This window comes from Dermacentor variabilis, chromosome 11, assembly GCF_050947875.1.
Source record: "Dermacentor variabilis isolate Ectoservices chromosome 11, ASM5094787v1, whole genome shotgun sequence".
Taxonomy (NCBI): Eukaryota; Metazoa; Arthropoda; class Arachnida; order Ixodida; family Ixodidae; genus Dermacentor; species Dermacentor variabilis.
In genome coordinates, this window is record NC_134578.1 from 61,225,620 (window position 1) to 61,297,708 (window position 72,089).

Below are 72,089 nucleotides of genomic sequence, written 5' to 3' on the forward strand. Positions count from 1 at the left end.
GTCCTATGCTCCTTATGCGGTGTGCGTGTGGGGTGATAGCGCCTGTGCCACGTGTCATGTGGCGCTGTGGCCCTGATGTCGGAAACGTTGCAAGTTCTCTGTATGTGTAGGTTGCTGCCATGAAATAAAGGTTTCTGTTATCACGCCATCTATCTGTTTCGGGGCTCAGGTCTGTCCAGCGGCGAGTCCAGCTGCGCTCCGCCCACTGCAAGCGCCGTAACACCACATTTATTAAATATTATTTCGTTCTATAATTAGAATATTGGGCTTCTGTGATGGATGGAAGTACTGTAATCTAAATCTGGCTAGGGGTCACCTTGATTCATGTTTAGTTTATGTGTAGGCACCCACAACACGCATATATATATATATATATATATATATATATATTGTAACAGGCACGAAATGCACATATATTTAAAGGCATATATATATATATATATATATATATATATATATATATATATATATATATATATATATATATATATATATATATATTAAACATTACTTTAGTTTTCTACAGAATAATTCGTAGACCCACCCTACTGCTTCGCCGGGCCGGACTGTGAGCATGCGTTGCAATTGGTCCCCTGAGTTACTAAGCAAGGCAATATCATCAGCGAATCACAAGTTCGTAAGGTATTCTCCCCTAATTTTTATCGCCAATTCGTCGAATTCCAGTCTCTGAATTCTTTCTGTAAACCCGCTGTGAATAGCATTGGAGAGATCGCATCTCCCTGCCTGACGCCGTTTTTATTGGGTTTTTGTTATTTCCATTATGGAGGACTACGGTGGCTGTGGAGCATCTATAGATATCTTTCAGTATTTTTGCATCCGACTCGTCTACACCCTGATTTCGTAATGCAACCTTGACTGCTGAGGATTCGACTGAATCAAACGCTATCTCGTAATGAATGAAAGCTATATGTAAGGGTTGGTTATATTCCGTACGTTTCTCTACCGCCTGATTGATAATGTGAATATGGTCCATTGTTGAGTAGCCTTTACGAAATCCTGCCTGGTCCTTTGGTTGACAGAAGTCTTAGGTGGTCCTGATTCTATTGGCGATTACCTTAGTTATGACTTTGTAGGCAATGCACAGTAAGGTGATCGGTATATAATTTTTGAAGCCTTTGGCGTCCCCTTTCTTATGAATTAAGATTATGTTGGTGTTCTTCCAAGATTCCGGTACGCTCGAGGTCATGACGCATTGTGTATACAGGGTGGCCAGTTTTTCTTGAACAATCTACCCACCATCCTTCAACAAATCTGCTGTAACTTGATCCTCCACTGCTGCCTTCCCTCTTTGCATAGCTCCCAAGGCTTTCTTTAGTTCTTCAGGCGTTACTTGGGGGATGTCAAATTCCTTTAGACTATTCCCTCTTCCATAATCAGCGTGGGTGTCACTGGTACTGTATAAATCTCTATAGAACTCCTCAGCCACTTGAACTATCGTTTCCATATAAGTAATGATTCTTGCCTATTCCTAGTTTCTTCTTCAATGCTTTTAGGCTTCCTCCGTTCCTGATAGCATGCTCAATTCTATCCATATTAGACTTCTTTATGTCAGGTATCTCGCGCTTGTTGATTAACTTGGAAAGTTCTGCCACATCTGTTCTAGCTGTAGGATTGGAGGGTTTCGTACATTGGCGTTTCTTAATGAGATCTTTCACCTCCTTCGATAGCTTACCGGTATCCTGTCTAAAGACGTTACTATCGACTTCTATGAAGAGAATATTTGTACAGAAATGAAATAATACTTGAGTCCAGGAAAAACAAAATTAGTGCAGTATTTATCTCCTAATATTTATTTTTCTAAACTGTACTACTGAAGCTTCACTCTAGTCAATTGAACTCCCTAATGTAAGGCTAGAGTTATGTATACCATGGTTGAATCAGACTTTTCATTTAATAATATCAGCGCCGAAGATATGATACATGGGGCACAACATTAGGTGAGCGGCCTTCGACGTAAGCGCGCCTTATTTCCGGCAGGCTCAAGTAAGCCTGGTATTTGATTGATAAGCATTATTTTCTTAGATCATCGGCTTTGCGCGTAGCTGTGGTCTATCTAGCCATTCTAGGCACTCCGCATCGCTTGATGGCGCAACGTGCTTGTCTAAGGAAAGAAACGCTGTAGGTGATGGGATTGTGTTTGCGGTGGTAACGGAAAGAGGATGGCACGGTGACTGCGGCATCACTGGGTTGACCCAAAAATAACATGGAAAAATATGGAAACATAGAAAAAACTTGGAAAAATAATAGCGTATTGACTGGAACAATGTTACGATGGTGGCACTCCTCTCGCGACACGAGTACATGGTGACTATAGCATGCTGACAGTTTGCGCGTTCTGGAGATGACGTAAGAATGATGAGGACAATGGCGATTTAGCTCAATGATGACGAATGCCACAAGGTAACTACTATACACAGTGATAATGATGACAGGATGGCGTGACGACGCCGATGGAATCACGACAATAGCCTGAGGGGTACGCAGGCATGACAAAGACGACAAAATTACGTCATCATGATGACGATCTCATGACGATAAAGATGTTCGTATGCGCCAAGGTCACAGCTGCGGCGGTCGGAATGGCGGTAGATAGATTATCTTGTGGATGGCTAGTTTCTTCGAGAATGCAATTGGCCTCCACGTTTTTTCCACGTATTGCATGAAGGCTGCTCTGTGAGCTATGTCTGAGGCATCCGTGAAGAGTTCAAAGGCAGAATCTCGTACTGAATGAGACAGCAAAGTGGCGTAGCAGAGAGCAGCTTTGCAGTTGGTGACGGCTTGCATCAATGCTGATGTCAAATAGATGGATTGTTTTCATCAAAGACCAACCAAGGCGTTGTGAAGGGCCTGATAGACGACTGTTTTAAGCGAGAAATGCGGGCAGAAGGTAATGGTGCAGATCCTTGTCAAGTTTGGACAGAGGGTAATCTTGTATGGACAAGATTCGATCAAGCAAAGGTCACCTCGCTTCTACCGAGTTTTCCCAACCCAGAAATGAGAAAACTTGCGGTCTTCTGCACATTGATCAGTAGGCCGTGGTAAGCGAGGCTGTTGAAAAGTTGGCGGAGATGTTCATGCTGGTACAGTCCAGTGGCTTGTTTTGATTTTACCTGTGGGTGAAAACAATAACGTTAGCTAAGAAGTTGAAGAGCTATGATAATTTCCCGGATCAAAAACAGGAGAAGAGATAAGCAAGGAATTCAAAAATATCGTAGAGAAACACAGCCTGCCATGGAAAAAGCTCGAAGGTGCCTGTATAGATGGGGTCCCTGCTGTGGTTGGATAGATAAAAAAAAGAAGTAGGCGGCCACACTGCGTTGCTTTACCAGGAAACGCTATGTGACAATCTTGTGAAATTTGAGCATGTGATGAGTATTTAGACGCCGAGAATATCCTGGTCTCCCGCCTCGACACGTAGATTTTTAGTGCTGGTTCATGACATCATGTCTCTACTTGCTGAGGCGTCTCACTCCGGGCATACCATCGTGCTGCAGTGGATTCCCGGCGATTGTGGAATAGCTGGAAACGAGCAGGCTGACGCGGAAGCAAGAAAAGCGCACACTGACGGAACTATTATAAAAATTCATTTTTCCCGGTATGACATTAACGCCTTGCTCCATACCTCCCTTAAAACTTCTGCGGCACGACATTGGGACAACCCCGAACATCGACAAGAGCGCCTTCATAGACTTGACGCTGGATTACGATTCCGGCTTCCACTTCGGCGGCGGAGAAGCCAGGAAACACTCATTCATCGATTACGGCTGGGTGTGGCATACACCCACCGATACCTTCACAAGATTGGACAAGCATGGGACCCTGAATGTAGCGCCTGTCACACTCTCGAGACAATAGCTCACGTACTTTGTGTGTGCTCTCAATATGCGGCTCAAATATACAGTTGACAGCTTGGACTCCCGCCCCTTTTCAGATGAAAAGCTTTTGGGTGCGTGGAGGAGTGTTCACTGTGCCAAACGTGCCATAATATTACTTTGAACTGTTTAAGTGAGACTGGTCTAGACGATCGCCTCTAGAAGCTGTGAGCCGTGCAGTCAGTACGAAATGTGTTTGCGCAAGAACTTTTTGGGACAATATTACTTTTTGTATGGACAAGATTATTCTTACATGTATCGCATCTGCAGTGCGCATCCGCATATAGGACAACGTTCATATAGTATCTCATTGTACCATAATATAATCACCCGCGACCTATCTTTCCCTGGGTATGGACAACATTATTCTTACGTGCATTGCGTCTACAGTGCGCATCCGCATATTGGACAACGTGTATATAGTATCTCATTGTACCATAACATAATCACCCGCCATCTACCTTTCCCTGTATTTCCCACTTCCCCTTTCCCCAGTAAGGAGTAGCAGGCTGGAGACACGCTCTCGAGGCCAACCTCTCCTCCTTTCTGTTCATTAAAATCTACTCCTCCTTTAGTGCTGGTGACAGCCTCGTTCGTGGGGGCTCGTTACGCGTCCACTATGCTACGCGCCAGCTCCATCGAGGCGTCACAGTCCTTATCGAAGACGTACTCTTCCTGCTTCTTCACGATGGATTCCATCTGCTACTTGTAAGTCTTTACGAAAGCGTTGTTGTCAAGCACTTCGACGTGCTCACTCCTGAACGACACGTAAAATAACAGTTGCTCACACCGATAGTGGGAACGTCATCCGTCATTTATAATGGCGATACCTTATCACACACGGTACCTTCCTCTGCTGGTATTTTTGCTGTTGCCCGTATCTCTAGCTATACGTGCCGACAAATTCGGTGAGGCAGACACATGAAAGGTCCTCGGGTCTCTTCTTATAGTGCTAAACCACGTTTTCGCAGCAGATATCGGTTGATGATGGTAGTAGGCTGTCAAATTCACTCTTTGGCTTTCGTAGACGAACTCGCTCTCCGGCTCTTCGGGAAAGCACGTGGGTATGTAGGCTACGAGGTGGTTCTTTTCCGACATGCTGCGCCTGAGCAGAAACAAGGCAGCCCCCTGCGCAGACATCTCAACAGCTTTCACCATGCTAAGTCCAAGCCGCTTCGAGACGTATGCGCAGCCGAGTGTGTCGTCTTCGCTGACCATCTCGTTGACCGACTTGTTCACGTAGTCTGCAGCGTAGGCATCGCAGGCGTTATGATCAAGAATTACCTGTATGTCCATGTTAGAGTTGAGAACCGACGTGATCCCAGGGTTGAACGGTTTGACACACTTCTCGCTCGGCTCTCGCTTGAAGAGAACGGCTGGTCTGGCATAACTGGCCCACAAGATATCCATGATAGTGGGCCTCGTCACGAACCTCCATGGGACGCCAGAAGTGTTCAATGGCGTCAAACGTGGTATGTCCGATTGTCTTGTGCATAAACTCGTAGATCATATTGAGGCCTCCGATGTGTTTGCGTTCTGACTCGTCTTCGAGAGTCCCATACAGCACGACAACACAGATCCTATAGTTAGGCAAGAAGGGTGCTCTGAAGCAACACTTGTTCTGTCCTCGTTTATAACACGTGTGAGCGTGGACGTGAATCTGCGTTCACACACGACTCAGCTCACTCACATCCAGCGAATTCAGTGTCTCGATCAGTTCTATCGTCTCGGGTATGTTTTCGGTCAACTCTTCATTGGGGCCATTATTTAGCCACAGGAGCAGATGAACGTGGGGGCTACCTTTCTGCTGAAGTTCGACACGTTTGAAGTAGTCCGCAACGTATTACGGTCCAAACGACGAGAATCTGCTATCCTTCAAGATGTTCAGAACTACGCTAAAGATTTTGTCACAGTAGGTCGCACAGACGACAGGATCGCCATTGACCAAATAAACTCGATCCATACTCGTTTGTGCCTCTATGCTAGAGCAGCCTCACCCGCCGTGCCGGCTCGAAGTCGCTCTAGGGCTCTAGTCGGTCCCAGTGAACTTCGGCAGCGGACATCGTCAGGAAGGCATGAGGCTTGCCCACTTGTCTGATCATGGCAAATGCCTCTATTTTGCGGTCCTGCCAGTACTGAATTGTATTGGGCACAACTCGCATGAATGCCAAATCTCTCTCCATGGCCTCTCCCAGAAATTCCTTGCTTTCCACCTGTTCCTTTGTTGTCACCCGCATTGGTTGAGAGCCTCGAAATGTCATAGATTGCTCCATCAAGTTGTAGCGCATGACCTTCATGGCCACGTATATCATGTGATTCGGCTCGACCCTGCGACGGTCGGTTCACCGCATCTCATTGCTACCCATGACAAAGGATGTTGGGTTTAGTGATGTGATATTTCTTGACTGCCCCAGGTAAACCTGAGGAAATGACAGCTCCTCGGCGTTACTGTCGTACAGTAGAGAAACTGGTGCCTTATTTTCACGAGGGGCGGTGTCCCGGTAGTGCCTCCCGTCCAGTAGAGCTATACCAATGGCATCGTCGTAGACCATTGTCTTACTGGAAGAGTTGGTCGCGCAAGCCACTTCAAGAGGATCGTCCATGTCCTCGAGTGACTCGCCTCTGTGAATTGCTTCCTCCTTGAAGGGTTCGCCCGAAAGGTCCGGGACACAACCAAGCTTCTCCCAGTCTATGTTTACGTTGTTGAACATGTATAATCGTGTCTCAACGAGGAACTCCAAGCAGTCGTAAATCTTCGTCTTACAAACCAGGCCAGACTTGTAGACAGGCTTGGCAATCAACTTCCTCTTGAAGTGAACGTCAACTGCAGCACCTTCAGGTACACTCCGAGGCATGAAGTCCAGTGTTTCTTAGACGTATATGGGAACGTTTATAACCTGTCCCCGTACGCCATATCGATCATAGCCATGCGTTAGTCGTCGAATGTTCATGAACGGTATTGAAGGGGATACCATTCGTTTCTCCGCCATTTTCAAACGTGGTAGTCCTGCTGGCTTGGGGGGATACTTGAAGCCGTTTGTCACGCTGAACTGCGGCACCTTCCCGTGTAAGACGTTTCTCGAGAGGTCCTACACAGCCGCATCTTGTCCTGGTCGCTGGCCTCTGGGAAGAAGTCTCGCAGCACACACATGCCTTGTGCATGTTTATCGACAGACCAAACCGTGTTGAGCGTCGACAGGTTCAAGTCAAAGCACAGTCGATCGCGCACTCGGCAGGAATGTTCAAACTGCCACGAGAGGAACTCAAGTTGAAACTGAGCGTTGAAGCCCCCGGTTGAAGTGCGAGCTCGGCGTCGCTCGTACTCCGCACTGCAGGGTCTTGGCGTAATCGTCGATGCTTTGCAACGATCCTGGCTCTTTCTCGACTGGCGTATTCAGAGTCTTCGCGCAGTCGCAACCTCTTGGCTTCGGGCACTCTGGCCAAGTAGGTCGGATCGGCCCGTCGTTGCCGTTGTTTCTACCGCCTCATAGCCAGTCTAGCTTCGCAATGCACAGGCTCTTCTTCGGTAGTACGGACTTTGCTAGGCCGCACCATGGCGTTAACTGACCAAGCGCCGCTGAGCGCACGCTTTCATATCCTTTTCATATCCTTCATCACGGCGCATGCGCATATCTCGGCGCGGCCTCAAAACCGGCTGCGCGCAGTGTCTCCGTCGGTGGGCGTTGGTGCAGTTTTGTGATACGCGGTCCATTTTACGCCGAGCAAGAACAGCTTCGCTGTTAAAAATCCCACTAGGACACATGCTTCGGCACACGTACGACAGAAATTGTGAGCGATGACGGCATGTGTTGGAATTTCTCCTCTGTTCCACTTCTCCCCTTTTATCTGTTTCGCAATGTTTCAAGATTGCCAATGGAAACGATATGCTTGATCTCGCTCAATGTCCGCGGTATGAGAAATCCACCTAAGCAGCGGGCGATTATTATTCTTGCGGGATCGCATTGGGTAAATATGCTCTTTTTTTCCAAGGTACGAACGGTTGTGCTCTCGAGCGGAACGCAAGAAAAGAGGCTGGCTGTCTTTTCGACACATACGGTCTCAACATGACTCTAAATTGGTACGTTACAGCAGACAGATGAGATTCGTCAATGTATATGCGCTGGTGACAACGTTTCAAATTATCGGGTTTTACACGGGTTCGAAAGATTTGCTGCTCGAGCCGCTGCCCTGTGTGCTTGTGCGCGACTTGAACTGCATGGTTAATACCATCCGAGATGTCACTGACCCAAGGCCAGGGGGCTTGCAACTTCCACGCCAGAGAACTGCAGAAATTATTTAATAACGGATGCGTCGGTAGCTCTTCATCCAGACAGCTTTGTTGAAAGCAGAACCTGCGGCTCCACCAAAGAAAACTTTTGAGGTATCTGTGGCCAGCGAGTTTCTATGCCGAAGCACGATCAAATTGAAACGTGACAATATTTTAAGAAAAGGGTCACAAGCTGCGAGGCTGCGGGCAAGAAGTACACTCCCCGCCAGACGAAATCGGGAACCTGACCTACGCGCAGCGAACCGGTGTTCACAGATGCCGACCACCGTATATTGAGGAAGTAATGAGGGTGGGTGGCAGCGTTGCGTGAGATCCTGATAATATTCAAGAAGTCTTTCAAGCCTACACTTTTCGCACTTGTACGCTGCGGGTCAGGTCGTCTAGGAAGACCAGGTTACCGACGTACTCTTGCCTTTCTGTAAAAGTCGGCGATATACAAGGTCCTGAATGCGCACTCAAATTCGGGCCAGAAAGAGATAAGGAAGAAGCACAGTATGCCTTAAAGTGATTGCGCCAATGGCTCCAGGCCCAGACGGTGTACTCACGGGTTTTCATGTGCCTTTTTTCTTCTATGTCTTGTCAGATGTGATCACAGGTCTCATCAACCTCTATATAAGGGTCTGATGTTGATCTCATTGGTACGGCTTCATTGCGGGGAAACACCACGTGGACAGTTGCATTAACCGACAAAGAACCTAATTATCTCTGCAGCTGACCAATTCATTGTTCTAGATAGGGTAGGACTCATGCACGTTTAATCCCCCCTTCTCCCTCCTCCCTCTCTTTCCCGCTACTGGAGTGCGTATATATTTATGTTCGCAAAAATGAAGGCCTTGTTGGTAGTCAGCGGCTGTCCTTTCTGTCTTTATTGTATCGTTTGTTCGCGCTGTATCCCCGTAATGAAACCTCTTTACGTTCAGCGCTAAAAAACACAGCCCTTTTAATAAGGAAGGATAATTCTATTGCTAAAAAGGGTGCAGTACCACCTGATCTTACATCATGGAGGCCAATTACTTTCCTGAACAGGGACAAGTTGGTAGCTAATCTGCTGGCGCAGCGTTTGCGGCTTTTTTTTATTGGAAGAACTGGTATCACCATTGCAGGAACGTGTAGTGCGAGGGTGTTCCATCTCGTAACACCCGCAATAATTAGAGACATTTTGGCGTGTGCCAAAGATAAGCAAATCTCAGGAGTATTTCATTCTCTTGATCAAAGAAAAACGTTCGACAGAGTCTAACATGGGTATCTATTCTCGTTCTAGCGCCGCTTTGGCTTTCCAGAACAGTATGTGCAGCTTTTTTGAAATGCTGTACCTGGATTTGAGTAGCTGTTTTTACATGAACAGCGAAGTCACCAGAAGCTTTCTTGTTCAGAAAAGTGTGAGGCAGTGCTGAATATTCTAACGTCTTAACTTTATGCCGTTAGATCCGCTCATTAGGAAAGTGGCGCTCTTTCAGAGCTTAACAGGTTTTTCGATGCCAGGGACCGAAACTGTAAGTATGATTGAGTACAGGGAGAATAGTTCAGTATGTGCGCGCAACTTACCGATGTATCGTGCCTTCCTCGATGTCTGATGAGCACTGTAACCTTTCAGGCGATATATAATATGCGGAGGCCGTTAAAGTGTCGGGCATTTCTTCGAAGAGGGGGACATATCAGTGAAGTCACGGGAAGGGGCACTAAGAAAATATACCCAGGTCATATCAACAGCTTCATAGTTAAGCCTCTCCCTAACCCCGAGAGCTACTGTAATCGAGATGCAAGGCTGTGTTTCTGCCTACTATACAAAGTGTTTCTAATAAGAGTTTACACGAAGTAGTATTTAAAAATAACTAGTTCGAACTATAAGTACGGTTCCTTCGGAGAAATGGCGTCCGCGGTGGTTACCACGTGGTGGTGCGGCGTAATTACTCGCTACTTAACAAAAAATAATTTATTCACTTATAATCTTTTGTTTTCAGTGGGGCTCATCGGAATTGGTAGATTAATGCGAGCTCTCCCTAACTAGCCAACTTTTGAATCTAAAAAGAAAAGCCGTAATCCGAAGAACTGTGGCACGAAGAATTTTGGCTATCAGAGCGCGCGAAAGTGAAACTGCCAAGCTGCAGCGAGCGTAAAGCTAGGCATTTTGAGGAGAAGTTCTGCTTAAGTCAGCCAGCAGCAGACAGCCAGAGCACTGCGCCTCCCTTCTTTTCGCTGTCATTGTTCCTGTCATTTTCCAGCGTTGTGAAGTAGATTTCTTGAGACCTGACGTGTGCAATCCCAGGTAAATTTGGTCTTCTAATTTGGCCTAGTCGGCATTTTTAAGAGCTATCTGTTGAGATGCGCACGCACCGAAGTCTTGATATATATGTCAGTTGTCAGTTAAAAACATTTTATTTGTCCTTAAGCGGTCTTCATGTGCTCCGTGTTCAGTTTGTCCGTGTGTAGTTTTCGCAATAATGAACGCTCAGCAGCTCACCCTGTCTGCCATTTTAATTTTATAAACTGAGCTGCAAACATGTAAGAAACCGAACAAAAGAGTACGGATTTACTCAGTTGTTATAAACTGATTTTTAAGACTGCGCTCGTCTATTCCATTTCCTACCTTGTATAGGAAAGGGAATCTTGTCGCACCGTTCGTATCATTGTAAATAAATCAGTTTATTGCGCCGGAAGTGAACGCTGGAGGTAGCAATGCTGTTCGCCAATTTCACGGCTCACGCAAAAACAAAAGAGCTGGCGTAATCTCCACGGGACTTCCCTTTGTGCCGCTCTCTTTGATTCATGTAGTGTTTACGTCACGTCAGAGGCAGCATAGCTAACAAGAGGTGGCACTATTGTGATTTCAAATTTATTTCATTTTCTCGCTTATAAACGCTGTTTTCGCTTCAAAGGTGAATTCGTTATTATGTACGTATACTTTTTCAATACAACCCCACATAATATTTTCCTTTAGTGGCTCTGTATTTTTCGACGAATGCTCCTGAATTAATTAAAAGTAGGAGCTATTTGCGTTTGGGGGAAGTGGGTTACAAGGGAAGTGCATGTTTTGAATGCATTTTGCTTTCTTGAAACGTTAATAAAGAACTTCGACCAGGTCTAAAGAATTCTTTATTTTCAGTAGTCACGGCCCGTAGTCATGAAAGGCACCGTGGGTTCACCAAGTGATTCGAAAGTCGTTACTACAGGAACAATAACGGGGCTGATTGAATCGCCAAACAATGGTTTTTTCTCTGGAGGCAGCCTCCACCACCAGGGCTTCACTGTAAAAGAAAATAAGCTTACGTGTAACCAAAATTTTAGATAATGCGACAGTAATGCAATGTTGTTAAATTCTATTCTCACCGTTTGAAGAATTTCAGCTGACCTCGGTACGGTTGATTTCTTTAAAATTCGGAGCCTAGTGAACTCCAGTAGCAGCGTTCGGGAACTATCTTGGATGATTTGTTTTTGTCTTATCCCCATCGTATGCTTTCGCATATCATACAGAGAGAGGAAACGCTGGCTTTTTATGCTTTAGGCTTAATTTCCCGAGTCGGTGTAGGTTAGAATAAATCCTGAGCAAGCCATTTTCTTATGTGCTCAAGAATTACGCGTTTCACACAACAACCCAGGTCGCTATAGTTACTCATATACATTTCTGAAGATTGCAATGTGTGCGGCGCCTCCGAAAGTACAGTCACGCTTATCCGCAGCAGATATTTGCCCAAACAATTGCAAATTTCTCCAGCAGTATTAAGAAACGTCAATCAATTTGAAGACGAACTGTAAGTTGTCAGAAAAAAAGTTTGCTTATCGTTTTCTTGGGGCTAATGTTTTACAAACTTATTGAACCTCCGTAGAGTTCCTCAAGCAGCACTTCTACAATGTATCGATGTTTAGCTGTTCGTCACGTCTTTTGATTTGACTTAACGAATCTTTATGCCTGTTATTTGTAGCTGCGCACAGCTTTTCCAAACTGAATAGTTTTATAAGCATATATTGATAAATTATTCTGTGGAAACATTTCCAATATCGGACATAGAGATCTTCAATTTGTCCTGACGGTAGCTCCCTGGAGGGAGAAAACACGTTACGACAGTTTCGTTGTAGGTGATAAGGCGAAATGCTTCCACTCAACAGCTCTTGAGGCTAAACAATTTGTGAAGGCACAAAGGAATACTCTCGATTACACATTTGGAGAAGGGTGTCAATATGAACATTGTGGATCTGTCGGGAATAGCGGTGCCCTGCACTCTAAAAACAGGTGTACCCTTTGGGGTGTACATTTGCCTCAGAACAATAATCGCCGTCTGTCTTTCTAACATTTTTCTTATTAAAAACGCGGCACTCACTACATTCTTGTCGAGAATGCTCTGTTACGCTGATAACGCGCGTGTCATTCGTCACTTGGAAGTACCGGGCATGCACGCTAAACAAAGGAAATGCGGGCAAGACAGACGGCGATTATCGTTAATTGCGAGGCAAATATGGACCCCAAAGGGTGCAACTGTTTTAAGAGCACACGCAAACGACAGATGTACTTCTGTGATAATGCTCGTGGCCACGATAATTATCATAGAAGGCAGGCCGTGTTTTACCACCAACAGTATCTCAAATATTGGCCAGAACAACCTAAACTTGTCCGTCTTTGTCGCAGAACAGATGTATTGGCCAGCCGAAAGAAATATCACATCGCAAAGTTGACCATGAACCGCTTCTCGGTGGTCACACTGGCCTATGCTACTTTGATATCTCTGAGAATATAAAAGCAACCATGCTTCCGAAAATGTTAGAGCTCTCGCTCATCTTCGAGCTTTCTTTTTCAAAACATGTCTGGGCTTATTTTATGCTTTGCTTTGTTAGTGCACTATACACTAGATCACGCGGCTTAGTAACAAGCGACATTTTGCGGGTGCGAAGCAAGGTAATAGGGATTGGGAGAGATATTGCTCTTAGAAGTAGTCCGGCGTGTGTGCGTTGGGGCAGTTGTTCTCGTGCGGCATTTTTTTTTCTTTTTGTACCCTACTGTTCGCTTTTTAAATGACATATTGAAAGTTTTGCCAACAATTTTAAAGATAGGTCAGATATGCTCAACCGTGAACACCCAGTCGAACAAAAATTGGGCAGTTATACGAGGTGTCGAGATAGAATACGCTTTACTTGTCTAGTGCTTGAATCTGAACAAAGTAATTAAGTGTTGCTCAAATTTCGTTACAGTTTCTTGGAACGTTTTTGCACTTCACCTAATGAGCGTAATAAACATTTCTTTTTTGACGTATTCTGATTACAAACTGTATTTCACAAAGCGACAAAGGAACAACTACGTGCTCAGTGGTCACTTGTGGCTTTGAAGTAAATTGACTCACAAATGATGCCAGCAAGACGAGCACACGAAGCTAAAAGCTGGATGTGATCAAGAATGGGCGAACAACACATGTCGCTGGAGATATTTCTATAAGTCGACTTCAACACAGGTTGAACTCTGTGGATACCTTGGCTCCAGCGATATTCGTCGTTCGATCGCGGTCGTCAGTAAGGTGTGTCTTGCAAATTTTATGGCCTAGAATTACATAGCAAGCCCAAAACCAACATATCGATATATTTTGATTGTTCAGAAAGTATTTCACATGATACCGTGAGCAGTCAGACTTGTGCATGCTGTAGCTCAAAGACAGCGAAGTCTTGACCATCATTTATATTCTCAAACACGTATACCACCTAGGTCCTCCAGCAAGAATCGACTAATGATACACTGAATCTCTGACCTAACTTTCTTCTTCTATGCATTTAGAAAGTTGGTGCATTCGCACGATTTCGTCCAACGTAACGTTGCTCGCTCTTCACTGGCCTAACTGAGGGTATTTTTGCGACGAGCTCATTTGTTTAATTGTACTTGTGGGCCACCTGTAATATTACTATGCACATATAAAAAAGATAATTCCTCTATTTTTCAAAACTGAAATGTTCTTAAACTCTATATCGGCAAACCAATTTCTTTGCGTACATAAGGATTCTGGAGCATAGAGTTCAACAACTTTTGCCTAGCGCCCACTACCACAAGACGTGTCAAGTTAGTTAGTTAAATGGGGTTTAATGGCGCAAAAGCAGCTAAGGCTATGCTGCGCCAAACACGAGGTGTTTTAAAATCTAGTTTGTGAAGGAAAAGGCTGGGTTAGTAATCTATATTTTATATAAGAATCCAGTGTCGTGTAGAAATTTACGGACGTCACATAATGGGACTAGCGCATCATCACCTAAAATCAGAGCAGGGTGTAAAGGTATGTGTAGTTGATATAATTTGTGCAAAAGTGTTCGTCTGTGTGTTTCAATCTGCGTACATGTGAGTAATATGTGCATAACTGTTAGTGCTTGTTGACATTTCTCGCATGTTGGTGTGTCTTCTTTCGTAAGTAAGTAATTGTGTGTGAGGTGTGTGTGCCCAATGCGTAGCCGGCATAAAACTACTTCGATGAACCGCTCTTGATGATAACACGACTTCCACTCGCCAACTATGGGTTTCGTGAGATGTAGCTTGTTGTCAGCACAACGGTCCCATTCGCGTTGCCATTTTACCGTGAAGGCTTTTCTAATTGCACGGATGCTGTCATTATATGGGAATGCCGTGTTTGTAATATCTTTGTGCGCTGCCATCAATGCACATCTATCAGCTGCTTCGTTACCTGGTATCCCAACATGGCTTGGGACCCAGCAGAAACGAATTGACCTCCCGTATTCGTTAAGCACCAACATGTTTAAAATGTCTCCTATCAGGGGTTCACACTCAGATTTCATATGTAGAGCCTTCAGTGTACTTAAGGAATCCGTGTATATGACTGTGTTTTTGTGCTTGCCAGTGATAATCTTTTTAACTGCAACCCATACAGCATAAACTTCAGCAGTGAAAATAGAAGCATGTATTGGTAGACGGACACTTGTTTCCCAATTTTCTGTTACGGCCCCTACACCCACGTGTTCTTTTGTTTTGGAGCCATCCGTGTAGAATTCCATGTGATTTTGATACTTGTCTTGAAGAGCACGGAATTCTTGCATGATGTGTTCGTGTGGAGTGTTTTTTTTCTTTAAATGTGTTAATGTCCAGTCGCACAACTGCGTGAAATTGTACCATGGGGCCAACCGTTGTGGTTTCTTGGCGACCTGGAGGACTTCGTGGGGGATGTCATAATCGTGACAGTATTTCTCATACCGCAGGAGAAGTGGCCTAATCATGTTCGGTTTATTTGTGTAGTGTAAGCGTGAGTTGCACTGTGTGAGGATGTTGTAGCATATGTGTTGCGGTGATGACTGAATTCTGAGTAGGTAAGAGAATGTTAATAATGCTCTGCGCTGCTGTAATGAGGGTTCATTACACTCAACATATAAACTTTGAATGGGTGACGTTCTGTAGGCACCGCTTGCCAGTCGCAATCCAAGGTTATGTACTGGATCAAGGAGTTGGACGTAGGACTGCCTGGCTGAGCCGTAAACCACGGAGCCGTAGTCTAAAAGGCTACGCACAAGAGAACGGTAAATACGTAAAAGACAGGTTCGGTCGGAACCCCAGTGCTTATGAGACAGAACTTTTAGGATATTCAATGCTTTATTTGCCTTAATTTTTAGTGTTTTAATGTGGGCTAGGAAGTTTAGTTTTTTATAAAAGATTACTCCCAAGAATTTACATTCCTGTTTTACCGGCAGTGCGACATCATTCAATTTTAGAAGCGGGTCTGAGTACAATCCTTGTTTTTGCGAGAATAGCACTGTAACGGTTTTTTGAGTAGAGAAGCGGAAGCCATTTTTCTCAGCCCACTCGGTTAGTTTATTAATTGTTATCTGGAGCTGTCTTTCACATGTTTGTAAGTTTGAGGCGCGGCACGCTATTTGCAGATCGTCCACATATATGGAGTGCATAACAGAGGGGGGGATGACTTTGTTAACAGAGTTCATTTTTACTATGAAGAGTGTTGTACTTAGTACGCATCCTTGTTGCACTCCATTTTCCTGGATGAATATACGTGACAGCGCCGTTCCTAAACGCACCTGGAATGTTCGCTCCGACATGAAGTCGGCTAGACATTTTAGCATTCTACCTCGGATTCCTAAATCTGCTAAGTCCCTTAAGATGCCAAACCTCCATGTTGTGTCGTAGGCCTTTTCTAAATCAAAGAAAACAGTGAGACAATTTTGTTTGTGTAGAAAGGCCTCACGTATCTCGTCTTCTAGCCGTACTAGGTGATCTGTTGTGGAGCAACCTTTCTTGTATCCACATTGATGGTTATCTAGTATGTTCTCTGTTTCAAGGATGTATGTCAGTCTTATGTTGATGATGGCTTCATAGGACTTTGCAAGACAACTTGTGAGTGCTATGGGTCTATAACTGGTTGCTGTTGTGGGAGGTTTTCCAGCTTTCAAGAACGGGATTATGATAGCTTTCTTCCACTCTTTCGGCATTTTTCCCGTTTCCCAGATTTTATTAAAAAAACGAAGCAAGGTTTCAACTGCATTAGGAGATAGATGAGCGAGCATCGCGTAATGTACTCTGTCCGGACCAGGTGCTGTTTTTTTGTCAGTTGTTAGTACTCTATTGATTTCCGGTAGTGTTAAAGCGGCATTATAGGGTCTTTCTGAACTTCCTGTGGTCGGAAGCTTTAGTTTTTCTGCTAATTGCTTATGTTTTAGAAATGCAGCTGAATAGTTTACCGAGCTTGATATAGTATGGAAGTGTTGTCCTAATATGTCTGCTTGTTCGTCTATATTTGTTTGCGTGCCTGGAGGTGATAGTATAGGGATAGTGTAAGGTGCGTAGTCGCCTCTAAACTTACGAACCTGATCCCACATTCGTTTGGACGTTATTGAACTATTTATAGACGAGACATAATTTTTCCAGGACTGTATTTCGGCTTGTCTGCGTGTGTACCTGGCTTTCGCTTTTGCTTTTTTGAAGGAGAGTAGATTGTCTTGTGTTGGGTATCGCCGAAAGATACCCCACTCTTTGTTTTGTAGTTTTTTTGTTTGTGTACATTCCTTCGTCCACCAGGGTTTCAGGTTTTTTCTTAATAAGCCAGAGGATTGTGGGATTGTTTCTGCTGCTGCAGCAAGTATGCAGGCGGTGATCTTATCATTCATTTCATCTATGGTTAGCTCATCTGATATGTTATCCAGACTCGCCTTTTCAGTAAAGAGAGGCCAGTCTGCTAGGTGGAGTTTCCAACGGGGTGGTCTTAATGGTATGGTAGGAGAAGGAGATTTTCTTTTAATAATAGCAGGCATATGGTCACTACCATAGGGGTTGTCAATAACACTCCATTGAAAATCGTCAAAGAGAGATGGAGAGCATAGTGCCAGATCTAAGCAACTCATAGCGCCTGTGCTTGGGGAGTAGTAAGTTGCCGCACCGGTGTTTAAAAGGCATATGTTATTTGTTAGGATAAAATCTTCAAGCGTTTGACCCCTGGTGTCAGTTGTTTGACTACGCCACAACGTGTTATGTGAATTAAAATCACCGGCTAATAAAAATGGTTCGGGTAGCTGGTTTAAAATTAACTCTAGGTCTCTTACGGTAAAATGTAAATGCGGCGGAATGTATACTGAACAAATGGTGATGGTTTTGTGAGCTAAAACGGTGACAGCAACGGCTTCTATGTGAGTGTTAATGGGAACTTCTCTGGCTGCTATACCACCTGGCAGGACAATGGCTACACCACCTGACAGCCGGTTCGCCTGAGTACGGTCACGCCGTAAAACAGTGAAACCTTTCAAAATGTTTTTGTGTTTTTCGCCTAGGTTTGTTTCCTGTAAACACAGGGCGACAGGAGAGAAGTTTATTAATATGTCTTTAATGTCACCTAAGTTGTGTAAAAGCCCTCTACAATTCCAGTGGATAATAAAAGCCATTTTAAAATGGAAAGATAAGAAATAGCATTACGGAAAAATTAAGAGGTGTGGTATAGGTGACATGAATTAAAAAGGCTAATGCAAATGAGCGATAACCTTTAGGTTAACGCTTTCTTATTTTGAGTTGTTATTGGGATTTTGTCCCTCTTACCGCGCTCGAGAGAGCGCTTATCCTTCGGTGTCAATGACACCGGAGTTTTTGTTTCGACCTCCATCGCTCTCTCTGAGGCGCTGGAGGACCGAGAGTTAGGCGCCGAGACACGTGCCTCGGGCCTTGGGGTTCGTTTGATTTAAGGCCCTGCGGGGCTGGTGTCTGCAGGGCCGTCGAAGAGGGTGGAGCAGTACTGACTGCTTCCACCACGGGGGCGGGAGGAGTCACTACGGCACCACTGCGCGTGGGCTCGGAGGACTCCGGAGGCCTCTGTGACGCTGCCCCCGCCTGCATCACTTCGGCATAACTTCTTCGGGGAAGGTACGACAGTCTTTTTCTGGCTTCGAAGAACGAGATTTTTTCTTTAACAGTTAGCGCAATGACTTCTTTTTCTTTTTTCCAGCAAGGGCAGGACCGCGAATAAGCGGGGTGATCTCCCTTGCAGTTAACACAATGTGGCGAAGAAGTGCAATTCTCTGATTGGTGGTCGTTGGAGCTGCATTTAGCACAAGTTGTTTGTCCTCGGCATGCATGTGAAGCATGTCCAAATCTTTGGCACTTAAAACACCGTCTGGGATTTGGGATATACGGTCTCACATTGACTTTGACATAACCTGCATCGAGTGAAGTCGGCATTACGCTTGTTCCGAAGGTGAGTATAACATGTTTGGTGGGGATTTCTTGATCGTTTCTTCGGATTACTATTCTTTGTACTTTGGTGACATTTTGTTCCTGGAAACCTACCAGCAGTTCCTCGTCGCTTAAACCAATGAAGTCTTCTTCAGATATTACTCCCGTACTTGTATTAAGTGTTCTGTGGGCTGAAACAGTCACTGTCGCTTCGCCAATACTGGTAAGTTCAGAGAGCTTATCTGCTTGATCTTTGTTATTCAGTTCTAGGAGGAGGTCCCCGCTAGACATTTTGGATGCTTTGTATGTAGGTCCTATTTTGTCTTTCAGACACTTCGCTACCAGGAAAGGAGAGAGTTTCCTTACCGGAACGTTGCTTTCACTATGCACTACATAGTACTTTGGAAATGTTGGGGCGTTGCTTTGAAAGGAAAATTGAAATGGTACTTCGGTGCGGCATCTCTTCAGACGCCGATCATAAACAACAGAGGCTTGCGCTGCCATAGGAAAATGTGTATGTTCGGCAACAGCGCCGACCGCCCACCACGGAGCCCAACGAGGGGACGCGGCACAGCTTGTGTACAAGCCTGCACGACGCCAGCCGTACGCCATCACTATAACCCAATATGGTGTACCCAAGGTAGGATATCCACACAAGGTTAACCCTTGCCGCCGTGGAGAAAGGAAGTAATTGGAAGAGAGAAGAAGACAGGAAAGATGTAGAGTTAGAGATAAAGACGAAGGTTTGAGAAGAAAGAGACAGGAAAAGGCGACTACCGGTTTCCCCCGGGTGGGTCAGTCCGGGGGTGCCGTCTACGTGAAGCAGAGGCCAAAGAGGCGTGTTGCCTCCGCCGGGGGGCCTTAAAGGTCCGAACACCCGGCATCGGCTCAACCCCCAGGATCCCCCTTTCCCCGGACACGGCTAAGCCGCGCACGGCTACACGCGGGAGGGTCCAACCCTCGTGTGCTCGGGTCCGTGGTGTCGCAACACACCAAACGCCTGCTTGCGCAGACGCCCCTGCGGGGACAAGACGTTTCAACAACTTTGGCCCACTACCACTACAACTTTTGCCCACTACCAGGAGATATTCAAGGTTTTATGCAAGCTTTCAATAATGTGTATTCTACGAACCAAAACGCATCATTGAACCTTACGAACACTAATGGCTCGACAAGGCGGCTGTTGGATCGTGTTTTGCGGAACGATTTGCTATTGCATATGCTATTATCTGGATGCGATTAATATTACTGAACAAAATTCAGGGCCAAGGCCGTTTCTATACTTTGTCTTAGCAGCTAGATTTTATTGTATGAATGTGTTTGCCATAGAGAAAAATACTGTTCACGCAGAACTAACGGATGATTTTATTATGTTCGAGTGTTGCGAGGATGAACATTTAGAGGAACATAAAGCGAGTACAGGCAAAAACAAAAACTGAAACGGAAAAGTTTGAGCAAATGGCTTCAACCAAATAGTTTGGACAACTGCACTCACGAGTACGTCTGCGTTAGCCGTGTTGTACGCACATTCTTCGCGGGTCCACCTGAGACTATTAGGCCTGCTTAATAGCAATGTTTGGGTACGGGCTAGTTGGTATTTCATTGTTTCAAACATCACTTATAGCGCATACAAGGACAAGAGACCAAAAGAACGACGAAGACAAGCGCTTGTCTTCGTCGTTCTTTTGGTCCCTTGTCCTTGTATGCACTGTGTGATGTTTGGAACTGTTTAGTAGCACTGACTTCATGGTGACACAGTGTAAGTGCAAGAAGGACACCATAAAATTTCGCGAACTTACTAGGCTAAAATAATTTAAACGCATCACCATTTCGGTGGGGCAAAAAGGAAGTCACTGTGGTGTTTATGCGTAATGTCGGTGCGCGTCAGCTTAGTGTTTTCACGTAGCAGCACTGCATCTATTTGAGAACATTGTTAAAATTTTATATTCTCCATAGCTGTGCTGTCAGAATGTGACTGTTTCAGTAGAGCAAAAGTATAACAAATGCAGATGCATTTTTCTACTGGTTACGCTTGGAATATTCTATAGAAAATATATTTAAGAGTTTTTACATAGGCTATCGAAGAAAGAAGCGCCCATTTTTGACGATGTGACAATATTTTCAGATTATTCACGTTACACCAGCGTCACCGCGTTAAAGAATAAAGCTGACTTGGACAACTTAGCACTTCGCCGTAAAATTTCTCGCCTAACACTTTTCCATAAGCTTTATCACCATCCATCACTTCACGATGATTTCATTCAGTCACCAACAGTTATTTTTCCACGCCGTGACCATCCATACAAAGTCAAACGCATTAACTGCCAGTCATCCCATTATGCATCTTCGTTCTTACCACGCACAATAACTGAATGGAACGCCTTACCATCAGTCATTGCCACGGAACCAGACTTGACTAAGTTTCAACATTTAATTCGCTCACGACTTGTCGACTAATCGTATTATTATTCTTTTTTGGGACTTTTACAGTGTTTTTCGATATTTGTTGGTGTTTTTAGTGCAGTTGCCTTATGTTCTCCTAATATGTACTAATGTTTTCTCTGTAATAATTGTGACCTAATTATCTTGTATGTTAACTATGTTTCACTGTATTATTACTTCTGTTAACCTCTCTTGTTTTTAGTATGTACAAACTACAACCAGTGCTTGTGATTGACCCCCCCCCCCATGTAATACCCTCGTAATGAGGGCCTTTGGGGGTATTTTGAATAAATAAATAAATAGATGTCTAGTAGAAACTACTTTGATTGGCGATTAGCGTGACTTTCGAATTATGCGAGCCTAATAATTAGTCAACAAAATGGCTTTGTGATGTAATTGCGATACCACGTATATATAAGTGATGACAAGCCCATTCATTAATGTAATAGCAGTTTACCGCTTTACGACCAGCATAAACAAATAATAGTAGTCTACTTATTGAGATAAGCGCGGGTATCCATTCTACGGCCGAATTACAGGTGTATTGAAGAAAATATTTTTCTTAATTCTATATCAAAAGATTTTTCAATACCTAGGGATCATTATTATTTCGCCTGGGACGTACTAGAAATAATTTGTAATTGGTAACTTACCTCGGCATTTTTTAGAGCGGAGATCATAGACGTACACTCTACTTTTCCAGTAACCACACCCTGTGAAGACCATGAGGTCGTGGGTTTTTCCGAAAAAGTCCCGACGGGAAGACGCCCAACTTTTCTTGCAGAGCGACATATGAAGAAGCCAATAACGGCAGCCGAGAATCCTGATGGGAGGCGTTGGTGCAGAAACTGCAGGTACCATAAATGAGACATTCTATTCGTTTACCCCCAGCATAGCATGAATAATTCAATCTTCATGCAGTCAGTTGAGTGTTGTGTCAATAAGCAATAGTACAACCCGCGAGCTAGAAGTCAAGCAAGGAAGTATAGCTGGTAAGCTGGGTAACATGTCTTGTGAGAGAAAGAGAGACTCGTCATATTTTCAGTGCATTCTCGGCATGTAAGCACAAAGAGACAGGAGTCAGTCACCCCCTGGTTGCGGGTACAAATAAAGTGAATGTCAACTATTTTTCACAAACCTCCACATTGCTGTAGGACAGTCATGCAAACGAGCGAACATGACGGACAGAAAAAGCAAGACGGCACTAAAAGAACAGCAACGACATGACATCATCGTGAGGACCACATGCTTCGAAATGCGAAAGAGAGGCAAAAATTTGTGGGGCTGTTACACAGAGAGTTGCTCCACAGTAATTACAACCGTCTTCACAAATGGTTCGCAGAAATGTTTCCGGAAGTTCTCAACAGCTTCACTTTCTCTTTGTGAATTCCTTGAGCATTCTGGGGCTCCTTGTGACAATGAGTTTCAGATATCGCACATTTACTTAGATTTTAGGTGCGTAGGCGCTGTTGCCTTCCTTTTGCCCAATCGCCTGCGTTTTGAGCTCACGTCCAGCGCAACCGCTTGACCCAACCAGCATTTGTTGGACTAGGCCTTCACTGCTGAACTCACGTCACAGTGACATGAGATCTAGTACTGTGCCAGAGACGACAATGCGGACGTACACGCTCTGGAAGAAGAAATTATCAGGTTTGGCGTACCAATAACACGATATCAGGGTAAATGAGAAGGATTGATAGACTATGGAAACTTTTTTACCATTTGAGCTTCTTTACCGTGCCCTCACCTATGTTTCTTTTACTTTGCACTTCACCTCTATCGAAATGCGGCTGGCGTGTCCGGGACCGAATCCGTTACCTCGAGCTCACCCGTCAAACGCCTCAGTCACTAAGCTACCGCTACGGATGTTTACGTGCCCTCTCTACGACCACGCATCGCATTGAACTCGATGTATCTGAGTAACCTCTCTCCCTAAAATTAAAAAAGACACTTATAGCAGTTTGATCAACATTAAAATGCCAAGATTATGAACACTAATGAATCAAATGGCCGAATATTTACGGGATCCATGTAGCATTGACGTGAAATTAAAAAGAAATTGCACGAAATGCTTCTAATAATATAGAGTTGCAAGACAAATACGATTAGAGAAACCAGGTAGAGCGCCACGACCTATGCGGCTCTTCATACTACAGTCATTAGGGCTTCTAGAGTTAGGAAAATAATGTTAGGTTCACATACCTCGTGGACACGTTATCTCGCATTCTTCTTTACTGGAAAAGCTGTTTGTCTGTTGATAACAGGCAAGGTCCTGCTCACATTGGTTAGCGCTTGGTATAAAGCTCCACTGCAGCAGCAAGGTGTCGCATCCTTCTATCGTCGGAGGTTGAAGACACCGCGAACTTCTTGGCACAGCATCTGCGAAGTAAAATATTAAGGAGAAACTAAAGCAAGGAGAAAGTGCTCGGTAAAGGGAGAAATATTGGGAAAAATAAAAAATAATGAGGAAAAAATCACAGTTCCACCGGATGGGAGAAGCACCGATGGCGATAGTAAGTTAGTAGATAGCTGAACGAAGCAAGGATAGTAGTGTTAGCGGCCGTATAAACTTGTAAGCATTCGCTTACTAACTAAATTAACAATGGTGGAATATGTAAACGTGATTCAATGAGGACGTAGAAAGAAGTAGACACACAGTGTCTCGCTCACCCATTCTATCATGGGTTCAAAAAAAAAACTAGCCCGTCAACCAGTTTTAACTAAATTACACACAGGTAAATATGAGCACACATCGCTCGATGACAGCGAAAACTGTCTATGAAAACGCTGGAGTTGGGAATAGCGGCAGCAGCCGCGAGCCGCTTGACCTCGGTGCATCTCCGTGCTCCATTCACACTGCAAAATATGGAGCGGTAGAGGGCAGACGTGTGAATCAGTAGGCTGCATAAATAGTCCCCGATATCCGTAGGAATGGAAGGAATCTGCGTAGCCGAGTTCACACACGACCTCTACATATTGACTGCCTCTGTTGCCGGCCCTTCGCGATGCACGGCCTTCTTCGAGGATAAAAAACTCAGTCATGCACCAGCGCTGTAACGCTAACCTCCAAAGAACTTCAACCTCGGAACGCCGGCAAGTGAACGCCGGCAAGTGGAACGCCGGCAAGTGGAACGCCGGCAAAACGGTTTGTTGCGCGCTGTCGCCGCAATGGAGGCTCGCGTCCTAAAATACTTCTTTCTAATCGGTTTTACAATTGTTTCTAATTCAGAAGCGGTGCGGTTTATATCTTACCAACTCAACCATGAAACTTGTTTTCCAATCGGCACTGACGTCGATGAAGACGTTAGATGTCCATTACCGAATACTCCGATGGACTCGTAGAATACGACTCGTAATAAGTGACTGTTCAACTGTTTTTGGAACTTGGTAATTATAACTGGATCCACACGCTCCCACTTGGTAGCACACAGCAGCGCATGCGATTGCGATTCCACTATTTTTACAGCACTACCACTGTGGCTAGGCATCGTAATAAGACATCGCGCAAAAGTATGGACGCGTCAAGCATCATAAGAAAAAGAAGCTGATCATGTTACTTAAGCGTATCATCTTAAGATAATCATGTTAACCGTATCTGTATTAATTCTACTAAGTTAGCATGAAGTACGCAAGTCAGTTGTTGGAAAAATGCGCCGCGGTAATTCAATTGGCAAGACCATCGTATGCGATTTCCGAAGACGTGGGTTTGTGCCCTACCTGCGCTCAGTTGTTTTTTCATCCCCTTTCATTTGCATTAATTTATTATTTCTTTAATTCAATTAATCAGTACAATTTATTTACCCTATGCTGTCCCTGGTGTCTTTGTTTGTTGGCTTCCCATGATATAACTACAGAAGGTCAGCCATAGAAACGCACAGACACACAAATATATATATATATATATATATATATATATACAGGGCTGTCGCTTACTTGGTCGCCCAAACCATCACTTGCGAGCTCCACCGCATATGCACCAGAACTAGCGTGAGCATAATTTATGCTTATTTTTGTTGCATATAATCAGATCAGCACTGCTTATATTTGTTTTGCCAGTGGCAGTTAGTAATAAGGAAAATATGAATTATAATTGCTATCTCAACGTCATTTTGTCCCTAGCTGCTGCTGCAAGCTATCCAGATACGAAACAAGATACGTCTAAGTGCAATGTATAAGGCTAGCTTTAGCGATTTCTAAATGTCGCCTAGCTGTTGCTATGTGAAGTAATTTGACTTCACGTTTCATCACCGGCAACGTGGCGTAGAATTCAAAGGAAGAATTCGGGGTGTGTGGCTGATAGCGCAATTTGCGCCACGTGTTACTGGGAGTGCTGGGATCACGTGACAGATGCGCTGACGTCTTTCCAACTGCGGTGTCGAAAACGCATTTGCTCAATATATTAGACATTCATTTCTTTTTTTTCCTTGCTGGACCGCATACGACCAAAGAACTTTTATTCCAGACTTGTAGTCTACCTTTTCCTTCGCTTTTCAGTACTGCTACCTTGTCCGTAGCCCGAGACCAAATATAGCGAAATGAAATCAAAATAAAATGCAATATGCTCAGCGTCTGTGTGCTTCATAATTGTTTTCACCCAGGTGCCCCTTGCCCACCCCTCTCGACATAGCAGCTGCTCGAGCCATGTGGTATACACAAAGGTAGCCGACACCTGTGCGCCCATCGAGTGGACGGTTTTGTGTGGAGTGTGTTTTTCGGGAGGCGATGCACGGATTTCTCTCGCTTTCCCTGTTTTGTTGCGCCAATAGCTGCCTTAGCAACCTAACAATGAGCCCATAGCAACACAGTGCTTGCAGCTCTCGAAGAATGCGATCGTTGGAGGATCGCTTTGATCATGGAGAAGTTGGGGAAAAAATGTATTTTTTTGTTGAATGTGTTGACGCAGATAATCTGGTCGAGGTTGACACCACTTGCTTTAACCAAACACGGCCCTGCGACAAGTCTAAAGTTTGTTTAAACGATTTCGGCATACAAGGATCCCAGTGATTTTGGAAATATTGATTGGGAAACAACGAATGAAATTATAAAGTAGAAGAAAAAGCTCACACGTTTTTCGTATCAACGCTGTTTTCACAGCTTTTTCTGGCCAGCGTGCGAACACCTGCATTTCGCTCCCGCAAGAGGGACGCTTACAACGTATACATTTTCGAAAATGTGGCAGAACTCACCTCAAGAGGGCTGTCCATGGTAATATGATTAACATTCGAGCAATATAGAGACACACATTTTATATAAAGTCATGTATATTCGACAACTCTAGCGGTCATTCTGAGACTTTCGGTGTTTCGGCATATATGCGACATAGCCCGGTATTGGACAGTGTATGAGGACAAAGGGATGACGAGTGTATGACGACGATAGCACGTTAAAGCCTGTGTGACGACGACAGAATGGCAACGGGTAGATCACAGTGACTGTTTGACACCAGCACAATGAGGACGATAGCACGACATCATCATCATCATCATCATCATCATCATCATCATCATCATTATCATCATCATCATCATACAGGTTTCTGCCCTGCAGGTGTGTACTGGTAAGACATAGCTGTTATACACTTTTCTCTTGAGGAGTAATGGTAACCTGCTGTTCATGGTGTGACAATGCCTACCAAACGCAGCTTAGCCCACGACACAACATGGCACGACAATCATGGTGCAAATCATGAATGAATGACTGCAGCAGGATTACGGCTGAACGACGAAAAGGATTGATATCGGCGGAATCACGAAGGGACGGCACGACGACAGTGCAATGACGCTACTGAACTGATGACGACGGTAAGATGACAATTTTGACGAAGGCGGCATGACGAAGATGGGGTGACGACGACGGCAAGACGAGAATCAGATGACGACGTTAGTACGATGACGACAGAATGACCACGAGGGCATGAAGGGAATGGCATGACAACGAATGTATGACGTCGGCTCTATAACAACGGCGCGATGATGACGCTGACGTGAGTATGGGATATTACGAAGAGTGTGTGACGACAGCGACGTGACGACAACTGCGTCGCCAAATATGTATAACGACGATTGCGTGGCGACGTTGCATGACGAGAGTCGGACGACGAAGCTGGAGTGACGGTTATGGAACCATCACGACAGCACAGCAATGGCGGTGTGACAGCGAATTCATTATGACAGTACGACGACGATGGTGTGGCGATGACGGCATGACGAGACTAAGGTGGTAAATCTAGAATGACGACGATGCAACAGCCACGACGGCATCACAACCACAAGCGCATACCTAGTGGCCCAAGCTATCAGACAAGTTGGCCCACTTTGCCAGTGTAGAAAGTGTGACGAGGACAGCAAGGTCAGTCAATATTACAAAACTGGAATGATGACAATCAATTGACCGCAACGGCATCACGAGCACATACTTGGTGGCCTAAGGTAGTAGACAACTTGGCTCACTGTTTCGGGGAAAGAGGTTACATAGCTAGATAGATAGATAGATAGATAGATAGATAGATAGATAGATAGATAGATAGGTAGATAGATAGGTAGATAGATAGATATATAGATAGATAGATAGATAGATAGATAGATAGATAGATAGATAGATAGATAGATAGATAGATAGATAGATAGAGATATAGATAGATAGATAGATAGATTAAAAACTGTTCGAGTTTGCAAACGATAGTAATTGAATTTGAAGACTTGGCGGCTGCATTGCTGGAATTTCAATCGTATTACCACCGACAGTCATCATGAGATTTCTGCCGTAATATTTCTGTCCAGGAGGATTTTAGTCCGACTGGGTCTCGCTACGAGAACGAACGCTATGAGAAGGCCATTGCACGCAGAAAATTAAGGAAAGGCGGTGCCTACAAGGAAGACATGTCTCTCGGAAACCAACACGTACATTAGACTTGTTCTCTCAAGAACTTTTTCCATACCTTGCAGCTTACTGCTTGCTGCACTTAATATTGGTCTCACTGAATGGATACAACTTTATTGTACGTTCAGCAAGGTTTAGCGCGACCTGGCCTTAGGTCTCCCACGAGGGAACGTCAAGGCCCTGCCTCAAAGCCGCCTGACAGGCTTGCTGGACTGCCCACGTCTGGATGCTGAGGTCTTAGCTGCGCAGAGCGGTGGCCAAACCTCGACGACAGAGTCTCCCGCTCAACTGCCATCCTTCCTATAACTACGTTGCACTCCCACAGCATGTGTTTTAGTGTTGCTCGTCCTTTCCGACACAGTTTGCACTTGTCGTCCTGATGCTTATCTGGGAAGATAAGTTTCAGATGGAATGGGTTAGTGAAGATGTTCGTCTGGAGCGTCTCCAGGCGACAGCCTACCTCCGGTTGCATTTGGGACTCGGCGGTGGGTATATCCTTCTGGCGTTTAGACATGCACTGGTTATGTCATTGTATCTGGGGAGCCTGTCCGGCTCTGCGCGAGGAGTGTTCGCTATGGTTCGAGAGGTCTTGCCCTGTACGGCACGGCGGGTCATGTCTCGCGCCGTCCGGGGCGCCGTCTCGTTTAGGTTCGGGAATGCGTCGCCTTCCGTGGTGACGTGCGCAGGCAAACATGCGATCCTCGAGCTCTCGGATTGGGTTATGCGCGCTTTACCCTAGGGCTTCCTTGGAAATTCTACCTTTGGCGTAGTTCTTTGCTGTGGCGTAGAGGTAGAACACCCGCCTCGCGTGCAAGAGGTCCGTGGTTCGAATCCCGGTGCCGCGCAATTTTCCACCGGATTAAAGAAATCCGCGTGTTGATAAAATTGCATAAACAGGTCCGGAGTGTGTCCTGATCCCGGTGACCAGAACCGGTAACGCACTACCTCACCAGAGCAGGATTGGCTACCCTGGTGCAGTACTTGGCCACAACCTCCTATATGAACACAACAATCAAGACCCGGCCCTGAGTCCCCAGCAGCTGCGAAGCAACTGACCACGGCGGCGGTCAGACCTGCGACGCAGCAGAGGGTGCTAAGAATCCCTGGCTCCGGACAGGCCGCCATTGGAACAATGAACCTGGCAACGTTTAACGATAGAACGTTATCTAGTGAGGCGAGTCTAGCAGTTCTATTGGAAAAATTAGAGTTCAGTAAATGGGATATAATAGGGCTCAGTGAAGCTAGGAGGCCAAAAGAAGCATATACAGTGCTAAAAAGCGGGCACGTCCTGTCCTACCGGGGCTTAGCGGAGAGGCGCGAACTAGGAGTCGGATTCCTGATTAATAAGAATATAGCTGGTAACATACAGGAATTCTAGAGCATTAACGAAAGGGTGGCAGGTCTTGTTGTGAAACTTAATAAGAGGTACAAAATAAACGTTGTACAGGTGTAAGCTCCTACATCAAGTCATGATGACCAGGAAGTCGAAAGCTTCTATGAAGACGTGGAATCGGCGATGGGTAGAGTGAAAACAAAATACACTATACTAATGGGCGACTTTAATGCCAAGGTTGGCAAGGAGCAGGCTGGAGAGGAGGCAGTGGGGGAATATGGCATAGGCACTAGGAATAACAGGGGAGAGTTATTAGCAGACATTGCAAAAGAGAATAATATGCGGATAATGAATACCTTCTTCCGAAAGCGCGATAGCCAAAAGTTGACGTGGAGGAGCCCGAATGACAAGGCTAGAATTGAAATAGACTCTATACTCTGCGCTAACCCTGGCGTCATACAAGATGTGGACGTGCTCGGCAAGGTGCGCTGCAGTGAACATACGATGGTAAGAACTGGAATTAGCCAAGACTTGGGGAGGGAACAGAAGAAACTGGTACATAAGAAGCCGATCAATGAGTTGGTGGTAAGAGGGAAAATAGAGGAATTCCGGATCAAGCTACAGAACAGGTATACTGCTTTAACTCAGGAAGAGGAGCTTAGTGTTGAAGCAATGAACGACAATCTTGTGGGCATCATTAAGGAGTGTGCAATAGAAGTCGGTGGTAACTGCGGTAGACAGGATACCAGTAAGCTATCGCAGGAGACGAAAGATCTGATCAAGAAACGCCAATGTATAAAAGCCTCTAACCCTACAGCTAGAATAGAACTGGCAGAACTTTCGAAGCTAATCTACAAGCGTAAGACAGCTGACATAAGGAAGTATAATATGGATAGAATTGAACATGCTCTCAGGAACGGAGGAAGCCTAAAAGCAGTGAAGAAAAAACTAGGAATTGGCAAGAATCAGATGTTTACGTTAAGAGACAAAGCCGGAAATATCATTACTAATATGGATGAGATAGTTCGAGTGGCTGAGGAGTTCTATAGAGATTTATACAGTACCACTGGCACCCACGACGATAATGGAAGAGAGAATAGTCTAGAGGAATTCGAAATCCCACAGGTAACGCCGGAAGAAGTAAAGAAAGCCTTTGGAGCTATGCAAAGGGGGAAGGCAGCTGGGCAGCTGGGGAACGGGTGGATGTCTGATTTTCCCTTTATTCATTACTTCTCTCTACCTTGCGGATTTTGGCAGAACTACTACGTCAAACTCTTGCCTATGTTTCGTGTTGTCGACAGATTCGACTTCGCCCTGCCATCCGTTAGCTGCCTGGTTAGCTCAGATGGTAGAGCGGCTGCCCCGGAAAGGTGGTGGTCCCGGGTTCGAGTCCCGGACCAGGACGAATTTTTCTTGAACTCTGAGGCTTTTCTTTCGAGGAACCCGTATGGGTTTCCTTTGTAGCAATTGCTAGGAACGGGTGGATGTCTGATTTTCCCTTTATTCATAACCAATCTTTATAGATAGCTTTCATTGATTACGAGAAAGCGTTTGATTCAGTCGAAACCTCAGCAGTCATGGAGGCATTGCGGAATCAAGGTGTAGACGAGCCGTATGTAAAAATACTGAAAGATATCTATAGCGGCTCCACAGCCACCGTAGTCCTCCATAAAGAAAGCAACAAAATAACAATAAAGAAAGGCGTCAGGCAGGGAGATACGATCTCTCCAATGCTATTCACAGCATGTTTACAGGATGTATTCAGATACCTTGATTGGGAAGAATTGGGGATAAGAGTTATTGGAGAATACCTTAGTAACTGGTGATTCGCTGATGATATTGCCTTGCTTAGTAACTCAGGAGACCAGCTGCAATGCATGCTCACTGACTTGGAGAGGGAAAGCCGAAGGGTGGGTCTAAAAATTAATTTGCAGGAAACTAAAGTAATGTTTAGCAGTCTCGGAAGAGAAGAGCAGTTTACGATAGGTAGTGAGGCACTGGAAGTGGGAAAGGAATACATCTACTTAGGACAGGTAGTGACTGCGGATCCGGATCATGAGACTGAAATAATCAGAAGAATTAGAATCGGCTGGGGCGCGTTTGGCAGGCATTCTCAGATCATGAACAGCAGGTTGCCATTATCCCTTAAGAGAAAAGTTTATAACAGCTGTGTCTTACCAGTACTCACGTCCGGGGCAGAAACCTGGAGGCTTATGAAAAGGGTTCTACTTAAATTGAGGACGACACAGCGAGCTATGGAAAGAAGAATGATAGGGTTAACGTTAAGGGATAAGAAAAGAGCTGATTGGGTGATGGAACAAACGCGAGTTAATGATATCTTAGTTAAAATGAAGAAAAAGAAATGGGCATGGGCAGGACACATTATAAGGAGGGAAGATAACCGATGGTTATTAAGAGTTACGGAATGGATTCCAAGGGAAGGGAAGCGTAGGAGAGGGCGGCAGAAAGTTAGGTGGGCGGATGAGATTAAGAAGTTTGCAGGGACAACATGGCCACAATTAGTACATGACCGGGGTAGTTGGAGAAGTATGGGAGAGGCCTTTTCCCTGCAGTGGGCGTAACCAGGCTGATGATGATGATGATGCAAGTCAATTAGTAGGGCTACGCATCCCTAATCTGTGAGGGCCAGCACGATCGCTACTTCCTCCGATATTTTCGAGTGTTTCGCGTATATGCTGCATGCGATTCTGATTTTGGAGTCATTGTTTATGACTACGGCGGTGCATTTATAGCTATTCGGATATTCGGCTGCGGCGACAAAGCGCGCGTTTCTCTCCCGGCCAAGTTCTGCGCCGGTTGCACGTTTTTTGGGATGTTTGCCACCATAACGATCCCACGGATTTTGTTGAGGATCAGGATTTTCTCGCCGCGCTGATTGTGGTACGTTGTGCCGAGCTTGTTCATAATGTGGCGTACCGTCGTGCTGGTCGACAGGCGTTCAATCTGCGAGATGCGTTGTGCTTCAGCTATTTCTTTCAGGGTGTTGTGTGTGCCATCTGGGCCAGGAGCTCGGTTCTCATCGATTCCGGGAGGCCCAGGGCTATCTTGAGCTGTTGAGCGTTTTCATCTTGTTCTTTTCCGCGACGTACGAGTTGTGGTAGGCGGCTACGTAGGCAATGTGTGGACAAGGAAAGAGTGGATCAGCTGAATGACGATTTTTTCCTTCGTCCCCGCGTGTCTGTTGCTTATCCTCATTATGAGTCTCGTGGCACTGGTGAGTTTGCCTTCTATCTTCCTCATGGTTTCACCGTTAGCCCTGTCGGCTTTTATGATCATTCCGAGGATTTTGATCTTCTTAGCTTTGGGGATGGCATTTCCGTCTTGTGTGTACAGGCCGATTTCGTCGTACTCCCGGGTTCCCGTGTACCTCATTGGTGGCATGTCTCTGCGCGTGGCCCGGTAAAAGAGTAGTTCGGACTTGCTTGGGGAGCATTTGAGTGCCGTTCCTTGGAGGTACTCTTCGACTCTGTGAATGGCCATTTGTAGTGCGATCTCAGTTTTGCCGTCGCAACCACGGTCCGCCCAGATCGTTATATCGTCCGCGTATAAAGCTTGGTAGTTTGCCGTAGTTTGCTGGCAAGTCCCTACATAACCAGATTGAAAAGGAGCGGAGATATATCTGAGGTGTTGGGGACTGCCTGACTGCCGGACACACTGCACCTCACCCTGGGTCCTTTCTTCGCACTCGAGGTCGACCACCGTGAGGGTGGCTTTGCGATCGTTCAAAAAGTTCCTCACATAGTTGTAGGCCTTTCCGCTAGGTTCAGATTAGAGACTTGTTTCAGGATTGGCTCGTGAGCAACGTTGTCGAATGCTTTCTCCAAGTCTAGCCCTAAGATGGCTCTGGTATTTCTTGTCGTGTCGTCAAGGGCCTAGTTCTTCAGTTGTAGCATGACGTCCTGCATGAACAGGCGGGATCGGAAGCCTATCATGGTGTGGGGGTAGGCCTCCGCCTCTTCTAGATGCGTATTCATATGGTGCAGGAACGCGTGTTCCGAGACCTTATCCACGCCCGACGTGAGAGAGATTGGGCGTAGGTTCTCCAAGCCAGACGACGTTCCGGGGTTGGGTATGAGGACTGACTTGGACCTCTTACACTGCTCAGAAATGCGGCCTTCTTTCCAGCACGTGTTCATATAGCCCGTGAGTTTGTTGGCGGATCTGTCGTCCAGGTTTCTCAGCGTTTTGTTGTTGACGCGGTCCGGCCCTGGGGCTGACTTACCGTTGACTCCTTGGAGTGCCATTTTGATTTCCACCTCAGTAATGTCTTCATATAACCTGCGATTGGGACTGCCAGTGTACCCGCCGTGCTCGACCTTCGGTCGTTGCGGGAGGCATTTGTCGCAGAGGTTCACGACAATTTGCTTTTCGCTCGCCGCCCGTCTCTCTTAGTGCAGAAGTCTCTGCATGCCAGCTCTTTGCTTGGATTTGCTTTCGGTTTCACCGAGCAGGTGTCTCGGCAAATGCCACTGGACGACCTGCTTTTTTCCCTCATGGCGGTTTGTCTATGCTGAATGAAGCTTACAAAATCAATCTTTTAGATTGCAGGGCATTTAGGCTCACGAACGTATACTAAGCATTTTAACAAGGAATACGGTTGAACTTTCTACCATTGTTGAGTGCCCCGCAAGGGAGGGTGTCGTGTCAGTGGCGACCTCCAGTCCATACAATCAAATATATTTTTCTGTATATCCTGGAAGTGGTGACTGACTTTCGCTCTCCTTTTGGCTGATCACTGTGGGCTTTTTATACATTGAATATCCCTCCTATTTTTTACGCTAAATCATCTTTACAGACATTGTTGCCTCTTGAGAACATCATTTTTCTTTATATCTTTCACTTAGATAGAGAAAGAGTGCCTTCCTGCCAGCTCCGTTTGGTGATAGTCCAGCGAGCTTTTTTGGTTTGTATTCTTTGTGATTGTCCCATGACTGCTAACGCATTTTAAATAACGCCTCATCAACATCAATGTGCTAGATATACACACCGTTCAAAAAATAATCAACATTTCCACAGCGCTGGGCCCTCGGCAGCGTATGTTGCAGGGCTGGAAACCATAGGTGCGACTGATTTCCATGTATCGAGCGGATCACATCTCTGTTTTAGCAACCTGCTCTTATAAACGTTCGTTGAAGGAGAGATACTGCAAGTGCTAAACAGATAGCGAACGAGTAGATTCTTAGACTGGAGCCGACGTTCCCACAGGGAGATATCTGCTCCGGACTACGGTAATTTGGCGACAGCTCTCATTGCCTTCTTTTGAAGGATAAAGGGTCAATTCAAGTTCGTGTTACTCGTATGAGCCCATGCCAACAAACAGTAATGCAAATGTGATTCAATGAGAGTAAAGTTGCTTCGTTAGCTATAGAGGCAGGAGGCACTTCAACCTTTTAATTACTGCAATAGATCGGGCAATTTTTGAGCGGATTTTTCTAACGTGTTCTGTCCATGAAAGCTGTTCGTGGACAGTGACACCAAGGCATTTGGCCGATGACACACGTTCAATTACGTTGCCCGAAAATGTGATGCGAAGGTTATTGTTAACGTGTATATGTTTGTTCATAGGCATGAAGAACATATACTTTGTGTTCTTAACATTTAGTGGCAGCCTATTTGTACTGAACCATATCTTTTAGTTATCGCACTATTTCGGGCGTATTCAGAATGTTCCTTATATCGCTGATGCACAAAAGAAACAGTGTGGACACCAAGATTGGTCCCTGCTGTGCAACAACGTTAGTAGATTTGAAACGTGTAGAAAAGCCATTTTGTTGTGTGAATTGCAATGTGGAGGTTACGCAACTAGCGAATAGTTACAGTGGTGTTACTCTTAGACCACAACAAGGTAATTTCCGCAATAGTATCTCCTGCTTTATTGAGTCGAATGCCTTCTTGAAAACCTTGGATAATCTCGCCTTTGTGTAGCCGTAAATAAGATGTCATTCGGTGCTATGTTGACAGGGCAGCGAGAGACAGCAGAAAGTCCACTGTTACCCAGCCACTCATACCTCCTCTAAATTGTCCATCGCGGAGCTAACCAAAATGTATATTCTAAAACGTCGAAGCAGTCAGCAGGCAGCTAAAAGTTCTTTACTTTACCCTTATGGTGGGTCTATACCGTCGCCCAATAGCCATTCCTGTAGACTAAGAAAACATACACTCGTCAGACACGCACAAAGAGTTAAGGTTTTATATTATTGTCTACAATATGACAAAGCATAAAAAAAGACAATTTTTAAACGCTTTGCGCCGAAAAAGTTTATGGCGCGCTGTGTATTCCCGGTAGAAGAGGAATCCTTCAGTTACCTGCAGCCGGCATTTAGCAGAGAGGGCACTGTGTTCCTGAGACGGAGAGATACATCTAGTTTAAAATGCTCATTATGCAATGGGTTCTTATGTCTGAAGAGTGCAAACAAGGTTTTGCTTCTGGTTGTCAGTGAACCTCTCAAAAAGAGTGCTCTGGTGGCTGTCATCAGCAATTACAAAAGACGAGCCTTCGACCAGACAGTTACCTTTGAGAGGTAGCTACGCAGCATTTTTTAATCTGCTACATCTCGCGTAATTCCTTAGAGAAACGTATTTATATTTGATGCAATATGTATTCGAGTAGAAGGGCCGATGGATTGTCGTATAGAGAACAAATTTGTAGCAAAAACATTACTATTCCAAATGTTTATTATATTTTCAGCTAAAAAGGCAAAAGTAGAGGCACGCAATAGTTACACATTGTACAACCTTACTCATCGAATATATTCAGCAGAATATGCAACATACTAGTCTATGAGGTACTTACTGTTGGTACAGACCACGTATTCAGCACTTGTGAGATTCTACATTCGTGTATGATATAGGTAGCTTCGCAGCAAATGCCTAAACTATCAGAAACAGTGCAAAGTGCTGAAATTAAGGTGCATATTGGAAAAGAAATAAAGTATATCTGACCAAAATAATCCAAATGCCACAGCTTATGGCAGCTGCAGTTTGCGGCCGAATTCACAAAGCTTTGTATAACTATGTTCCCTTCGTCATTGGCCAGCAGGTTCCCCTAACGATATGTCCAGCATTAGCAATGTCTGGAATTAGCTCTCACGAACAAACCTGCGATAAGATATTTTGTGTCACTTGGCCCCAGTTGTGCCAGCAAGATGCCCCGATTTTCTCGCTCGCCCGAGTTTGCGAGATGGCAGTAAGTGAATGCAGCAGGTAAATAGATATCGAAATAAAGCCCCGTATGCCAACACGACTGCCCCCTGCGCACGTCGCTACCTCGTTTCACAAAAAGACCAGCGTTAGACGCCCGTACAGCTTACCATTATTGTTGCATTACTGCAATGTCGCAATACCGGGACGGTCCCGCTATCTGTCTACACACTCGGCGCGAACCTCTTGCCACGTCTTGCCACGTCTTTCCGGGGCGAGTCACGGGTGCGTATCTTTCTTTCGGACATTATCCAACATCGAACGCGAACAGTGTGGATTTGGCGCATTTTCACGGCAACCCTTTCCTTTTTCTCGAAGGCTCTAAAACGTAATATTTTTTTCCATAACTTCCACAGGTAATGCACTGGGTGGAAGGAACCACTAATGAAGGAAGGCTCCCGCAGTTTGACACACAGACTGCTTCTTTTTTCCGGCGGCCATAAGGTAACGTCAACGCGATGGCAACCGAAGAGTGAATGTGTACAGACCGATCAGAATGGAGGATTGTTAAGTGTGGAATTTTATGCCTTGATATTAGCGGCTCAGTCATCTGAGAGCATCGCTAGAAGTCACAGACATCCAAAACTTTTGCCACACTCGGGCCTTCCTGCATGGCCAACAGAGGTACCTAGAAAACTTCCTATGTGGAGCCCGCGGCGCAGAATTATTCTTACCGCGTAGGTAGTGCTGTCGCTCAGCATGACCATAAATGTTAATGTATAATTTCTATATAGTTCTCGATAATTTAAAAAAATTACAGGGTCTCTTAAAATCTCCCTTAAGAGATGAACGGCGAAAGCCTACTCTTTCTCCTCTTATCATGCGCCTCTTTCGCCTTTGCCTGTTCTCTTTCTCTTCATTTCTTTAGTCATTAATGCTGACTACTAGGCATTTTTAGTCATTTGTAATGAATTGTGGTTATTACAAGCCATCGTTAGACATGTTGGTCATATCATAGTCATTAGTTGTTATTACAAATCATACAAGTCATTATTGGTCACTACTGGTCATTACTAAGCATTTTACTCATTTCTAATAATTGCAGGCTTTACAAGTTGTCGTTAGACATATTGGTGACTTCGTACCCATTACCTGTCCCTACAAGTCATTTCAGTCATTATTAATTACTGCTAACTACTAAGCATTCTAGTCATTTTATTCAATTGTGGTAATTAATGCCGTCTTTAGACATGCTGGTCATATCATAGTCATCACCATTCATTACAAGTCATTTCAGTCATTATTAACCACTACTGGTCAATACTAATCATTTTAGTCATTTCCAATGAATTGTAGTCGTTACAAGTTGTCGTCAGACATATTGGTCATTTAGTAGTCGTTAGTAGTAATTACAACTCATTAGTAGTCATTTAGTTATTACTACTCATTAATATGCATTGATAGTCATTTCTAATCAATTGTGGTCTTTACAAGCAGTCGTTAGACATATTGGTCATTTCGGAGTCATTAGTAGTGAATGCAAGTTATTAGTAGTCCTTATTAGTCATTGCTGGGCGTTATTAACCTCTACCAATTTCTACTATAAAGATATCATTCACTAACTGCCAGTATCAATCGATTGTCAGTCTTTAATCTGTCTTTAATCTCTCTTCATATGATGCGATGACGCTTCGGCGGACATTCCGGCGGACAGGTGTGCCTACACAAACTTCACCATAAGCCTAGAAAGGCTTTTGCCTTAATAAAGAGCTCAACGTCCGCTCGAGGCGCTACTGCAGTGCTACGACAAGATCTGCATATTTGCGTCGGCGGCATTACTCTGCCAAATTAAGTACGATGATACATCCCTCTGCGATTACTCCATCGAAAAAAGAAAGGGACTGCGGTGCGTTGAATTGTGATTGTAGCAGAGGAACAGTCAAATCTTCCATTTTCTACGTGGCATGATTTTCCTGACCCAGTTTAGAAATTAGTTCAATTTGTAGAGCATGGTACGCGTAAGGCGAAGACGTGGTGTCATTCCCCACATAGGGCAAGTTGTTTGTTCATCGACGTTCATTTCCATTAATATATAATTTCCCTAATTCAATTAGAAAGTACAAGTTACTTCCCCCATGTTGTCCTTGGTGACACTGTTTGTCGGCTTCTTATGATACTTAGAAATTCGAAATAGCATAAAAAGTTAAAGAACGCTAGAAAAAAAAACTAAATTCAGCTGATCATGTGCCATGTAGTTCTGAACGTGGCAACACTAATGAGCCATCTTGAAATCAGCATATGCCATTGCGAAGGTTCATTGCCTGCGGCTGAGTGGTCATGTGAATTGAATTGAAATGAATAAGAGCCTATTTGCAACAATATGCGAGACATTAGGGTTTCTTTTCCCTCATATGGCGGACACATTGTGCTTGTTGAGAAATTTGAAACTACTTCTGCTGCCCAACAATTCTTGTGCGCCTCAGAAAGCCTATGCGGTAACAATACATATGGAGGCTGCACTAGAGAAACGCTTTGCAAGACTGCGACTCAGTATTCTAAAACATGTATTGCTGGCACGAAGAAGCGTTTTCGTGGTAGATTTAACCCTTTAGTTCAGACAAGAAATCTGAAAACGCTCTTCTCAAATTGACATTTTGATTGCACATCTGAATAGATTATTTTTAAATTTGATGTTCATATAGCATGGTTGTAGTAAATTCAAAACTTGCGTTTGAAAATACGAAAGGCTAACAACCAAGGCCGTTGATTAGAAATTCGAGAGTTAATAGGAGTTCAGTTCCGTCTCAACTTCTTGATGCTAAAGGTAAATTTTAGAGCAAACATTTGTTGTAAAAGCCTTACAAATGAAAAACGTCAAAGATCATGAAGAGTGGTTGTGAAAGATTGCAATGCTTCTTTGACGTAATGTGTTTCAGAACACAGTGCAAAGCGAAGTCCTATAACACACACTCTAAGCACCAGCAGCGTGTTTCCTTGCGGACTGTATTGCCAGTGAGTCTTCGACCTTTTCAAACAGAAAACGCACTGGCGTGTTGGTCGTTCTTTAAGTGGAGCGCTCATCTCGGAGACTGCTGTAATTTTCTTCGAATCTTGACGAATCAATCTAATGAAAGCCGGGCAACACGTGAGCTACAGCTGCCCTTTTTTTTAAATCTTTGCCAAACTACCAAGGGTCTCTAGGCTATTTAGCAGCCAAATAGGGAAATCCTGATTATGTCGAACGGATTGGACGATAGCGGCCCCTTACTAGTAGATAGAAGGAGCGGCCAAAGATGTGGATGAGAGAGACTCCTCCTTGGCACGTTTTGAAAAAATGATAGCAATGCGACCAGAAATCCCCCGGCACTTAAAGCGTTTAAAACTTCATCGCTCATCAAATTAGACATGCGCGTTTTGACAGGGTCAGTATTATCCTTGAGCTTGACAGGCTAGCTTCTCAGCGTTTTTTGAGTCGGCTATCTTACCACACATTTGTAGTTGGGTAAAGGACAAGAGATGTATAATTCGGAAATACGTTTTGATCAGTTATCTGAACTGTGAAGTAGATGTATTGTTTTTGTAAGTAATAACGAGCAGCACCCTTGCTTTGAAAAGCCGCATTCATGTGATGATATATTCGTCGGTCATGCTTTTCTATGCCGAATATCAGCGCCTGCCACCAGCGCAACGATTGATCATTATTACTGCAATAAATTGAGGTAGAAAACACTATATTTAATAAGTCCATCACACTAGAATGAAATGTGTTGAAGTGAGGCATCTGTTTATTTATTACCCTGAAGTACAGCAATCAGTCTTGAATCCCCTAGCTTGATGTCGGTTATGAATATTAGGTTAATCGATTACGCAACGATATCAATATGGCAAGGCACCTGAGGTAACGTATGGATAGGAGACCGCCGTACATGTAGTGTATATTAGTACAAACGCATGAGGCATGTAAATTCTGAGTTTGACATATAATAAATGCAGGAGACTCCTCAGGCAGTGTCTATAAGAAAAGATTCAAATGTAAATATGGCTTTGCTCGGCGGTTGTATAATGGAGGAGCATAGCACCGGTTCTCCAGATTTCTGTCAAAGACAGATTCTCAAGAAATAAAAAAATGAGCAGCACTACTCACCTATTAGATAGAACCAGAAGGTTACCTCGAGAATCACGGACAGTCTGATTGTATACAATGGGGTCATTTCACTGGATATGTGGCGCTGTTAACCATGCCTAGTAGCCACGAGGAAAACACAGCGCGCGTAGCCCCAAACAACGCAGTCCAATTTTCTTCTGCTTTCAGTTGTCGTAGATGCGTTCAGTTTTATGGCGGCGTAATATCCGCCGTGCGGTGTGTTGGCAGAAGGTGGTTTCTTTGTGCTTGCCGCGGTTTGCTGCAGGAGCTTTTCTTCTCATGCCTCTCTTTGTTATTTTGGTTCCACTGCTTGCTTTTTGCAACTGCTTTTCTTCCATTGCTGCCCGGGAGTATTGTCCAAGTAGGCGAACTGCATACCAACTGGCCGATTACATTTATCCATGTAATCGACCAATCGGCAGCAGCTGCGGAGTTAACAGGTATTGCCAAACAACGTTTGTCACAAAACTGGCGAAGTAAGAGCTGCTGGCTCAGGTTATCCTTGCTCACTAAACACGCGCATAGATATATATGTATAAGTATGTTCAAAATATATACATATGTGCGTGTGTGTGTATGTTGCACATAAATTATGAATTTACATACCCTTGTACAATGTAAGGCAACAGAAATACCCAAAATATCAAAAACATTTAGCGCCGTCACAATATTATGCATCACGTCAATCACAAGACGCAGAAATGCCTTCCACTGTCCCACATTCAATTTCATTCAAGGATACAGCGGTCACACAAAAGAGAGCGCCTTTTCGTTTCAGGATGAAAAATTTGTAGGTTTTCTGCGTGGACGTGACTACGGATGTAAATCCGAATAGTGACGTTTTGCAACCCATATTAGCCTCAGAAGCCCCGCCTTCAACGTAAGGCGAGCTAAATGGGAGATACCAATATAAAGAACACAACTAATCAATGCAACCTTGCAGAATCCCAATCCACGTGCAGTGAACGAGTTAATGTGAAGCTCTCGAACGACCTTATCAATGTGGTCGCACCTTCCCGAAAATACTTTGACTGAATGACGCAGTTGTGGTGCCCCTGACAAGTCTTCCGTAGTGCTAGGTAGAAAACTGCGCCGGTGCGCTTGCTATTCTGAACAAGATGAATGTAGATTCCTTCGCCATATATAGCGGACGTGTGTAAGCCAATTTGATGCAACATACGACTCCTCTGTTAGGGTTGCGTGTACGCTTTTCCGAATTATGACCTCACGACGCACGGGAAGTGCAGCAGTTCCTCGCTTAACACGAAGGCGGGGGGGAGGGGGCACACGATTATCCCTATGTGCTCCGCGCGTGCTTCTCTGCATCACACTACCAAAAATATTGTTTCCGGATTTCGAAGAAAATTGAATTTACACTCGCCCGCCTTTACAACGTCTCATATGAAAATTTTCGTACGCTCTTTTAGAAGGAAACGAAATTTAAATGATGCAGCTGCTAGGAATAGATTTATCATGATCGCTTCCATTGCTGTTTATTCTGCTATATGTAGTCATTCAATTGATCCAGTACCTCTCAACTTCCGAAAGTACGTCCTTCATGCAAATGATGAGCTTGATGCAAACAATGTCAGCAAAATAATGTTCGGATTTGAGGCGGCATGCTTATTCAGCCTGGAATTTTCAAGGGTTCCGGAACCTCAAACAAAAACTTAGCGGCCCTCGGGATCCACACCTTCGCTGAGCTGTCGGACGCGGATATGCCTTCGCAAAAAGCCAGATTACAGAACACGGCGGCGGGCAGAGCCATCCTCCACCGGACTGCAGCGACAATGGAGCTCCGTGCCTTCAACGGGCAACGATCACTCCCGCCTGAGGTCAGAGCCAAATCAAAGTGAACCCGATACCGAAGCACATGAGTCATGAACTCCATGAAAGACGACGCAAGGCTCGCGTCGACAGACAGCGCCGACAATTCAAGGGTGACCCGTACGTAACGTACGTGGACGTGGCGGCGTACCCTGCAGGGGGCCTCTTCGCGGTAGCCGCCGTGAACGGGAGAGAAAACTCCTTGACCCTGCCAGCCTCCGTCAGGTCAGAGACCCCAGCTACGGCTGAGACCATAGTAGCGGCACTGCTAATAAAGCAACGAGACAGGGTAGGCAGGGAAGTTCATGTCGTTACCGACTCGCAACAGGCTTGCCGTAACTTTACCAACGAACGAAAACCGCTGCTGGCGGCTCAGATTGTAAGCCCGAGGCGGCAAGAATCACATCAAATCACGTGGACGCCGGGCCACGCGGATCTGGAGGGGAAGGAAAGGGTGAACGCTCTAGCTCGAGCGCTAATCAACCGAGCGGGGCAAGAGCAATAGTCTCATCAATCCCCACCCTTTACTTTAGTGCCCTTGCCATCCAACTACTGCGACCGACTTGAGATCCAGCGACTCAACCGCAGGATTTATCCTACCCCTAACAGAAAACTCAGCACTGAAGAAGCAGTAGCTCTCAGAGTTATTGAGGCCAACACATTTTCAAACCCACACAGATACAGTAAAATGTTCCCACATACATATCGCGGCATCTGCCTCTAGTGCGGCGACACACGCCCTACAGTCTTTCACATCTCGTGGGGGTGCGGGGGCAAACATCAACACTTAGAAACCCCTAGAACGTCATTTGAGCGGTGGGAGGTACAGCTGACCGGTGATACCCTGGCGGAACAAGAAGCGCTCGTCCAGCAAGTACGTCGAGCAGCCATGGCCAGTGGAGTCCTGGAATGACGACACCACCCACTCAACCTCAAGAGAAGGACTTCGTTGGTACAAATAAATGTTTCCTCTCTCTCTCTTTCTCTCAAGGATTATTGTGATAGGAAGTACATGGACACTCCAGGCGCATTTCTGCCGTCGCCGTCACCGTGATGTTTCATAGAAAGCCCAAGGACGATAACATCATCGCCGCGCGCCTAATGCTGTATGTACGAGTGAAAACGTGTGTAAGGATTTAAAGATCGCGGCTCAACCTCGCGCGCGCATGGTAAGAAAACGGAGTGGAAGCGCGCCGTCTATCGTCCCGCGTAAGGCGCAGGGGGCTTTTGTCTCCCGCGTAAGGCGCAGGCGGCTGCTTTTATGCTGTGTGGCGCGGCCGCATGGGCCCTATTCTGGAAGCGATCTGCGACGGGAACAGAATCTAGGTTTGACGATGACTGATAGATTCGTGCGCCTTGTGTTCTCGCCGCATAGTTTGCGCTGAAGTGAGAGGGAGCACAACGGTCAGCGCGAAGAAGCAACACGAATTCGCTCACCACTGCTGCCGTGCTACCTCCCTGAGCGTTTTGACAGCGAGTTTCAGCGGTCATCGAGTGAGATGTCTTCATGTTTGCTTGTGCGCACGTGACACCGAGTTTGTTAATTTAGTTAGTGAGCGAATGTTTAGAAATTTATAGGGCCGATACAACTACTATGCTTACTTTTTTGGCGGTCTACTAATTGGATATCACAATCGACACTTCGCCTTTTGGGTGAAACTGCTACTTTATTCAGTACGTGCTTTTTACACAGTACGTGCTCCATCAAAGTAAAGTTTTAAACCGGTGTAGTGAATCTTTGGTCCAAAATACCTTTTTGAAAATTGTGGTAAATATAGAAAACAATTAGCTTTAAACATTTGACCACACTACATATGTTTCATTATGTATATTTTGCTCACGCTTATTCTAAAGCTTAAAGAAACAAATTTAGTTTGATTTGGAAAGAAGAGGGCTAGTCAACTATGCCCTAGCTTTTTCTCTTCACCTCCATCATCAACCCTCATGACAAGCAAACTTAGTATTAATATTATTATTTAACCCCTGACACGTAACTACTGCCGGATGCAATATGTAACTACTGCCCCGACATCAAACCTGTCTTTGAACGCCTGAATTGCTTGATTTGATTAAATAAAGTTGGATGGTTTAAAATGTAGCGCTTTCAGTGTTAGAATTTAGGTGTTTCTGTTTATGTATTAGGGTGTCACTGGACGGCATGGAAATTATCTGTTAACATAGCAGAATAACTGTAGCGTGATACCAGCTGATGTGTTTCTAATGTTTAACGTCGGCGTTATATATGACGCCCCGAGAAAAATTTGCAAACTTTAGGAAGCGGTTATGAATGGTTACTGTACGGGAAATTCAGGGTTCTATATACAAGATATGTCACTCAAACGCTAGATGTACGCATCTACATCTGGTAAACCACATATTTAACTAAAATTTACACACAATCATGCTGCCTGAATTACAAGCATAACGTGAGCACTCTTCCTCCCAGGGTGCCTACATAACGTCGACAGCAAACACTTCAATTCGACCTGCCTAAGCTTAAATCTCGACAGGAATACTCCACTTCGCAACCGGCAAACAAGAGGAATACCTAAGAAAAGCTTGTCTTTAACAGCTATTCTTTCATAAGGGGGCCGAGGATGGATACTATGGGTGTGTCGCGCCTTCTACTAAACTATTTACGTGGCAGTGATTTAGTATACGTGCAGTAGCAGATTTATGAGCAGCGAAGGACACGATGTCGCACAGGTGTGAAATTAGTTAAGTAAAATAATGTAATAAGTGAGTAGCAAAAGGTGTGAGTTACGTTGAGTATGAAAATGAGTATGCCGACCAGCCAATGCGAATATCCCTTACAAAAATTGTTGAAAGGTGGTTGAAATGTCATTATTCAACATCCCCAAATGACATTTAAAGCACATTGGGAATTGTTGAAACATAAGTGAGGAAGTTGTTGACTAGTGTTGACAATTGGACCACGACATTTTGTGGAAACTTCATTGGGGCCTATTAGTCGGAAAGATCATTGGTGTATTGTCGAAACTATGATGTATTCCAATGTTAAAAACCCATTGAAGCATTGTTGAAGATGGGTTGAGTTTCAAAATTGAATTTTTATTGGCGTATTATTGAAATATGTTGTTTGTCAATATTGAAAGCTCATTGAAGCATTCTTGCAGATGTGTTGAGTCTTAACATTGAACGTCGATTGAAATATAGTTGAAGCGAACAAACAGTGACACCGAGGACATCATAGAGGAAGTTACTTGTGCTTAAATATGAAATAAAAAACAACATAAAATGGAAATGAAGTGGATGAAAAAAGAATTTGCCCAACCTTGGCATTACGTGTGCGATGTTCTATTAATTGAGCTACCGCGGCGCTGTTTACACACTCACTTTCTTAGTTTTTATGTTTCCTGGTATGTATGTATATACAGGGTGTCTCAGCTTACTTTAGGAAGAGTTTCAAAATATACAGATGCACTCTAAGACAACGCGACCAAATGCATATTTCTAACTTTTGTATGCAGTGTGTCGCGCAGTTGTTGTATTTTGCTCAATTAGATAATTAGCCAAGAATAATAAACCAACATCTGAAGCAACAATAGGAAAAAAATTACAATTGGAAAATTGTAGAGCAGTTTGCAAAACGTCCGAATAAACACTTTGTGTCATTCTATGCGTCAACTATTAGTGTTTTTTAGCTTACTGTGGATGGCGAGCGAAATACAAAAGAAAAAATACCACGTAAGGTTCCCACTTTCGAGTCGTGATTGCACTGCTCCCAAGCGGTCAGCCCACAAACGAACATAGCATTTAGCCAGTGTGAACACCCATCTGCTTATCACTATCATGGACCGCTGCGAGGGAAGCGCATCGGGGGCGTAAATAGCACAACCAACGCCTTTGTGAGTGCCCTGTCGCCTTTTAAGCGGCAGCGCACCCTGCTAGATGCTATGTTTGTTCGTACATGGACAGTTTGGGAGCGCGGCAATCACGGCGAGCGAGCGGGTATGTCACGAGATATTTTTTGTAGTTGGCAGGCATCTGCAGAAAGCTGAAAAGCACTAATGCTTAGTAGATAGAAAGAAATTGCCTAATCCGGCGTTTTACAAAGTGCTCGACAACTTTCCAATCGGAACTTTTTGCTTCACTTTGTTGCTTCAGAAGTTGGTTGATTAATCTTGACTAATTATCTAATTAGAAATAATATAGCGTGACACACTACATACAAAAGTGAGCAACACGCACTTGGTCCCGTCGTCTTAGATGGCTACGGTATATTTTTAAACTCTGCCTAAATTGAGCTGAAACACCCTGGATAAGAAAGAATGCATGTGAAAGAGAGAAAGTTGTTTTCCAATAAGTGCACCAACTTTTCAATTAAAACATTGCGGCAACGAAACATGCCTCTATCCTGATGTCACATCTGTCACTCGATGTCATTCACGCAGGGTGCTTTACTTACCATAACATGTCAATGAGCAAATTGTAGAGCGACGTCAAAATCTCCCGATGCAGCTTTGAGTGGCTCAATACATGCTACATAAAAGTGCTTTCCGAGCGTGAAAGAAGCCTGCGAAAACACGGAAAATGCCTTGAGCGGACAGTCGCACGGCAATTTTGCGTGCATTTGCGGGCTACTTTCGCGCTCGGAACAAATACTTTTATGTAGCACATGTTGAGCAACATAAAGCTGTATGGGGAGTATTTTATGTCACTCAACAATTTTGTCTTTGACGCTTTTCATCTAACTGTAATATTTGAGAAGTGGAATAATTATTTAGGAATAATTACCCATTAGGCGGAATGAACAAAAAATAATTTGAGTATCAACAAGTGACGGCAAAAAACATTACCTTGGTTTATCCAAGGTAAACATTACGTGGCAGTCGCATATCTTTAAACTCTAGCTAGATTTAGCTGGGACACCCGGAATAACAAAAAATGTGTGGGAATGGTAGAGAGGTGTTCAAGAAGTGCATAAACTTTTCAAATAAAACCTTGTGGCAGTCATTGAGGCCTCTATCATGGTCATATATATATATATAAATAAATATATGCAGGGTGCTTCACGTAATTTCTTATCAAGTCTTCTTATATGTAACCTTATCCGCTTTCAGAGACGAATTTGGCACAATAAATTGGAGTAACGTACGTTCAATCTTGCTCCTCCTCTGATCTCGCTGATGATGGTTTTATTGAAGCCCTATGTTTTGTGTATACAAATGTTTTACTTACAAAGCTTTTCAGAGACCTAGGCAGGCACGCAAACCTTGGATTTCTTCAGCAATATTTATTATGATAAAAGAAAAAAATTGGTTATATCGAGCGTTTCTGGTAAAGCGAAACCTGGATAAATTCCAAGCTTTCAAGGCACACAGAAACAAACGCACTAACATACAGAAACAAGCTAAACGTAATTATTATTCATGTTTTTTGATGGTGGCAATGATTGCGAGCAAATGTGGAACAAACTAAATTCTATCATATCTGCTAGACAAGTTACTAACCATATTTGTGAGCTCTGTATGAACAAAGAATTATATAAATGTGCAGTTCTAGCAAACAAGTTCAATGAGTATTTTACCTCATTGGTTGACAGCATTCCAAATTGTGGTTCATTAGATTATTTCTCTCTCCCACTGATTGAATCTTTGTTTGCGAATCCCACATACACGCAGGAAGTCATCCGTGTTTTTCGCAACTTCACAATGAGTAAAAGCGAGGAAATAGATGGCTTAAAATTAGAACCTATAATATTTATGTTGGATCTTACATGTGTCTGCTTAGTTCACATTTAAAATCTCGTGTTTACCACGGGAGCGTTTCCCCAGAGAAATAAAACCGCTAAGATAACTGTTATATATAAGGGCGGAGACAAGGACACTTCAGGTAATTACAGACAAATATCAATTTTGCCGGTTTTTTTTCTAGGGGGTGCGAAAAACTTATTTTCATTCGACTGTCTAAGTTTTTTAATAGACAAGGTTATTACATCGTAATAGTTCGGCTTTTAGTCAGGCCTGTCTACGGAAAGTGCCTTACTTTACCAAAAGGAATTGATTCTAAGGAATATGGAAGGAAAAGAACTTACTCTAGCAATATTCTTAGATTTGTGCAAGGCATTTGACAGGATAAATCATGCTATCATGTTAGAAAAACTCCAATGTTATGGGGTTCGTAGTGTCAATTTAACTTTAATCAAAAGCTATTTATCCAATCGGCAACAATACGTCTCAATCAACCGAGAGCTATCATCACCCATGAAAGTTAAAAATGGGGTACCTCAAGGGAGAATACTGGGACCCCTGTTATTTAATATTTTTATTAACGGTATTGTACAAATTGACAGCTCTGTAGAATATGTAATCTACGGTGATGATACTAGTCTATTTTTTCTCGTGAAATGGCTGATGACCTCACCGTTTCTTCAAATGAAGTGCTAAATCAAATATATGCTTGGACTATAGCAAATTCACTTCTCATTAACTACTCTAAAACCAAGGCTTTACTGTTCCGTGCGAAATCCAAATTATACGAAACGACTCTCAAGCTAACCCTTAATAATAACGAAATTGAATTTTCCCAAACTGTTAAAACTCTCGATGTTCTCTTCCATGAACATATGACATGTAATCACCATACGGAACACATAAGCCATAACTTTGCAGAGGTTTAGGTGTGTTGCGTCGGCGTCACAATATAGTACCTGTAAAACAAAAACTATTATTATATAATGCTATTTTTTCCTCACATTTACACTTCTGTCATCTGGTTTGGTCCACAGGCTCTAAAGCGTCATTAGTTAATCGGGTCGTGCTACAAAAAATGCCCTGAGGTGTATTGAAGGTGTATCTCATAACGCACACACTGCTTCATTATTTATAAAGTATAGAATTTTAAGAGTGAACAGTTATTACGAATACAAGCTCTTGTCAATTTTTAAGTCAGAAATATGCAGAGGAAGTGCCCTCTTACATACGCTGGCCGATTTGCAATCAAATCCGGCCAGTCGCCTCTCCCGACATACAGAGAATCGGTATGTACCGTGTCCTCATACTAATTACGCACTGCAAAGATTAAATTTCTGCCTTCCAAGTTTACTGAACAAAAGTAAATTAACAACTGAACGTTTACGTAATTTGTCCAATACTGATATACTACATAGAATGTCCTGAATATCCTATTCATGTAAAATTACCACTTTTGTGATAGTTTATTAATGTCATGTAATTATCTATGGTTTTGTTGTTTAATGTTTTTTATATATTTCAGAACATTATTTCGCCCTTTGCTCTGACGGGCCGCATGTGTGTTCCTTTTGTATTGTCGCTCTCCGCTGCTTGTAATTTTGTTGTTTTCCGGGATAAGGGGCCAGTCAAGCTGTTAAATGCAGCTTTTTCGCATCACACCTAACCACGTCCATGTGCACTTTTATGTATCTGCAATGTGGTTGAATAAATTCAAACTCAATTCAAATTAAAACTCTATTTGAGCCACAGACATACCTACTGGGTGTACAGGAGGCATCCAAACAGTAAACTGAAGGGGCCACTCTCCACCTTCCCACTTGGTAGATACGTCCATAGTTCAAGTAACGTGAATCACCCTGTATATATCTAATGCTGATTAAGTGATCAATAAATCAATATGTATGTGCAACAGACGCGCACATACACGTGTGCGCGGGTTTTTAACATATATTTTGAAACTCAATAGTGTTCAATACGACTGAGTGTTATTGAACAATGAGTTAGCAGCATTTAGTCAACGACTTTATGTTGTGAACACTCAACAATGGCTCAAAGATACTCAGTTTAATTAAAAAATGTTTGAACAGAATTTAGTCAATGTCTTTATTGTTTTGAACTCCTCAACATTGGCTCAATAATTGTCAATACTATTCAACTATATGAAACAGTTTTTAGTCAACGATGTTTGTTGTGACCTACCCAAAAATTTATTGTTGAATTATTGCTGTGTTCTTTCAATAATTCTTGAGGTATGGTTGAAAGGTCTTTGAGTCAACAATTCAACAACAATGTGCCAACAATATTTCAATAGTCACTTTTATAAGGGTCGAGGCACCATCAAGATGGGAGAATGTCGATGTATATCAGTAGGCGCGAGTAATAACGAGAGTAGTAACGAGAGTGTCAACTAGTCTTAGTGCACGTAAATTTGAGTGAGTATAAAAGGAGCAGTAATATTGTGGAGTAGCTTTGAGTAAACATACACTTATTCTAGCCGCGTATGGTGTTTGGTTCACACGCTAGAATAGTTATGAAGTGAAACAATGCCACTGTCGCCCTCATGCTCTCGATTTAGGTTTTCTAGTTGAATCTGCAAAAAATTATTCCAAGTCAACTAATAAAAGGATTTTTTGACTGTGATTATATCAGTTCACCACATTATTTCAAGAACTGTCTGCAAATAGCAAATAAAGCAACTTCGTAAGCGCTTGGCTTTCTCTCTACTTACGGAAGTGTGAACTTCCTGAAGGGCTAAGCTTCTAGTCTGTTTTTAAAGCGCCTGCTATGCAGCTGTAGCTAATTTATGTATTAGCATATATTTTTACAGCAAAACTGTTAGCCTATAGTTGAACGGGATTTCTCGCTTCAGCATGCGTGGCGCTCACACAAAAGTATGGTCCGATGCCGGAGAGATGTGCGCAGTGTGCTGATTCTCCAAGAGGCATCACATTACGCTATCAGGTGAGATCAGCACTTGACAGAGACGTCATTGCATGATGTAACGTTTCAATTGATGACGTAATAGGACCACGTGATCATGCCGTCATTTTTGTACATGCGAATTACAATCCGAAGCTATCACTTATCCCGCTTGTAAGTCGCACTTTACAAAATTTCTGACGCAGTTTACTTTCAAAAATTCAATTAGTCCATTAACGCGCCGTGTGGTCGGACCCACGCAAACAAGGATCAAGACTGCGCCAGGCTGCAAGAAGCATTACGCAGCACGGACCTGGTGGAGCAGCTCGAGCCGTCCAGCGAGCCCACGATGCGGGCAGGGAGTTACAACTCCCGGTTCCAACGTGGGAGTAGCCCGCTCTATGGGACCGAGCGTCCCGTAGCTCTCAGGACCTATTATTATAGTTATTCCATCCATCCATCCATCCATTAACGCGCTGGCGCTTGGCAGAGGGCCTTGGAGAACGAGGATTAGTGCTGCACTTCCGCACAAGGCCGGGAACGCGTGATGTACATGTGCACACAATGTTTCTGTCCTTGATTCGTGGGCGCTCTGCCCGTTGCATATGTCGTACAGCGTGTGCTGCGACCGTAATCGACATCATGGTATATACTGCCGAAAACCATGCCTGCATAGCAGCCGCGGCCACTCAGACAGATCTCAGAGAGCACATAAAAATGGGTTTTGTCTGAGTTTCTGCGAAACAGAAATATGATTTCTCGTATATTCGAATTACAATCCGAAACTATCATACCAGTAACTTGTGTGTAACTCGTACTTCATGACTTCTCTGACGCAGCCCACTTTGCAAAATGAAATTAGTTCAATAAGGCACTTGCGGTTGGCAGAGGCCCTAGACGAATGAACATGTATGCTGCACTTCCGCACACGTGCGTGAGTGCGTGACCTACTTCGCTTGTGGGAGGGTGTTGCTTGTCTAACGTCGGCAACAGCTTCCCTGTACATCCACTTTCGCAGGTTGGAATGAAGGTGGATTTTTAAATTATGCAGAGTCGTAAATTCTGGAAGTTATGCTGGCAAGAAATACGCATGTTGTAGTGATGCCATGACTGTTGCAATGAAATACACAACATAATAGCTCACTTATCGTGCAGGCAATTCTAATTCATTCTTTGTTCACGGTGACTCTATAACAGGGCGTAAAGAAAAACAATTCTAACAGTTAAATTGAATTACTGCTGCACAATGACACTATAGAAACCTTCTCGGTCTACTCATAAAGCTGCCAAAATAAATTTGATTTGGGATAATTTAACTTGGTTTATTTATCTCTACTGTACAGTTTTCAATAATCTTACAGCTTTCCCTAACAACTGTCATATTGTTTTTGTCCTGAAAAAATAAATTCCGCTAGAAGCCACGTAATGCTGAAAGTCGACGTCAATCTGTTTAGTATTGAAGCAATGCAGCGACATACTGTGTTGCCACTACCGAAATTCCTCATGTACGTGGCGTGTATGCTACCTTGCTTTGTTCTGTTCAAGGGTTCGTCCAGTACAACAACGTGACGCTTAAGCAGGCTGCGCCACCCAACTCTGGATGTTTGGCGCTTTTCAAGGAACTCTTGCACGTCAACGCTTCAGTGAGTTGCTACGTAATGAGCTGGGTATGCGCCACTTTTCTATGAATGGCTTGCCTAATGTGGTCACTGAGTATATGACACTGTGGGTGTGCGGAAACAGAGGGAGCAGTTCTCAGTGTTAGCAAGGCACTGGCGCCTCACGCTTATTTAGCGTCACTCTTATTCTCGTGTGCCACTTGTCGTCTCGGATGCCATGTGCGGACTTCTCGGCAGCGCTACTAGATGGCGTAACACGGCCATAAAGAAGCGCAAGCGACAATCGCAGTTGCCGCATGGCGCATTTTTCGGTGGTCGCGCGCGCCGGCACGCCAGGCATTTCGGAGAACACGCGCAGGATTCACGACAGTGGCACTAAATGTCACCGAGTGTTTTTTTAGAGAAACGCGAAAGAGGGCTCTCGCTGCAGTAGACGTCGCATACATAACACCTGCCGACCATGGCAATACGTTGTGTGGCTATATCGATGGACTGCTAAAAGCGTTGCCGTCCAATGTCATAGGAAGGTGGGTTCTGCCGAATTTGTTTGTAATTGGAAAGTAGCACATAAGAAGTGGCTCAACATGGTGGTCAAGGAGGTTTACTGAAGAGCGACACATGCTTAGTGACACTAGCTGGTGACGATGAGGTTCACTGAAGTACGGCACTTCCCTGTTGCATTTTATTTGTGAGCCACGTTAGCGTCAACTGCTTCTATTGGAGAGTGATGCATACCCAATGACATGTGCTCAGTCACGCAATTTAGTTTAATGGTTGCTTTCAATCATGGTTGCGTCAGTACAGCTGCCCGATACTCTACCAGTTCGACCACTGACGGTCCAGTGATTCAAGTTGACATGAAAGAGGTTAGCGGCGTATAGACGAAGAAACAGACATGTTTACCGCAAACAAGGTGAAGCTACCATGGAGTGCTAATCACATCAAACGCTTGTGCATATTACGATTAGTACTCTTATGATACTGTACCCACTTTCCGGTGTCTGAATATCTGTATATTTGTTGTCTATATTTCTAACCGTTTTACCGCCAACTCTGGTCACTCATACCCTATGGACCAGTGTGTCTGCCGTGCTAAGGGAAAGACGCTCGAAACCAACGTCTGGTCAAGTAGGTCATTGGCCTGTAATATTGAGTATATGCTTGCAATACATTTTTCGTTTTGCACGAAGTCCGTCACTTTGTATGTGCCACTACTTGTGTGGCGGTCTTTAGTGAACCTCTGTAGGAGGACTTGTTGGGCTAGTTCGTCGACCGTCAACATCGTGGAGGCTATGTGCCGGGCAAGATATATCGGCTTCTGCATGAGCAAAGGCTTCCGCCCACTGAAAGTGTCCACGTTCTTCGGCACTTTCACACCATCGTGGCAACTTGTCAAGCGGGGAAGTAAGGTTTGTCGTTCCGAACTGTGGCGCCAGTTTTATACTTTGAACATACACGAGACCCAGACTGGCTAGCCTCAAGAAATTAGGCTAAAGGGCTACAGACGATGAAACGACTGAGGCTGCTTGAAAAAGCCTCTTTGTTCAGGTACTGAGTTGGCTTAGGAAACCTCAAGAGAAGCACACCTGCATGTCTAGGCTACAAGTGGTAGGTGCTGCTTGCATCGTTGAATATTTTGTAAAAATACTTCGTAAAGTCTCAAAGTTGGGAGTGGAGCCTAAGATCCTAGCATGTTAAGTGGCAGCGATGAACAGGAAAGTGGCTGGAAAAGCGGATTCAGAACAACGTGAAAGTTATCTTCTTGAAGGTATGGACGACTTCCGAAAATGCGCCACAAAAGGCGGAGTAAGTGAAATGCGTACCTTGCACCGCTTACATGCTCACGTTAACCGCAATGACTTAAGTTTTTACATGCCGACAAAGAAGGCCATTTTGTGGTAATGCTGAAGCACGCCTTTAGTGTAAGAGCGTAAAAACCATTGAGAACTTTGCTCCCATAAAACTTTGTTTGTTGAAAGCTTAGGAGGTATTTTTGGGACTTTGTGAAGAGAATTATTAGGAGCAACTCCCAAAGAGCATTGATAAGAGCCCATATAGTTCTTGGAGTGTCCATAAGCAAGAAAATATTTGCGAGCGATTGTAAGTGAGCGCGGCACTTCGTTGCTTCAAATTAGTAAGTTTTTGTTAAAGGGCCTGAGAGAGCTTCACATTCATGATCATATTTTCGTAGTATCCTCTGATGACATCCATAAATTTTTCCAGCTAAACTAGAATGCAGGTTATGCATTCTGTGTTCATATTAAGGGCTTGTTCTATCCTGTACCTCACGACGTATTGTTCAGTGCTGTTAGGAAGTGTATTCAAGTGGATTTGGATGTTTTTATCAAAATACCACCGCTTTGTGTGTAGACAACTTTTCAGTAGCATAGTGCGTAGCACATTTACTTTGTTACATATTCCTGTTGGAAATAGATGAAGCTCTTGACAACAGCCTCCATGATTCACATGTATTGAACTATTTACATACGTTGACGACTTTGAAGTAGTGATGGAGCTAGGTAGTAATTTTAACTCTTTTCATATTAAAAGATTACAGAGTTTAAACTTCACGGAAAACGCCTGTCATTAACCTTTGAACTCCCCATAGACAATATCTTCCATTCCTGGGATTTAAGCATCACGTTATGAAAGGATCATGTTTGCTTGTGCTATTCACCGCGAGCAAAAAAGAACGAACTTCTGTCTTGCGACTCCGCAGATTCTGAGCTTGTCAAAAGTGCCATGGCTCCACTCAGCCTGGGGTCAGCATTGAAGGTATCCTGTGAACACAAAATACAGGAAAGTTATGGAAAGATGTTCAATAGGCTTTCGTTGACGGCTACTCTCGCTCGGCCTTAACATCAGTGACAGAATCCCTGCAACATAAGCTAAAGCTGGCATGCCAGTGAATAAGGCAACAGCCGGTGAGCGCAGTGGTGTAAGGCCGGAAATTGGGCCCTATGTGCATAAGATGTGCCACAATTTGAAAAAGAAGGGTTAATGGGTACGGAGTATCTATTTAATATCCCACAAATAACGCCGGAAGAAGTAAAGAAAGCCTTGGAAGCTACGCAAAAAGGGAAGGCAGCTGGGGAGGATCAAGTAACAGCAGATTTGTTGAAGGATGGTGGGCAGATTGTTCTAGAAAACTGGCCACCCTCTATACGCAGTGCCTCATCACCTCCAGCGTACCGGAATCTTGGAAGAACGCTAACATAATCCTAATCCATAAGAAAGGGAACGCCAAAGACTTGAAAAATTATAGACCGATCAGCTTACTGTCCGTTGCCTACAAAGCATTTACTAAGGTAATCGCAAATAGAAACAGCAACATCTTAGACTTCTGTCAACCAAAGGACCAGGCACGATTCCGTAAAGGCTACTGAACAATATACCATATTCACACTATCCCTCAGGTGATAGAGAAATGTGCAGAATATAACCAACCCTTATATATAACTTTCATTGATTACGAAAAAGCGTTTGATTCAATCGAAACCTCAGCAGTCATGGAGGCATAACGGAATCAGGGTGTAGACGAGCCGTATGTAAAAATACTGAAAGATATTTATAGCGGCTCCACAGCCACCGCAGTCCTCCATAAAGAAAGCAACAAAATCTCAATAAAGAAAGGTGTCAGGCAGGGAGATACGATCTCTCCAATGCTATTCACAGCGTGTGTACAGGATGTATTCAGAGACCTGGATTGGGAAGAATTGGAGATAAGAGTTAATGGAGAATACCTTAGTAACTTCCGATTCGCTGAGGATGTTGCCTTGCTTAGTAACTCAGGGGACCAATTGCAATGTATGCCCACTGACCTGGAGAGACAAAGCAGAAGGGTGGGTCTAAAAATTAATCTTCGGAAAACTAAAATAATGTTTAACAGCCTCGGAAGAGAACAGCAGTTTACGATAGGTAGCGGGGCACTGGAAGTGGTAAGGGAATACATCTATACTTAGGGCAGATAGTGACCGCAGAACCGGATCATGAGACGGAAATAATCAGAAGAATAAAAATGGGCTGGAGTGCGTTTGGCAGGCATTCTCAGATCATGAACAGCAGGTTGCCATTATCCCTCATGAGAATAGTGTATAACTGTGTCTTACCAGTACTCACGTTCGGGGCTGAAACCTGGAGGCTTACAAAAAGGGTTCTGCTAAAATGGAGGACGACGCAACTAGCTGTAGAAAGAATGATAAGAAGAGAGCAGATTGGCTGAAGTAACAAACGCGAGGTAATGACATCTTAGTTGAAATAACAAAAATGAAATGGGGAACTCGTGCAGGACATGTAATGAGGAGGGACGATAACTGATGGTCATTAAGGGTTGCGGAGTAGATTCCAAGGGAAGGAAGCGTAGCGGGGGGCGGCAGAAAGTTAGGGTGGGCGGATGAGATTAAGTAGTTTGCAGGGACAACATGGCCACAATTAGTACATGACCGGGGTAGTTCGAGAAGTATGGAAGAGAGGCATTTGCCCTGCAGGGGGCGTAACCAGGCTGATGATGATGATCTGTCGTGTTCTGCGCTCTAAACAGGCTGGCCCAACTGTGTCGCCGCTTAATGGGGATCTCTAAGATAGGCTAAGTAAAACACGTCGAATTTTATGTGCGTTGAACCACTAGGGTGGTTTATGAAATGTCCCTGTCTTGTGGAAAGTCCTATGTACGACAAACAGGCCGCTGCATCAATCAACGAATGAGGGAGCATTCTAAGAACCTGAAGAAGGACTTCACTGCGAATCTCTCAGCGCACTGTAAAGCCGGCCGTGTAAGCCGTGATTTCGCGATGTGAAGACTCTGGACAGAAGTACAGATAAAGCGGCACGTGAGCTATTATAAGCGTTTTACGTAAAAGAAAAAGAATAGTGCTTTCGTAAGCCAGTGTAAGCTGCAATACGATAGTGCACGAGCGCAGTCACATGGTTTTATTTCACATTTCGCGGGCTTTCTTTAAATGCCGAAAAAAATCGCCATGCAGCATGTAAGTTGCCACAGAAAATTGGACCGGTCGCTTCTGAACCCTCTCTACAACACAACGAAACGCACTTGTCCCTAAAGTGATTATTAAAATTCTTGGCTACTTATCCTTAGTTAATTAACAAATTAGGCGGAATATAGAAGATTACCTAAGGAGAGTCACATGACGGCACACCATACACCGTTGGTTTTATTCCGCAGCGGCTAAGGCACTTCTTTTAAATCCTTGGCACAAGTTACGTGACGTCTCCCGTGTCCTTTTGTAATTGTGCCTTCGCGTCACGTTATGTCGTTGAGTAAACCTCGCTCACCTCAACTTGGTTTACTCGGTATGTGAAATTATGTATGTGTGACGCATCAGTAAGCCTATTTGATGTCTGTCTGGATCACTTGGAATGAGCAACTCGGAATATGCCATTCCTTGAATAAATTGATGTGGGGCCATTTTTCAGTGAACGTCTTTGATGTCATCTTTGGTCACAGGTTATGCGCCACAGGGTACATGCCACTCCTCAATGAACCTCTGGCTCCAACTAGTGTCAATAGTTAAGTGTTTCAGGATGCGGGCTGCTTTTCAATGACAAAGAATTATTGAAATTTCTTAGGTACCAGATGAAGTCCAACCCACGTCATATATAATCATACGATCTGGCATGAATGTATATTCACCGACGCGCAAGCACGGACATTACCATGGTGGTGCTAGAGGGCGCGAAGTGTGCGTACTAAAGCGCTATAGAGAGGAGTTTGGCGGCATAGACTCCTCATACATGTGCCCTTTAGCAGTGAGAATATGGCGAATCGAGACATTGCTGCAACGCTGATCATAATAACGTCTACACTGATCAAAGGATGAGCTCCGTGGATGTTTTGTTATTAGCACTGGTAATCTGCTTGTATTGAAGACTTCGCAGTGATTGAGGAAGCATTTCATTCGCTGTAATACAAAGTGCGCATGGCAACTGACATTTGTGGTGCCAATAAAAACAATTTTGAGGAACGTGAAAAATATTTGTCTCGGACAGATATCACCTCCAGCACGGTGTGAATTAGCAAAGTGGAATAATGAACGTATGATTATTCGCGCTCCATATAAAAGAATAGAGTGTTCGAGACTCACGTTAGGGTTGGCAAGGCGTTGACGAGACTGTATGTGAACAACTAAAGACGTGGCCTGGCAGGCGTCCATATCTGGCACAGCAGCAGTGCATCTCTTCTTGGTGGGTATTGAATTTGAGCATATGAACTTAGACTAGGCCTAGGTGGGCAACCCAACCATTCGGTGCCTGTACAGCTTGAGAGCTATGTAAGCGCTACCTTTTCAGACAATGCCACTGTCTTTTTGTTCTACACGTGAGTTGCAAGAGCACTTTTATTTTCCTTTCGTCTACTCTTTCTACTTTTGCATATTCAAACGATTCTTGCATATACTTGGCATTATTCTGCGCTGCGCACATGTTGTCTAAAGAGCAAATTACTTGGTCTGGTATTGTAGTATAAATAAAATAGAGGAACTCGGCTGAAAAGTATCGTAAGAGACATACTGGACTGACCATACTAATTGTATAACAGCAAGCAGAAAACTTACGCATGTACAGTTCCAGAGGGTAAAATATTAGCACAGGTGACTGGTGGCGGGCGCGGTAATATTGTGACACGCAGCACTGTTTTTACAGGGCACCCCGATAGCGAGAGTACCAGGCATGTTCATTGTTCATTTTGCAAAGTAGGGGTGTGCGGTAGAAAGCGACCCATCGTAAAGCTAGCATTTAGAGAGCTATCATGCGCCTCACTTTTGGGCAAATCTATGCACCAAGGTGACTGCGATAAAGAAACTACGTCGGTTAGTAACGCCCGCACATAAAAAGCTTTGCCTCTATTCCACCCTGTGAAAAATGTACAGCGAGGCTGTTGCCGACGTCATACAAGCACAACCGACGTTAAAAAGGCACCACCACCACAGCCACTTTATCGCGCACGCAAGCTCCTGTGCGTAAGTGCAGCATACATCGTCATTCCTGTAGGCCCTTCGCCATGCGCAAGTGCCTTACTGCAGTAACTCAATTTCTCAAAGTAAATTGCGTCAAGAAATTCCTAATGTACTACTCACGCAGAAGCTATGGACGTGCTAGCTTCTGATTGCAATTCAAACACAAGATAAAACACAATTCTCTTACGCAGGAGCTCAAGGACAAAGCCCTCATCCAGCTGTCGTGTGAGGTTTGTCTTAGTGGCCGCGGACGTTACGTGGCTCAACTGTTTCTGGACAGCGTTTGCCATAATGTCGAAAACTGTCGATGCACATGCTGTGCACTCGGCACGCGCCACATTTCATGAGCCAAATTTTAAAGCGGAAGCTTTTCTGGCCACGAACTTGCGATTTCGCCATGGCGGTGCTCCGAGGAAGCGCATGACGTCACAACGCGTTCCTCATCGTTGCATTCGTCTGCGCTCGCTTCGCCAGCTGCGTCGCATGCCTGATAACATATCGGAGGATTGAAAAGGAAAGCTCGCATGCGCCGCAACCACAGCTGAGGCGGCAGCATGGACGGCGACAATTCTTATCCGCAGGAAGAGGCCTGGAATCGGCATCGGAATGAGATGAAGAGGAAACGAATCGCCCAGGAAACAGACGAAAAGCACGCCAAGACTGGCTAAACGCCCTAACATAGCTAGGCAACCAGACTAACCTGGACTTGCAATCAAGAATAACCAAGGCTAACCATGCCTTAGCTTTCGCTGCGTATATCCTTGCATAGCCGAGCTAAGCAACTGACATTTTTTCCTGTGTGCCAAGAGCAAAAAAATTCCGTTTCGCCTGAAAGGCAAATCATATATTCTGAGAGCAAATTAGCAGACAGCCGTAAGAAGTAGGGATAGTACTTTTATTGGCCGTATCAATTTCACATATGCGCCTGCTAACTAAATTAACAAGCACGGTGTCAGCGGTCACAGCAAATATGAACACATCACACTTGATGACTGTGGACCTTCGTCAAAACGCTGGCGTGGAGCGAGCGAAGTGACCGTGCCGTCTATCGCGCCAACGCAAACTGAGCGCCGAGAACACACAGCACGCAAAAAGCTAAGAGCTGTCGACGCACTTAGAATGGGTCCCCATTGCAAATCGCTATCTAGATGCGGGTTTCGACCGTGCGCAGCCGCCACATATGCAGTTGTAGCCAGAGTCGAATGCCGCCATCCTCCTTTCCCTACCTTTGATGCATCGAAACGTTGAGTGTCTCGCGCGCTACGAAAGACGGCGCGCTTACTCCCCGCTTTCCCTCGTTCCGAGCGGGCGAGATTTGGGCGCAATTGTCGGCTCCCCTCGTACGCTTGGACTTGTGCATACGGCGTAGTGCTCACGGTGACCGTGTTATCGCCCTTTGAGTTTACACGGAACATCGCGGCGACGGCCACGGCGCGGAAATGTCCCCGGTGTGTCCATATAATTGATATTGCAATAAGGACCACCGTAAGTGATATGCTGTTCTGCATATCAAAAGAATGTCGTGTCAGAAACTAGATCCTTCAAGTCCATAATTATGCAGGTTGGCTTGAACACCCTTTCATGCTCAAGCTTGTGAAACGACTCCGACACTACTTTTCGTCGTCGGCTTTAGACACCGTCTGTAATGCTATGCACGCCACAGATGATTGTAGCGAAACTAGTCGAGACAATGTTCATGACGAAGTTTGATGAACGCGCAAGTTAGGAAGAATGCTAGCCCAGTTTGTTTATTTTCCCACACATTCGTTGTGAATTCTCTAAACCCGTTCCCATTGTTTACGTTACAGTTGCTTGTAAGTACGTTAAATATACTTATGGAATGAGATGACCACGCTCAATTTCGGCATGGTCAACGTCTACATGGATGTATGAAATAATCACAATCATGGGCACAGTTCACGTCAGCGGCCGATGTAGTTGCTAACCACGGCCTCCTTTGTTGTGTTTAATTAATAAACAAGAATTCTCAGCCTACGGGGAAAACGACGTAAGTAGCTCAGACGTTGTTCGTCTAGACGTGGCCCTGAAACAAGCCTAAATTCCCTTGAGTAGCAACTTAGCGCGTTCTGGCAGTAAGCTACTCTATGGTCTCGAGGCAATATTTGCACGCTGGAAGTATTGTATAGTCTAGTGTAACTATTCACTATGAAATATTTTAGAATGACCTTACGCCATGCGATATTTGCTACTGAAGACACTAATGCAGCAGGCATCACGAAACCGCATAAGTTATCATATTGCTAGCGAAATGACATGCGCAATACGAAGCAGATTTCTGACACTTCGTATATTGCGTTTGTGCTATTTATAACTAGTTTTCTAACGCACGCAACATTGTAAAGATGCTTCTTGTAATTAGTGACATGGTGCCGCAACTCGCACAGAACATAGAATTCAATTACTTCAATTTTATCTCAGTTTTTATGCTTCCCCAAAGCGCAACAGAAAAGGTTCTTTTTAAGAAAAAATACTGTCGATACAATTCCACCGATATTCTAAGTTTGTAACAAATAAGAGCTTGCTTAAAATTCAGTAGGAAACTTTCTCTACCCGTAACAGATGCTCACGAACGTGTTTGCATTTGAAAGTCTCTACTTAAATATTGCTACAGTGGCGAGCTGCGCAAGAATGACCTTTGGCTGTTATTTTGAAATGGGTTATACTGTTCCACACGATTAGTGCTGAAACATATTCCACTAAACACTTTTGCACTACTTACTGTACTTCAGAATTTATTTATTTTCAATAGAAAAATATGATATAATTTTTAAGAATATATGTATACATATGCATTATTGTGACCAATATATCACTACTGCTCGTCCCTCACGGAGCAATCTGTTCCTTCTAGGATCATTGAAACGCATATAATATTTTGAGTGATATGGGTCAAACGACAAACATTGTCCTTCTTTATTCCCAGAATACATATGGGTTTCGTCTTATTTCTGAAAAAGAAAGAAAAGAAGACGTAAGTACTCATGGTGGGTCTATGTATCTTGAAATCAGGGACCGGATAGATTGCTGGTTATGTTATTGACAAATCGCAAAACACTACACGACATTGGTCCACATCTTAATTGAGCATAAGCTAGATCGTCAGCTTTCACGGCGCATCAACTGCCCTATTACGTTGTTTGGCCTCAGAACTACTTTCACATAATACTTTTTATTTCGAAGTAAGCCTGTGTCCTCTGGAGCATGTTTGTGGGGACTCGATGACGAGGACGTATGCCACGTACTACTCCAACGTATCAAGTACGCTGCAGACATACAGCACCTCCAGCAAAAATATTGTTTAGCTGTTTCCCGCCAAATGTTTTTGCTTCCGAATCTGTTATGCCAGGACCATTGGAAGCCCTGCAGGGCAAAACAGTAAAACACTTCAACGCTGCTTTGAGGACATGAACCTTTGTTGATTACCACATCGTGCGTAATGATGTCTCATTCGTGAATTTGAGATTACGTCGCACATCTGCGGAATTTTTTTGCTTTGTGGCTCAACTGCCTCAGGGTCATTTCGGCACAAGAAGAACTGCGAGGTTATTCAGCGAAGCGAAGAGACATTACTTCCTGAATGTGAAGTGTTTGCATAGGTTCTGATGAAACTAGACAAGCAAACAAAGGGCCTCGTGCTACAACAGACTCGTGTATAATGTTGAGTTCTAGTATTGTGCAGTCTAATATTCTAGTATTCTATATTCTAATATTCTAGGTCTAGTATTGTGCGGCCTAAATAAAAGGCGTGCTTTTATTTAGGCCGCAACGGGTACTACGTTCCGCTCATCATACAAAGAAATGGCAAGATTACCGAGTTTTCATTTGTGACTTTGATTTTATAGCTTTCTTTTGCGTGTGTAGTTAAACATTTGGCAGACGTTAGCCACTTTAGGATTCGAGCGGGTTCATTTCTCTTTATGCGTACTTCACCGCTGTCAAGAAAGGCTTGCAGGCACAGATATCACTGTCAGCATAGCCAACGTAAAGAAAAATGTCACGCTTGTTTTTCAGCTGGAATATTTTCATCAGGACGGGGACGGACATTTCCAAGCGTTAATTTCGCAGAAGGATAAAAAAATATGCTCTGATTCTTCACAGAAGTTATAATTGCACGCACCTTAAATTTATTTCCCGAAGAGATTCATTCTAAAGACCTGTATAAGCTACATTAAAATTCTAGAGGTGCCTGCAACTGGTAGTACACCATCAGACAACAAAGCAGACACAACATGCAGCCCTGTGTTTTAAGTGGCCTTATAATAATAAGCACTATTCGTTTCGTATTCTAGAAAATGGAACACACACACGCAAACGCGAACATATATATATATATATATATATATATATATATATAATGACGCGTGTACTTATCTTTATCGGGCAGCCACGTTTCGCCGCCTAACAAATGTAATCGCACAGCGTGGGACGGGCCTGCATGTATCCAAAGTTTCTGGAAAGTTATCAATGCATCTATCCGCTGTCTGTTGTCGCCGAACCATATGTTATCTGATTTCATCACCTGACGCGAATGGTGTAGAACTTTGTGGAAGGCACGCGGGTCCGAACGGTTAGTCTGGAACATTCGATGACTGCTCTATAAAAACGACGCGCTTAATATTAATATTTGGGGTTTTACGTGCCAAAACCACTTTCTGATTATGAGGCACGCCGTAGTGGAGGACTCCGGAAATTTTGACCACCTGGGGTTCTTTAACGTGCACCTAAATCTAAGCACACGAGTGTTTTCGCATTTCGCCCCCATCGAAATGCGGCCGCCGTGGCCGGGATTCGATCCCGCGACCTCGTGCTCAGCAGAGCCGACACGCTTGACCCGCTGATCAGATTTCCGACGATCGCCGACCGTGTTCGCCGCTATCGTTGTGCTATAAGTGTAGCCTGTTTTTATGGGCTTGGGTTCGTCCAATAAAAGCTAGTTTTGTATTCCACCGTATTCCTGCTTTCTTCACCGTCACTACCACGTGGCAATATATATGCATGGATAGCTTGCATGAATCTAATGAACTGGTAACTGCCTGATTACGTGCTACTACATTGTGAGGTACATTTTGTATTTCGGATAACTCATACGTACACTTAGATATCACAGATAGAATACTACAAATGTTACGTAAAAATAAGCAGCGATGAATGATTAAGCGAATATCTGGTAGTGCGGTCAAGTGATTCTCGTGATTCCTGACATTGGGGGCCCAATAAGAAACGTTCGCCTTCAATCTAAAGTCACTGTACAGAGTACGTTTAGGAAAGTTATTTTTTTTTACATGAAGTTCAGGTTGCAGGTTTCAGTATTGCCTGTATTACACACAAATTACACGGAAATATGTCTAATTCAGCAGCAGCCAAGTTCTTACACGCGTCCTTTGTTGAAACGAAGGAAGCAATAGAATAGTATTTGGTGGCAAATTTGCGGACCTCTTTGCAAAACACGCTTCTCTTACCTGTGCATTTCCTTGAATACAGAAAATAGGCATAGCGTCTACGTTGCCACCTTCCACATCCAGTATATATCATTACTGGATGACTTCTTCCCCAGCGGTCATAATAATAAGTAAACCAGTATGAGTAACATCCGTTTCCTTTATAGAGCCAATAGTAGCAATCCCTTTCCTTCGGCCGAGGTGCAGCTCCTGAAACTAGACACAAGAAGACGGTGAACAACATTAAATGCTTATTATGGCTAACTTCCCTCTATCCTTCCTCCTCAACTGCTAAAGAATTTACACCCAGTGCCAGTTACGTCAAAACTATAGACAGGACAAAGGTGCCTCCACTCGGAGAAAGTGAGGTTTTAATTGAAGAAGCCTGCATCGATACACTATGATACAACATATAAGAGTGGTTAAGAAAAACATGTCTAACTTGTCTGTAGGTTATAACGTAAAAAAGTATTTTTACTTATTAAGGTTTCATTGAATAGGACATAACTTTTCTTTTTTGGTCTGAGTAACACGTAAGGAACACTTCTAGACGAGTGAAATTCATCGTAGTCACTTATTTTCCTAGCATTTGAAGGGCTGCCGTCCATGAGGCATCTAACGAAGTAGCTTCTTCGAATAGGCACAGAGCTTTATTTCAATATACTCGCTCTGTCTTTTTTTAAAGCATTCCGAAAGGATTACCAACATGAAATTTAATGAAGTGTCACAAGGAGCATGAAAGTGGAGAAAAGTGCATGCGTCTGAAATGTGGGAATGCGGTCACGTGCTAAAGATAGGACACACACACACACACACACACATATATATATATACATATATATATATATATATATATATATATACATATATATATATATATATATATATATATATATATATATATATATATATATATATATATATATATATATATATATATATATATATATATATATATATATATATATATATATATATATATATATAAATTGCAGCTGATGATTGCCTGCTGCAAACCAAAATCAGTAAGTAGCACTTCACTGCTCAAAGGGCAAGGAAGTCTGTCGTGAGAGCTCCTGAGCAACACCTTGCAATGTGATGTACGTGGTTTAAATCATGGATTGGAGAGTTAAAGAAGGACGACGTAGTGATACCGCGATTCTCTCTCATTTACGCTAATCTCCGCCAAATGTTTCTATTTCTTGGACGCTGGATGCAATATTCAAGCTTTTCTCGCTCACTTATTTCACGCACACACCATTTCTACCCCAGTGCAGTTCCCAGTTGAACTTTCGCCATGCCAATACGCACTTGGTTATTGATACTGCATATATGCATGAAACATAGTTTACATTGAGGCTGTTATTTAGTACGCTCATGGTATTTGGTCTGTGTTATAATTCAATTGCCACGAAAAATATGTGTTTAAAATCGCAGGACTGTTTGTTGTAGTGTGATTTTGTTAGAAATCTTCTCAATACATCGAGATAAAAACTCATTTGTATTGTTTGTTCGCATCACACAATGCCCTTGACTCACCTCCGGCATTTGCCCCACAGTAAAAAGTATTTGAATGACACTTTGGCTCTCAAAAGGTAATCAGTACTCCCCAAGAGGACGCGACGAAATCTGTGTCACGTCATGACACATGTCACGACGAAATCATCTGTCACGTCATGACACATGTGGTCACGTGGGAGCAGGACATTGCGACGTTCTGGCAATCGCTGCGACTCACACGGGCGCATACTGCGCTGCTGTAAATACGACGGCGATTGTAGCAGCCTAGCAGACTACTGAGGGAGCCGGAGTAAATGTGAAAATGTCGGCGTGTCCTGCTACCGCTTGATATTCTGCCGTGTCATGACGTCACGACACAGTGGAGACAAACCCAAAGCAGGCCATACAAAAACTATTACATAAACAATTAGGGCCTTTTGAATCTTGCCACCATGTTAGCTTGAGGCTAAAGGTGTAGGGCTTTCATTTAGCTCAAAAATGTAATCAGCCGAAATTATTTCACTACATCTTTAAGCTTCATAAAGGAAATAGTTACCGAGTATATAAACAGTGAATTAGAATAAATTACCCCCCCCCCCGATACTTTTATATGCATCACGAATATTGCTTTTTAGTATACACCGGTCTAAGACCTACCAATGCTACTTGATGCAAGTGAATTTCGTTTTCAATGAAGGTTTGAAGGTTTGAAGGTTTATTTCCGCAACTGGTGTTGCGAGGACAGCCAGGGAAAAGCTGTATAGACAGCTTGAGAGGTCCTGGCTTCCTCTTACAGTGCAGCATTGACGGCGGCCGAGTACAACAACAAACAAAACGTGAGGAGAAAAACAAAAAAAAACACGTACGTTCGGTACAGAGAATGAGACATGCACGTTCAGTACGCAGTACATTGTACTTGTACAGTACAAAACTACACGAACATTTGGGGCAATTCTTTCATAGAAATATTAGATAAATCAATATTCATCAATCAATGAAGCTGCGTTAAAGAATACGATTTCCGGCTACTCACTTGGTGGGCAAGTTCTGGTGCATTCCTCTTGCGAGTCAAACAAATTTTTGTTTTCTCGGCAAACATAATTTCTTTCGCATTCGTTAGACTCCTTATTGAAGCTCCATTTCAAGAGCACAATGCTGCAGTTTTCCACTGTAGGTGTCTCCTCGCAGGCACGGTTTCTTGAGCTGGCCGCTAAGTACGGAAAAAGAAATGTTTGGCTAACATTACACAAAAAAATGACTGAGCACATTTCCTCTGGTATGCAACAAAACAATTCAAATAAGACGCAAATTTTCGGTAAGGTCGAACACCAAGCTAATTTTCATAAACTATTCATATTCAGCAAAATTTATGGAGAAGTACTTTTTAAAAAGCGAAATTTAGTAAATGGAATTAGTTTCTTTAGAATTAACTATACCCAGAGTAACACCGTGTGCGAACCAACAAGTACAAATTTTATATTCACAATTGAAACTAATTATATATATGCTTGCCACAATACGTAGTACAATAGACACGCTCATCTAGAGAAACACGCGTTATATACGAATTAGAGAAACGTCTTTGGTGTATAAAAGGACGACGTAATGAGCGGCAACGTAAATCTCGTGCCATTGTCCTTTTCTTATTTTCGCACCAGGCGATCAAATGACTGGGAGCGTTTCTGACTGGTATTGCCGAAACATTTGAATAGAAAAGAAAGCCGATACTGTAAATAATAACGGCATCAGGGTATTGAGCAAATAAAGGCAACCAACGAAGTGCTTAAAACGTACTTGGAAGTTACCAGGGCTGCATTTCCTACGCATAGCTATTAAATCAAAGGAGCCTTTTGGGTGCAAGTAGAGATAATGTGAAAGGAAAGCCACCGCTCGTTAGTGCATTAGGAATGGGACACTGGTAAAAGAAAAACTAGTGTCAGAGCACAGCACGTGTAGAATAGGGACACACTTTTTGGGCTAAGGCACTGCCATACTGAAAAACAAAAAACAAAATTGAAAGAGGGCATGCCGGTTCGAAACGGTTCCAGTTGACGTCGCCATAGTAGGCTGCCTTAGTTCTGTGCTTTTTCTCTTCGATCAATTCAGTGCGCGCAAGAGATAAGAAAACTAAAGACTATAACAGATTGTGCCGAAGACTCCCGTGACCCATGTTCGCTCAATGACCCCGAGTTGTCACGCTCACAACGCTAGCGTCATAGTTTTAATACGCACTCCGTCGCATTATATATACAAGAAATTTTATTTTCCATCAAGCTGCACAGAACTGTTTGTGGTGATGATTAGTGACATTTAAAAGGCAAGCTCAGGTGCAATAACCTTGGTGGTCTGTTTTGCTTATACTTGGGGCTTCCAATAATTTTGTCTTCTTGAAATCTTTCCATTTAGCGCGTGTTCCTGCACTTTATGAGTAAGTATGAGTTGCGTGTTTATATTTGATTTTGTTTCAGCTTGAGTAGTTTCTCGTTGTGTCAGTTATTGCTGCAGATATAATTTTTTTCAATTGGCTGCCAAATAGCCCAACGTCAGCATATTGCGCACAACTTGCGCACTACATGTTGAAATGCCAATTCTCATTGGCTGCCCTAAGGATCCTTTTCTAAGCGCCGCCATATTGCATAAAAAGGACGCAACCTATATAAACTTTACAAGTGACCCATGCGTTATCTGTAACCATTGTCACTATGGCCACGCTCAATCCATTTCGAAGCGATATAGCTTAGCGTATACAAAGGTCCCTTTGGTAGGTAACAGTGCAGCTGCAAGTATTGTTCGGGTACGTTGATGTTTGGACGTTCTATTTCCAGACGCTGCAAGAAAAGCTTGAAGTCATAGTTAAGCGATAACAAAATATAGTTTAAAAATGCGAATTCTCGGAAATGCTTCCTTTCGCGAGAACGGCGCACACGTAGATAAGAAAACCCGTGTGCGGGTGCTGCCCCAGAAATTTCACTTACAATGCCCATTGTGCTCGAAAGGAGTGCCTGTCACGCGCACTTCCAGTGGGCCTGGTATAGACACTCCTTTGTAACTGAAGGCTTAAACATTTGTGTGCGAGGGAATATACGCCGTCCATTTTCGTGGACTTTAGAGATTTGAGAAAATTCGTTTCCCTGCACACGAAGTATATTCCCGTGTAAATCGGGAACTTACTGTTGTCAGAAGTTATTTACTAGCAATATAAGTCTTGGTAGACATGTTGTTTCAAAAAACACAGGTATAGCAATTTTGACTATTGATTCCTGTCAGCAGATTTTTCGTAACTCCTTATGGCGTTAGCCAATGTTTCAACCACTGCTGATACTATGGTTTAGAAAAAATTTTACGCCGGGGAAATACAAATACAAAGTAATAACAAACTGAAAGATTGACTTAAGCTTCAATAGTACTTGCATGCGGGAAATCTGTAAACATAGGATGGTGTCAGTTGGGGCAGGAGGAATAAATACGCACTGAGGGGAATTGCATTCGTCTTGCCAGGCTCATGAAGGTAGGCCGAGGTTGATAAACTGGACAGTTCGCTGATAAAGTGAAATAGCGATGCGTTAGGCAACGAAATGCTAGTTGGGACATTGAGAAAAGCTTTCAGTGATAGCGAACACATGTGTGGGCTTACGGTATACAGGCATCAGGGCAGAGGAAACGGGCAGTACACGTGATCGGACATTCCGCAGGGAAGGCCAAACTGCCCTGGACGTCAATATTCAGCATACCTAAACCCGGTGGTCGAACATGCCTTCTTCGACCACGGCTGATCGTTCAGTGAAGCGGCCCGCCGAAGTAATAAAGGTATGCCAACGCACGATACTTGACGCATTTATTGATATTTTCTCTAGTAGCTTTCTTTTATAACCGCCGACAGGAGAGACTCGGGCATTGCTCTTGCTCAGAAAAGTAGTGGCTACGAAAAAAATGCTTTACGCACGTGTCATTGCGCAAACGCATACATCATAATGGTTTTCATGTCAGCAATACATTCAAATAGCTTATACACCGCACACTAGGGTGCACTAGAACAAATCACAAAACACGGGCTGCTAATGTGTTCACGAAAACAAGGTTATTTGTTCAAAAAACATATATTGCTCACCGCTGCTGGGCTCCCAGAAGGCGACATATGTGACCAGTAGCGTTGCAGTTATAAATGTCGTATCCATTTCTTTTTTCCTGTGAGCTTCATAGGCCTAAGCGTTAAAAATCAGTTTGCTGACACGTCACAGGTCGTATAAGGCTGCCTTTTGTACGTTCTGCTGAGCAAGCGAAACAATATATTTCCGTTCCAAGCAGGAGGGGAGGGGGCGGTACAAAATAGAAAATTCTTAGCTTCTGCTCTTTACCCTTTCTTATAATAGCCTGCTTCCTGATGCTGAGCCTATTGTCCAACGTCACCGAAGCAGAGCACTAACGCAAGTTTTGTGCGTCAAAAGAGCACGCCGTGGACGCTCTAGGCGAACAAACTGCACAGATGCCAGAAGTCTATGCATCCAATGAGGCTCTCTATATGAGCAAAGAAATGCGAATGCCCGACGTTCTGAAAAAGGGCAATGCGCCACAGCTGTTTCTCGCACGTCTGGAATTGTTGTAAATACGAACCCGTTGCTTTGCACGCCTGCGGCGACAGCAGTTTCCGAGGCTAGGCAACGCCCTTGCTAAGACATTTGTGAAATCAATAACCGGTAACAAAAATAACATAACTTTCAGCAATTGCAAGCGATTGGCATCGGATATATATCTCTAAAAACCGACTGCGCAAAAGAATATGCAAACTCGCTCTCAGTAACAACCCAACAAAGAAGTGCGCCACCAGTAGTTGGGAAGGCCTTCGCATCATTTTAATCGTGCATTAGTGGATACAATACTGTGCTCAGATATGCTTGGTTCTCTGTGCGCGCGGATACGTACCTTTCTTTCAGCTCTTTTGATTGTAGTTACCTGTCGGCAACTTTTTTATTTGCCAACGCCTTCTACTTCTTTGAGGCGCAGCCAATGCCGGGTGTTTGGACCTTTACGGCCCCTCGGCGGCGGCAACACACCTCTTTGGCCTCTGCTTCACGTAGACGGCGCCCCCGGACTGACCCACCCGGGGGAAACCGGTAGTCGCCTTTTCCTGTCTCTCTCTTCTCAAACCTTCGTCTTTATCTCTCACTTTACATCTTTCCTGTCTTCTTCTCTCTTCTATTTACTTCCTTTCTCCTTGGCGGCAAGGGTTAACCCTGTGTGGCTATCCAACCTTGGGTAAACCATATTCGGTTATAGTGACGGCGTACGACTGGCGTCGTGCAG

The 72,089-nt window shown here is 43.9% G+C and overlaps 1 protein-coding gene and 1 long non-coding RNA gene across 6 annotated transcripts; both read right to left on the reverse strand.

Moving 5' to 3' along the window:
- Positions 1-11,255: 11,255 nt before the first annotated feature.
- Positions 11,256-59,448, reverse strand: LOC142564818 (uncharacterized). Of its 5 annotated transcripts, none has more exons than XM_075675986.1 (5): positions 58,960-59,166; positions 52,191-52,248; positions 23,462-23,638; positions 21,913-22,107; positions 11,256-11,426 (listed from the first exon to the last, which is right to left on the reverse strand). In XM_075675986.1, the coding sequence occupies exons 1-5, from the start codon at positions 59,026-59,028 to the stop codon at positions 11,281-11,283; spliced, it is 645 nt and encodes a 214-aa protein (XP_075532101.1). In that variant the 5' UTR covers positions 59,029-59,166; the 3' UTR covers positions 11,256-11,280. The 5 variants fall into 5 exon arrangements, 4 of the variants coding, with proteins under 4 accessions (XP_075532101.1, XP_075532103.1, XP_075532104.1 ...); XM_075675988.1 differs by having other exon boundaries at positions 52,191-52,313; positions 58,960-59,164; XR_012824684.1 differs by lacking the exon at positions 52,191-52,248 and having other exon boundaries at positions 58,960-59,160.
- Positions 59,449-62,562: 3,114 nt separating this feature from the next.
- Positions 62,563-71,276, reverse strand: LOC142564821 (uncharacterized). Its single transcript, XR_012824685.1, has 4 exons — positions 70,897-71,276; positions 67,822-67,998; positions 65,310-65,504; positions 62,563-62,798 (listed from the first exon to the last, which is right to left on the reverse strand). It is a non-coding gene; the product is annotated as an uncharacterized LOC142564821 (long non-coding RNA).
- Positions 71,277-72,089: the final 813 nt, after the last annotated feature.

What these genes read in the sequence shown, in the direction of transcription:
- LOC142564818 (XM_075675986.1), bottom strand. Translation starts at nt 59,028, where the DNA reads ATGGACGCCTGCCAGGCCACGTCTTTAGTTGTTCACATACAGTCTCGT. An exon ending in AACACCCTCCCACAAGCGAA is followed by an intron (nt 23,639 to 52,190) that starts GTAGGTCACGCA and finishes TTTACTTCGCAG; the next exon opens with ATGCTGTGCCAAGAAGTTCG. An exon ending in CCGCTCTAAAAAATGCCGAG is followed by an intron (nt 11,427 to 21,912) that starts GTAAGTTACCAA and finishes TTTCTTTTACAG; the next exon opens with TGAAGCCCTGGTGGTGGAGG.